This window comes from Loxodonta africana, chromosome X (assembly GCF_030014295.1).
Source record: "Loxodonta africana isolate mLoxAfr1 chromosome X, mLoxAfr1.hap2, whole genome shotgun sequence".
Lineage (NCBI taxonomy): Eukaryota > Metazoa > Chordata > Mammalia > Proboscidea > Elephantidae > Loxodonta > Loxodonta africana.
The window spans coordinates 5,756,962-5,829,050 of record NC_087369.1 but is presented as its reverse complement, the minus strand read 5'-3'; positions in this window follow the sequence as shown (position 1 = coordinate 5,829,050).

Here is a 72,089-nt window from a genome sequence, read left to right as displayed (position 1 = left end):
GGGATTACAAGGTCAAGGAATGTGTTTTTAATTTTGTAAACATTGAAGAACACACACACACACCCAGTGCCATCGAGTCGATTCATTGAAAAAACAACCCCTAAAAAGGTTGAATCAATTTACAACCTCATCCAAGCCATCGTTTGGGCTAGGGCACAATCTAGCTGTTGTACCTCCTTGTCTTAGTTACCATGTGCTGCTATAACAGAAATACCACAAGCAGATGGCTTTAACAAAGAACAATTTATTCTCTCATAGTCTAGAAGGCTAGAAGTCCAAATTCAGGGTGCTAACTCCACAGGAAGGCTTTCTCTCTCTGTTGGCTCTGGGGAAAGGTGCTTCTCATCAGTCTCCCCCTGGCCTAGGAGCTTCTCAGTACAGGGACCTCAGGTCCAAAGAGCTCCACTCCTGGTGCCCCCTTCTTGGTGATATGAGGTCCTTCTCCTCTCTGCTCACTTCCCTATTTTATATCTCAAAAGAGATTGACTCAAGAGACAACCTAATCCTACAGATTGAGTCCTGCCTCATTAACATAACTGCCCTAATCTGGCCTCATTAACATCATAGAGGTAGGATTTACAACTCACAGGAAAACCACATCAGGTCACAAAATGGACAACAAAGACACGATACTGGGAATCATGGCCTAGACAAGTTAATACATATTTTGGTGGGACACTATTCAATCCATGACACTCCTCAAACCGGACTTATTTCACTAATTTGATGAAATCTGGTGAAGAAAATCCCTTGGAATAGCAGAGAAATCCCCAGACAAGGCTGTATAATGATTCATATATCACTGACATGTCATTTCAAGAGACAATGGAACCCTTGAAACCCATTGCCATCGAGTCGGTTCCAATTCATAGTGACCCTACAGGACAGAGGAGCACTACCCCATAGGGTTCCCAAGGAGCAGCTGACAGATTAGAACTACCGACCTTTTGGTTAGCAGCCAAGCTTTTAACCACTGTGTTTAAACCTGTCTAAAACATTATTAGCCCATTAAATTAATAATTTCTTTCATAAGGATCAGCACAAAGCTGGTTCCTATGAGGCGGAGGTTAAAGATGTCTCAAATGTCTAACTTTTCCAAGCTGCTCTCCTGCTCCTTCATCTCTAACATCACCTTCTCCTTCTCCCCTTAGTACTCTCCCTCTGTCTTTGGGTTCCCTAATTTCTTGAAACATCTCACAGAAATCACGGACCATATAAAGGAAATGGTTCATGAGGTTTTGGAGGCTGGAAAGCCCCGAGTTCGTGAGTCAGGTGTAGACTTCTCCCTGGCCCTCAGTCTCTGTCCAAAGACACACAGCTTTCTGGCTCCATGGCCAAGAAACCCACCGCACCGTCTTCTGCAGGTCTCTGCTGCTGGTCTCTGCTGTGGGTCTCTCCTTCTTTGGTGGTGGTGGGCTCTCTCTCTTTTCTCTGGGAATTGACTCTCTCTTAAGGCAAAATTGATCCATCCCCTTGGTAGGCCACAATTCCCCTATCACACAGCCACCCGGGTGGGAGTTACAAGACCTTGGCTATGAAGGTCACACACAAAAGTAATTAGTCCACCACAACCATGGTAACATCACAAAGCTATATCTCTGTACACGAAGATGCCCGTAAGGACAGGTTGGCATAGAATCTGAACATGGCTTTGGTTTTGAAGGACTTGTAATGTCATCCTACCTGTAGTTTCCCACTGGCTACAGCTTTCAATGCCAGCAGCCATCCCTGGAAGGAGGCAGGTGACCACCAGCCATAATGCCTTCACCTGAACATAGGACCACTAGTCCACATTGAGCTAAGCCTGCCTACTAGGTACCAAGCTCCAGAGTTCCTCGCACTAAATCCTAGTCATCTCCTAAAATGCAAGGGTCTGCTTCAAGGACATCAAATATAAAAATGCAAATCCAATTTCTTTTTCTATGTTCACCTTCACAGCCTTCCCAAATCTCTCAGTTCTTTGTTCTCCTCTACACAGACCCATAAGGAGCCCTGGTGGCACAGTGGTTAAGAGCTTGGCAGCTAACCAAAAGTTTGGCAGTTTGAATACACCAGCTGCTCCTTGGAAATCCTATGGGGCAGTTCTACTCTGTCCTATAGGGTCGCTGTGACTCGGAATTGCCTCGAGGGCAATTTTTTTTTTTTTTTTTTTTTGGTTATACATATCCATAAGGAGTCCTGGTGGTGCAGTTGTTACATGCTTGGCTGCTAACCAAAGGGTCAGCAGTTCAGTCCCACCATCCGCTCCTCAGGATACAGTGGCGGTCTGCTTCCTTAAAGGTGGCAACCTTGGAACCCTATGGGGCAGTTCTACTCCGTCGCCTGAGGTCGCTGTGAGTCAGAATCGACTCGATGGCAGTGGGTTTGTTTGGGTTTTTATGCATATCCATGAGGAATCCCTGCATGGTGCAAACATTTAATGACCTTAGCTGCCAACCAAAATGTTGGCGATTGGAGGAAAGCCAGGCAATCTACTTCTAAAAATCAGCCCCTGAAAGTCCTATGGAGCACAGTTCTCTGACACAGCTAGGGTTTCCATGAGTCAGAATTTCCTCGACGGCAACTGGTAACTGGTATGCATACCCATAACCTCATGGTGTTTATACCCCTATTTAACACATGTCTTATTTCCCTTAAGTTGTACATCATGGTTTCTCAATGTCAACAGTGTTGACATTCGTGGTTGGATAATTCTTTGCTTGGAGTCTGTTCTGTGCATTGTAGGGTATTTAGCATCTTTCTTGGTCTGCACGCACTAGAAACCAGTAGGAATTCTCCCATCTCCCATTGTGACAACCAAACCTGTCTCCAGACATTGCCAAATGCCTCCATGGGGAGCAAAATCACCACAATAAAGAACCCCTGTTGTAGACAATTCATGGTATCTCCCTAACCCCTCCAACAGATGAAAATATTTTGAGAACAAGGACTATATCTTATTAAACTCTGAAGATACCCAAGGCTGAAGCACAAGGCAGCTATCTCTTTAATCAGTATCTCCTTAATCAATAGTTATCACACTAATTTGAAGAAATCTGGTGATAAAATCCCTTGGAATAGGAGAGAAATCCCCAGCCAGGCCTGTGTAACATTTTATATATTACCTATGTCTTATTTCAAGAGACAACAGTGTTCTAGAGACAAGAACATTTTGTAAATTTAACTATGGCATTGCAAAGCAGAACTCACATAAATCTTAATTATTTTAATATGCAAAGGCTAAAGAGCAAGCTCCAAGTCTCAGAGGAGACATAGCATTCGTTTTTCTTATGTAACTCCAAGTTTCGCAGCAGAAGAGGCCAGTTATTACTCCGTAGATCTATTTTCACATTAATTACAGTCCATTTCACTGGTTTTTCTGTCTATAAACAACCAGCAGTGTCTCTCTCTGTCAAACACTTTCTCTCCAACTGTATTTCCACAACTGGCACAGAGAAATTAAGTTGCTAGGTGAAGAAGGTAATGACCACCTGTCGCCTGATCAAATTGCTCTCTTAGCTATGAGATTTGTCTCCTCCCGAGGAAACCCTGGTGGTGGAGTGGTTAAGAGCAGCAGCTGCTAACCAAAAGGTTGGCAGTTCGAATCCGCCTGGTGCTCTTTAGAAACACTATGGGCAGTTCTACTCTGTCCTATAGGGTCGCTATGAGTCAGAATTGACTCTACGGCAATGGGTTTGGTTTTTTGTTTTGGTACACACAGGCATGATCATATTATTGGCACTTGGCCGTTGCTATTCACATACTCTCCTGCTTAATCAGGATGAGGGAGAAAATGAGATCATGATATCATATTCCTCAACAATCTATATCCAAGAAATCAGATGACTTATTGCACTGGCTATGAGTTGGAATCAACCTGACCACAATGGGTATTGCATTGGGCAAATCTGCTTCAAAAGACCTCTTTCAAGTTTTCAAAAGCAAAGATGTTGCTTTGAGCCCTAAGTTGCTCCTGACCCAAGCCATGGCCTTCTCAATGGCCTCATATGTGTGTGAAAGCTGGATGATGAAAAAGGATGATGGAAGAATTGATGCCTCTGGATTATGGTGTCAGCGAAGAATATCAAATATATCATGGACCGCCAGAAGAACAAAAAAATCTGTCTTAGAAGAAATACAACCAGAATGCTCCTTGGAAGTGAAGTTGACAAGACTTCAGCTCACTTACTTTGGACATGTCGTCAGGAAAGACCAATCACTAGAAAAGCACATCGTGGTTGGTAAAGTAGAGAGTCAGCGAAAACAAAGGAAACCCTCCATGAGATGTACTGACACAATAGTTATAACGATGGACTGAAATATACCAACGAGCATGAAGATAGTGCAGTACCGGATAGTGTTTTGTTCTGTTATACCTAAGGTTGCCATAGTTTTGACTGGTTTTAACTGGTATACAGGAGTTCTGAGTTAGCGGCTATCTGGGAGCCAAAGTCTCAGGGATTCCTCCAGTCTCTGCCAGACCAGTAAGTCAGGTTTTTTTTTTTTTTTTTGAGGCTGGGTGGGGATTTGAATTTTGTCCTTCATTTTTAAGGAGACCATTTTGAACTCCTGTGTGTGTGTGTGTGTGTGTGTGTGTGTGTGTGTGTGTGTGTGTTTTAATTAAGAGTCTATCTTGCACAATAAGAGTGATTTTGACATAAATACACACAGCTTCTGGTAAGTAAACTTTGCTGTAAACCACAGAGAGGAAGACATGAACCCATTAAAAAAAAAAAAAAGAATATTACACAATCTTCAGGGAAGCTTAATTTCTTTTGCTTGGCCTTTAAAGGTGATGCATTGTTTTGAAAAGTGTTTGGAGAAACAGAAATGAGTTGAATTACTCATGTTTATGAAACATTTCATGCTGTTGATTTAAAGGACTACTTACTATCCGACAGTAACATCGTCAGAGTAATTACAGTCAGAAATACTTGCACAGAAAGAGGCTACAGTATCAAGCAGCTCGGTAAGGATCCCTGAACATTGTTATTTCTGTGACAGAGATTTGATGTAATGTCTTCTGTGGGCTGTTTGATACAGGAGAACAAAACAAAATAAAATATTATGGGTACGATTGTAGCATTGGAAATTATCTTGTAACTTACTTTATTAACTAGCTATTTTGTAAATTGTAACCAAAGTTTTTGGGTAGTCAATCCTGCAGAATAGATTAAAATCAGACGCCCTTGATTCATTTTAAAGGAACCGTGTCACCATGATGATCTGTTGGTTTCCCATGTGAATACGTAAAAATCTTAGTAGAGGGCTGTTAATCCTTGAAATAGATTGTGTGTTAGAAACCTGCACAGGCAACACAAGCCACAACCCTGTTAATGGTGATGGAATAATTTGGAAATGGATAGTGATAAGGGTTGAACAAGATGAACACAATCGATGTCACTGAGTTGTACTTGTGAAGATTGTTGACACAACAAACCTTTTGTTACAGATATTGTTGCTGTTGTTGTGTGCCATCGAGTTGATTCTTACTCATAGTGGCCCCGTGTGACAGTAGAACTGCCCGTAGGGTTTCCTAGGCTGTCATCTTACGAGAGCAGATCACCAGGTCTTCCTCCCGTGGAGCAGCTGGTGGGTTCGAACCACCAACCTTTCCATTAGCAGCCGAGTGCTTAACTGTTGTGCCACCAGAGCTCCTTTTTACATATATATTTACCACAATTAAAAAATATATACATAACATTTTTAAAATACACATTTGAAGGCATGTTCATACTACGACATTTTGGATGTGACAATACTTAATTTTACTATTTTTCCCAAATATTACTCTTCTAATGTGCTGGCTTTTTAAAGCTGAACTTGTCCCCCCACCCCCACCCTGAAGGCTTGTTGTAAACAAATAAAGTAATATCAGTGTTGCTCATGCTTGCTAATACATACATGCAATGAGTTTGCTTCAAGATGTTTACAAAACAAAACATGAACCACAGATTTCATTAAAGAACAACAGTCAAGTACTCGAATGTACCAGGAAGCTTGGTTTCCTAGTGTGGTATTTTGGCTCCTCCATTTAGAAATCTGTTTGTGTTTTCATTTATTCATTGCTTTCTTTCACTTGAGGGATTTTTTTTTTTTTAAGTGAACTCCATATTGAATTCCACTCTTCTAAGCTGCCGTCAAGTCCAAATCAGGGTGCCCCCCCCCAACATGTGTCAGAGTAGAGCTGAGCTCCATAGAGTTTTCAATGGCTGGTTTTTCAGAAGTAGATTGCCAGGCCTTTCTTCCTGCATCTCTGGATGGACTCTAACCCCGAAACTTTCTGTTCAGTGTCTCACGTAGATATTCTCTAATGTATGTTATATCTAAGTATATTATAGAGTATATATCTATACATTTACTTACTTTTCTGGCAAGTGTTTCTGGAGACACCAAACCTTGCGTGAATGAGATGTATAGTTTAATGGGAGAAAGAAAAGGTTGTCGTGGAGAGATGGAAAGTATTGAGTAATAAATTCACCCTACAAAGTGATGGATATAAAGAAGTGATGGAAGAGGAAGGAGGTAGGTGTGTTTGCGTGTGTGTGTGTGCGCACATGTACGTGTGTTGGCATATACGATGTCTTTCTCTTTTTTTAAGGGTTACTAAAGGTTTAAAGGAGATGACTTTTATGTTGGATAAAAAAACAGAATGCGACATGATAATTATTTCTTTTTGTAAGTGCTTCTCCCTTTTAATTTTAACAAACACATCAAGAACCATCTACAAACATATACATATATTTTAGCAGAGAAGATCTACAGTTATTCTTATCTCAGATTCAGAGGGTAGAAAATACACAAGGCAGCTTCACTGATGGTAAGACTAATGCTCGACTGTAGATGGATTCCTGCCAACCGGAAGAGTAACGCAACCATCTGAAACAGGGGCAGAGAAGGCTTCAAACCAGTAGAGTCATCTCTGTGATAATATTGATCATTTTCAACCTATTTCTACAAAGCTTGATCAATAATCTTTCAAATATTTTTACCATCTTTCATCCCTCCATTTCTTTAAAGCTTATAACATTCAAAAGGCATCCGGCATAAAAAACACATGGCGCTCCAGATGAAACATCATGAAGTCCTGGCCATCTTCATGATCATTGGTATGTTGAAGCCCATTGTTGTGACCACTGTGTCATTCCATCTCATGGCTCGAGACCATGGCTTGGGTGAGATTCATGATGGTATGTATTTCCATGATTCATTTTTAGTTTCACCCTCCCCTTTCTGTGTAGCCCTATATCTTTGGCCATTCCTTCTCCAGGTGTTGGGAAAGTCCATCTCTTCTTATGACTCTCCCATGGCAGATATATCTTGTTGCATCTCTCTAATCTTCCTAACTCTCTGTGCTTCCCATGAATGACTGGTATTCATCCGCCTTTCCTAACAACTATTCCCAAGTTGCTCTCTTCCACTGAGAGAATTTGAGCTGGAATCCAGAATCCTCCCCAAAATCCAGATTGCTTTTCTAAAAGGTGAGACACTGAGTCTCCTTCAATGTTTGACAACATCTCAAACTTGAAAAAGTCAAGGATGTTACGGGCTTTCTTGGACCATCTGAACATATGGCACTCACCGGCTAGTTTACAACAGGATCATGGTGCCAGTTAACCGGAAAAAAATTCTTTCAATTTGCTCTCATCAATTAGAGAATGCAGATTAGGCCAAATATTAAAAATGAACTTCAGCTTTCAACACTAAATCTAGATTTTATGATCTCCTGGGAGAATTTTCAGTTGATGTGTTTTTCCTCATTTTTACATGGCTTTTTTTTTTTTTTTTAGGGGAAATCTTGAAAACCATCAGGTAGGTTTTCATAGTGCAAAATGCTGTAGTCTAAATAAAAAATTATATATTAGAAATAAACTTTAAAAATCAGTACAATTGCATATATATGTGGACCATCCAAAGGAAGTGTTCAAATGCCTTTAAAGTTCAACACCAGTATAGAATTTGAGAATATTTTCAAACGCACTAATTGTTTTAACTCTACAGTATTTTAAAAGGGTGTATTTTTTTCTTATTGGATGAGAATAAGCCAGGAGATTCAAAAAGGTGTTCTTATTAAAATAGTAAAAACATGCAAAAGGACAAATACTGTACAATCCCACTTCTATAAAACTGACAAATGTATGGAGACCAAAGCTTATTAGTGTTTTTAGGGGAGGGTTGGAAACCCTGGTGGCGTAGTGGTTAAGTGCTATGGCTGCTAGCCAAAGGGTGGGCAGTTCGAATCTGCCAGGTGCTCCTTGGAAACTCTATGGGCAGTTCTACTCTGTCCTCTAGGGTCGCTCTGTGTCGGAATCGACTCGATGGCACCGGGTTTGGTTTTTTTTTTTGGTTTAGGGGAGGGTTAAAGGGGAGTCATTGCTTGGAGGCACCCAGTTTCTGATAATGGTGGTGAAATAATTTGGAAGAAGATAGTAATGACGGTCGTATAACAATTCAGTGACATAACTAATGTCACTGAATTTATACATGCAAAAAATGTTGAGTTGGTAAATGTTTTGTCTATATATTCTACCACAATTTAAAAAAAATAAAATGAACAAAACATAACACGCATTACTTAAGTATTTCTCTCTGATGAAGCAAGTAATTGATATTCATCAGTCTCTTGGCCTTCGTTTCATACGGCCGTTTAGTAAAATTGAGTGAATAGCCTTTTGTGATGAGCATCTTCTGGATGGTCCGAGAGCTGCAAGATATGTTTATTTTCTATCTTTTTTTTTTTTTTTTTTTTTAAGACAAAAGTGGGAGTCGAGCCCACAGCAATTGGTGTGTTTTTATAACATGGAAAAAGGACTCGAGGAGACTGGAATGCTGTCTGAGCCCAAGGATTAAGGTCCCAACCGTGATAAACAGATAAACGAAACAGTTGCCTTGTTTCAATGAAACTCGTGGGTCTGGCTCATAAGTACTCCAGCCAGAGGTAACTGGCCTGTCTGACTTGCCGTCCTGAGTTCCCAAGGGATTTGACTCTACCCTGGCGGCGTGTGTGCTGCGTGAGTGTCATGGATGGCTGCTTTCAGTACCTAGCAACGAATGTGCAAGAAAACCAAAGCAGCGTCCCATTGTTTAATCCTAACACTAAAGAGTCAAATTCACACCTGTTTTTTATGGATAGAAGTCAATCATTCATTTTCTAAGTGTTGTTAGCTGCCATCCAGCCAGTTCCGACTCATGGTGACCTCATATACAACGGAGCAAAACACTGCCCGGTCCTGTGCCATCTTCAGCATCGTAGGTATGCTGGAGTCTATTGTTTTGGCCACTGTGTACTTTGAGTGTCTTCCAACCTGTGTGGGGGCGTCATCTTCCACCACTAAACTGGACTACGTTCTGTTGGGATCCACAGGGTTTTCACTGGCTGATTTTTGAAAGTAGGTTGCCAGGTCTTTCTTCCTAGTCTGTCTTAGCCTGGAAGCTCTGCTGAAACCTGTCCACCACTGGTGACCCTGCTGGTATTTGAAATACCAATGGCGTAGCTTCCAGTATCACAGCAACATGAGAGCCACCACCTATGGGGCAGTCCCACTCTGCCCTATAGGGTCAGTATGAGTCAGAATCGACTCGAAGGCGACGGTTTGTTTTTTTGTTTTGTTTTGTTTAGAGTAGCAGAATACATTTTTTGCCACTTCACCTCACTCCCTTCCCTCCCCCCCCCCCCAATGATGAGAAAGACGGCAGCGGCGGTATTGGAAGGTAGTCTAGTGTGAGCAACACAATTTTAGGGACCTTTCAGTGGATTTCTTCAATAAATATATTTTCCACATCAGCTCTTCTGAGTTGAGTTGCTGGGACTTCCTCTATTCTTTCGAAGTCCTTATTCTTGGAGGGGTTCAAAAAGATTAGGCTCTATCCTTTGAATGTGACGGTATGATTGAATTGGCAGGAGTTCAAAACCAAACACCAGTTGGTGGTGGAGTGTTGCCAAGACACTGAGACTCACAGGTTTTCTAGGAAGCAGAAATGATATAAATCAAATAGAAACTCAGCCACTGGCACAGCTGGTATGCAAAATAACTCACTGTATGAAGTTTTTTGGCAGGGGGAGGAGGCAGGAGGAGGAACATCCGGAGATGAGAAAACTGTTTTCCCGTTTCAAATGATAATTGACTTTACTGTTTACAGCCTCAAGGAATAACTTCCAAACTCTGACCTGTTTAAGTAAAAGGTGTAATGTTCTTCCATTTTTAAATTTCCAGATTCTTCTGCTAATTTTGTTCACATTAACCTCTTGGGTTTTGTTGTCTTTGTTGATTTTTGGAGGGGAGGGTTGTTGTGGGCACAGTGGTCAAGCACTCGACTGCTAACTGAAGGGTCGATGATTTAAACCCACCACTCACTCCAAGGGAGAAAGATGTGGAGTTGATTTTGACTCATGGCAACCCCAGGTGTGCAGAGTGAAATTGCTCCATAGGGTTTTCAAGACTTTGGCCTTTTGGAAGCAGATCACCAGGTCTTTCTTCCAAAGTGCCTCTGGGTGGATTTGTACCTTCAACCTTTCTGTTAGTAGTCCAATGTTTAACCATTGTGCCATCAGGGACTATATATATATATACTTTATATAATGTTAAAAATCATCTAGAAATTCATACGAAAAAAATACCAAACCAGTTGCCGCCCAGTCCACCCAACTCTTGGCGACTCTATAGGTCAGTGTAGAACTGCCCCATAGAGTTTCCAAGGAGCACCTGGTGGATTTGAACTGCTGATCTTTTTAGCAGCAGCCATGGCACTTAACCAGTAGGCCACCAGGGTTTAAAATATCTTGAAAACGCAGCCCATTAGCCTGCCCCTGATATCCATGGCAGCTAACACTTTATTTTGTCTCTTGCAATTATTACTTTCCCATCTTCAGACATCTGTCTCTGCTATCTCACGACAACACTGAAAGTAAAGAAAGAAGGAGAGAGATGTTTGCAGGCTGATACATTTGCGACTCTATTCACCAGTGCGTAATTTAGCATACCTTGTTGCCCTTCCCCGTTCCCTCCCTCCCATAAAAACGCATTAACTCAAAAGCAGTATCTAGGAAACAGGGTCGCTGAATTGCAATTTATAATTAAGGTAAGCACTTTCTTGGAAATCTCAGACTCCAATTAAAAATATATATATATATATTTTCAAGGGTAAATGAAGACAAAGCACAGAATATAGAAACACCTGGAGAAAGCCTTCCGCTGTTGGACTCGCAGACATGGCATATCATAAATTAGGGTGCAGGACAGCTGAAGGGGTGTCAGACGGGTCTGCACTGTCTGCTGCTCCATCCTGTTTGTTCGCATAACAGAGCACAGCCGCAGCAGGACCTGGCAACTGCCCCACAACCTGTCTCCCAGCACATAATTCTTTACTAAACGGGCTGGGACACAACGAAGCAGAAAGGAGTCCAGCTGAGAAATATTTCTTCTGTTTCTTGGCAAAGCTCAAGCCAAGTTTAAATCTTGAAATGCCAACTTCTAATTTATCTTCCTCTTCCTGCCCTATCAACATTCCAAACACCAGGTAAAAATATAAGACGGGAAGGGAAGGTTTTAGGCACGGCGTATCCAGATGCTGGGTAACGAATGTGCTGTTTCAAAACGACACCCATCGCTGTCTGTCTACTTGGAGAACACAAATTTCTCATCAGTTACCTTCCCCCCACCACACACACACACACAAGAACTGAAGCTGATAATGGTTTGTACAAAATAACCAAGACGTTAGCATTTTTTTTCTTCTGCAGATTTTATTTTTCAATTTGTTAGGGTTTTTTTTTTTTTTTTTTTTACCATTTTTTCCCATAATGAGTGCATTTGGACATAAATTGTAGTGTAAGACTTTTCACCTGTGACGCTCTATGATCCTGACAATCGCTGAGAAGGATGAGTGATTAAAAAAAAAAATATTGCCATCCAGTCGATGCCGACTGACAGCGACCATATAGGACAGAGTACAACTACCCCATAGAGTTTCCAAGGACTGTCTGGTGGATTCGAACTGCTGACCTTTTGGTGAGCAGCTGTAGCAGTTAACCACTACACCACCAGGATTTCTGGGTGAATGATAAGTGTTGCCTAACAAAGAAAATGGAAAAACTCTAAGTCTTTTTTCTTTTTTTTTAGTTGCTTCAGGGAAATAATAAAGTCATGGTCTCTCAAAAATTATTTCAGACTCCTTGTCACCAAAAGGAGTCCTCAGGGCACAGTGGTTCAGCTCTCTGTTAACCAAAAGTTCTTCTTCACCTAAAACCCACCAGCCGCTCTGTGAGAGAAAGATGTGGCAGTCAGCTTCCATAAAGATTACTGCCTTGGAAACTGTATGGGGCAGTTCTACATTGTGCTATAGGGTTGCCATGAGTCGGAATCGAATCAACCGCAAACGGTTTTGTAACTAAAAGCGATGGTCATTGAAGCCCATGGAAAATTAACACCTGCTTACCAGTGGCATGAAAATTCCCAATAACCTCAGTCCCATCCCAGCCCCCCTCACCTCCGTTTCTCCACCAACTTGCAGTTTTGTGGGTGAAAAGGGGAAAATAAATCAATGTACCTGTTGGGGAATCCCTGCTTGGTACACACGGTCAAAATGCTCGGCTGCTAACAGAAAGGTTGAAAGTTTGATTCCACCATTAAAACAAAGATCATAGTATGTCAATAATAGAAACTGTAGAAATTGATTGAAGTGTATTTAATATACCATTTACAAACTGGGGCAACATTTTGACTAGGGAGTCAAAAATGTTCCCAAGAAGAAAGAGCTTTCAAAGGTTCTTATAGGACAGCTTGTTGCTAGTGATTATACATTGCCATGGAAACAGGGGCCAACAACTTGTGGACAACGAGGATTCAAGATAACATTGTGCGGAAGAACAATTCAAGTAATTACTGACTGGCCTTAAAACATAGCTTCTAGTCAGACCTTTGGAGTTTCTGTTCTCAGCAATGACTAAAATAAGAGAGCACAATGCCAGAGGCAAACACTCATTATTCATTAAGCTAGACTATTGTTTGACATAAAGACTGCTTTCAAAAACCAGTTTTCTCAAAGTTTAAGGTTCAAAGATCATCTTGTTTGGCTGGCTCATTTTCAACCTCCATGGTTCCAGAAATCTGGATTCCACAAGAATAGAAAACTCCCTTCCTGATCACCCAGAGGTGCCTTGGAAGAAAGGCCTAGTGATCTACTTCTTAAAAATCAGCCACTGAAAACCCTAGGGAGCACGGTTCTGCTCTGACACACAGGAGGTCACCATGAGTCAGGATCAACTCAATGGCAACTGGTTTTATTTATTTTTTTCTTTGTCCTATATTAAACATGGAAAACCTGGTGGCACAGTAGTTAAGAGCCATGGCTGCTAACCAAAAGGTGGGCAGTTCAAATCCACCAGGTGCAACTCGGAAACCATATGGGGCAGTTCTACTCTTTCCTATAGGGTCAATATGAGTCAGAATCTACAGAACAGCAATGGGTTTTATATTAAACGTGAGTTTTATTGACTATGGAAAAGCATTCAACTATGTGGATCATATCAAATTATGGAAATCATTGCAAAGAATGGGAATTCCTGAACACTTAACTTTGCTCATGCGGAACCTATACAAACACCAAGAGGCAATCGTTCAAACAGAGCAAGGGATACTGAGTGGTTTAAAGTCAGGAAAGGTGTGCATCAGGGCTGTATCCTTTCACCATACTTATTCGATCTGTATGCTTAGCAAATAATCCCAGGAGCTGGACTATACGAAGAGGAATGGAGCATGAGGATTGGAGGAAGACTTATTAACAACCTATGTTATGCAGACAACACAACCCTGCTTGCTGAAAGTAAAGAGGACTTGAAGCACTTACTGATGAAGATCAAAGACAACAACATTCATTATTGTCATGGATTGAATTTTGTCCCCCCAAAATATCTGTCAGCTTGACCTAGTCATGATTACCAGTATTGTATGATTGTCTACCATTCTGTCATCTGTGTATTGTAAATTCTATCACTATGATTTAGTGAGATGGGCTAGCGGCAGTTATATTGATGAGATCTACAAGATTACATACTGTCTTAAGCCAATCTCTTTTGAGATATAAAAGAGAGAAGTGAGCAGAGAGACATAGGGACCTCACACCACCAAGAAAGCAGTACCAGGAGCAGAGCTCGTCCTTTGGACCCTGGGTTCCTGCCCAGATAAGCTCCTAGTCCAGGGAAAGATTGATGACAAGGACCTTCCTCCAGAGCCGACACAGAGAGAAAGCCTTCCCCTGGAGCTGATGCCCGAAATTTGGACTTGTAGCCTACTAGACTGTGAGAGAATAAATTTCTCTTTGTTAAAGCCTTTCATTTGTGATATTTGTGTTATAGCAGCACTAGATAACGAAGACAAGTATGGATTGTACTTCAACATAAAGAAAACAAAAATCCTCACAACTGGACCAATAAGCAGCATCGTGATAAATGGAGAAAAGATTGAAGTTGTCAAGGATTTCATTTTACTTGGATCCACAATCAACACCCATGGAAGCAGCAGTCAAGAAATCAAACAACGTACTGCATTGGGCAAATCTGCTGCAAAAGACGTCTTTAAAGTGTTCAAAAGCAAAGATGTCACCTTGAACACTAAGGTGAGCCTGACCCAAGCCATGATGTTTTCAGTCACCTCGTATGCATGCAAAAGCTGGAGAATGGATAAGGAAGATCGAAGATGAGTTGTTGCCTTTGAACTATGGTGTTGACAAAGAATGTTGAGTATACCATGGACTGCCAGAAGAACAAACAAGTCTACCTTGGAAGAAGTACAGCCAGAATGCTCCCTAGAAGGGATGATGGTGAGACTTCATCTCATATATTTTGAACATGTTATTAGGAGGAATCAGTCCCTGGAGAAAGACATCATGTTTGATAAAGTAGTGGGTCAGTGAAAAAGAGGGAGACCCTCAAGGAGATGGATTGACACAGTGGCTGCAACAATGGGCTCAAACATAGCAACGATTGTGAGGATGGCACAGGACCGGCCAGTGTTTATTCTGTTGTACATGGGGTCACTATGAGTCATAACTGACTTGACGGCACCTAACTAATAACGTATTACATTGCAAAGTTTTTTTTAATATATATTAAAAATTCATGCTCAAATATTGTCTTCCTGAACTCTATGTACAAGAAGAGATGAGAAAAATATTAGCTTGAACTGCTGAGTGCCTAAAAGACTTCTCTATACATTGAACTAAATGGCTTTTTAAAAATTAAAGCTCATTGGCAAATAATGTAAGAGGGGAATTAAAAAGTCCTTTAGCAGAACACAAAGAGATTTGGTAGCTCCGGGGGTATTCAGTAAAGATTTGTTCAACAAGTTGAGTTGCAGAAACAACGTTCCTGGTAACAATTTTTTTACAAATGTTTGCATACTTACAAATGTGTTAAAGAAATCTAATGATTGAGACAGACACAGGGCATGAATTATTGCCTCAGATTTCAATTCTAGCCTTCATTTCTATTTCCATTTTTAGACCAAGTTTTCTCAAACAGAAAAGAAAGTCATAATAAATGGAATTTAGGGTTTTTTTTAGAATTTGGTAAGTGGAGGTTATCTTCCCTTATCTGTTTTGAATTTCAAGCTTAGCATTATCTGAATGGAGCCCTGGTGACGCAGTGGTAAAGCGTGTGGCTACTAATCAGAAGGTTGGCTGTTCAAACCCACCAGCCACTTTGCAGGAGAAGGACCTGGCTATCTGCTTCCATAAAGATTACAGCCTAGGAAATCCTATGGGGCAGTTCTACTCTGATTCAAACCGCCAGTCTTTCAGTTAGCAGCTGAGCGCTTAACCATTGCGCCATCATGGTTCCTTTCCTACCTTTGATAACCACTAATAAACTTTGGTTTCTATATATTTGCTTGTTTCATATAAGTTAGATCATACAGTATTTGTCCTTTTGCAGCTGGCTTATTTCACTCAGCATGATGTTTTCAAGATTCGCCCACTTTGTGGCATGCATCAGGACTTCATTTCCCTTTATGACTGAGTAATACCCCATTGTGGGTATAGCCCACATTTTTACCCATTCATCTGTTAATGGACATTTTGGTTGTTTCCACATTTGGTCTATTGTGGAAAGAGGTGCAATTAACATTGGTATATGGGTTTCTGTTCACATTCCTGTCTTCACTTTTTTGGGGTATATACCTTCTTATAGTCATTATCTGAAATGTGATTGAAGGATGTATCCTGGAATACATCAAGTCCATAAATATGCTCCTTTAGGGTCTCATCAATATCTGGGATGAGACTGCTTATGGTATAATACATAGTGATGGAAATTAAGAGATACATGTGCACCACAAATAGACTACACTGAAAAATAAGATAAGACAGGACCCACTGTTCAAAAGCTGAAATCTCAGTCAGAGAAAGATAGTTGGAGTGATATCTTAAAGGCAGACACTAGAAAACACACAGATTGGAAAAGGAGATTACCTTGCATTTTGCTAGCTAAACTTTGCCAAGAAAAGATAAAGACAGCGAAAAGACAGAATGAGATACGGTCTGCAAAAGGTGGCTCGAGGAATAAAAGGTGCTTTCATGCAGGCAGTCATTAGGAGAGCAAAGGGAATCCTAGATGAAAGAAATCAAGGATCCAGGAAGGTTATCAAAGGAATGCCCATACCAGCTTTTGAACTCAGTCTCCCCTGCACGGGAGAAGTGGTAAGACACTGTTAGGAATTTGGTACTCAACAGAAGAAACTTTGAGCTATGAGACAAATGTAAATGTTGAAAGTGAAAGAAACAGTATTTGTTATTGGAGGCTGCCGTCAAGTCGATTCTGACTCATGGCGACCCCAAGTGTGTCAAAGCAGAGCTGTACACCTTGGGGTTTTCAAAACTGTGACCTTTTGGAAGCAGATTGCCGGGCCTTTCTTCTGAGGTATCTCTGGGTGGATTTGAACCGCCAACCTTTCAGCTAGTAATCAAGTGCTTCCTTGCTTCATAGCTGCAAAAGGACAAATATTGTATGCTCTCACTTACATGAAATAATCAAATATGTAGAAACCATAAGGTTATTAATGGTTACCAGGTCAGGGAGGGCAGGAGGAAGATGGAGTCTTAGCTTAGGGGGGCACTGAGTTGATGGTCGTGGTGGTAGAATGATTTAGAAAAGCATGGTAAGAACAGTGGCCCAACCTGAAGAATATAATCTGTGTCACTGAATCGTACATTTAGAAATGCACGATATGGCATATGTTTTGTTGTGGATATTTTTACCACAATGAAAATTTTTTTTACAGAAAGAAAAAGCCATCCCTACGGAATGGTTCGAGAGCTGGAGTGGAACCTGTTTAATCAGCTCTGTGAACGTCGCGTCATCTGGCTGAGGGCTTTGATACGTAGCAGGCAATGATGAGATTTCCATCGCTTGTGTGGGAGACACCAGGGAGGCAGGCATGGAACTGAATCCTTCCAATTTATGGCTCTGTCCGTGTAATGGAGGCCGTTGGAGACAGAAACACTTTGGAGACACTTTTTTAGGCCATTAAGGTGTTTTATGGTAAATTACAGTGGCCGTGCACAAATGGTCCTCTGGTGGCCTCACCCAGCTAATAATATGGCTTCCAGAATTGCCTCCTCCACAACGCGCCCGCTGGGAACAGTCGGAGTGACCAGCTATTATAGGGAAAGCGGTGGGGAGACATCCTGCATCTTTCTCTGGTTCCAGCCTGAGTCAGGTCCCCCATGGCAGGGCCATTAGCCCATCAGCGACAGAGAAGACGGCTAAGCACAGAAAGAGCATGACCGTACCCATGCATCCTACATACCCATGATCTCATGGGGGCACAAACATGCACATAGGATGCTTCACTATGTCACAATTCCATCTCTTTGACAGCACCTGTTACCTGTCTCCGTCATGCTTTCTTGTGGAGGAAGGTTGCAGCAAAATAAAGTAGGTGCCTACAAATAGTGATTTTCCCATGCAGGGGGAAGATGGACATGAGTATAAGGAAGACAGAAGAGGAACTGACACCTTTGAATTGTGGTGTTGGTGAAGAATATCGAATATGCCATGGACTTCCAGAAGAAAGAACAAATCTGTCTTGGAAGATGTACAGCCAGAATACTCCTTAGAAGCGAGGATGGCGAGACTACGTCTTACATATTTGGACATGTTGTCAGGGGGGATCAGCCCCCGGAGAAGGGCATCATGCTTGGTAAAGTGGAGGGTCAGCAAAGAAGAGGAAGACCCTCAGCGAGATGAATTGACACGTGAATAACCACCACAGTGGTATACACATACAAACGACCATAAAGATGGTGTAGGACAGGCAACACTTGGTTCTGTTACACATAAGGTCACCATGAGCTGAAGCGGACTCAGTGGCAACTAACTGCAATCACCTTCTCCCCTCTCCTCCTCTCCCCTCCTCTCCCCACACCCCTCCCCTCCACCCACTCCCCTCCCCCTGCCCTTCCTCTCCCCTCTCCTCCTCCCCATCCCCTCCCCTTTCCATTCCCCAACCTTTCCATTCCATTATACTATTAAAAATAAGCTTTTAACAAAATCCAACACCCTTTTGTGATTAAAAACACTTTGACTTTGGTCGGGGTGGTTGTACCTCTAATCATTTCATTTCTCCCAATGTCCCTTAAACATCCCATCACTTTGGAGTCTATTTGGCTTCAAGTAACACACACGCACATACACTCACGGACACATACATACAAATACACACACACAGTCACATACAACACACAGACGTGCACACACACAAATACATTCACACACACACGCCATCACAATGTCCTCCAGGTTTGGCTGCTTGGTGATCTCCCAGTAGGCATCTCCGCAGTTCTCCTTCTTGTTTCCACGTGGTCAAAGGCAGGTCGGCCAACTCCAGCAAGGATGTGTGAGCATAAAGAAGGGAGAAGGAAGCAGGGCAGCCGCAAGGGCCTTTCTCCCTTTAACCAGAGAAGGAAGATCTCCCAAGGGTCGCCTAGCCCCACCCCTGGCATTCTTCTACCTTCATCTCTAGGACTACAACTCTGTCCATACGCTTGAAGCTAAGAGCGTAGCCTCTGAGCTTCTATACCTGACACTGAGCAGTGGCCAAGGAGAAGGTGTTGGGGACGAGCCAGAAAACAACCCTGTCTTCCATGACCACATATATTATAACCAAAAAATAGAAATTGCTCGTGTTGTATCTTCCTATTCAAGGACATCTTTTCCAGTTTCTCCCTATAAAAGCATAGCTTTTCATTTTCCTTGAAGTCACAGGTACTTACTGATATATTTCCTGATAAACACCACTTGACTACTAGCCAAAAGGTTGGTGGTTCAAAGCCACCCAGAGATGCCTCAGAAGAAACGCCTGGCAGTCTGCTTCTGAAAGACCACAGCCTCGAAAACCCTGTGGGACACAGCTCTACTCTGTAACACATGGTATCATGGATTGAATTATGTCCCCCCAAAATACGTGCTGTAAATTCTAAAATCCTAACTTCTATGCTTGTGGTTATAATCCCATTTGGGAATAGCTTCTCTTTGTTATGCTGATGAAGCAAGGACCCCTGGCGCCCCAGTGGTTAAGAGCTCGGCTGCTAATCTGCTAACCAAAAGGTCAGCAGTTCGAATCCACCAGCCGCATCCTGGAAACCCTATGGGACAATTCTGTTCTGTCGTGTATAGTCGCTATGAGTTGGAATCAACTTGACGGCAATGGGTTTGGTTTTTTGGCTTGTCTTGTTATGTTGATGAGGCAGGATTAGCGCAGGGTGTATCTTGAATCAGTGTCTTTTGAGATATAAAAGAGATGAAACCAGCAAGCAAAGCAGAGATGGAGAAAGAGAGACCCAAAGCCACATGAAGGTCGCCCAGGTGCAGAAACTCAAAAGGCACAAGGACCTTCCTCCAGAGTTGACAGAGAAAGAAAGCCTTCCCCTAGAGCCAGCACCCTGAATTTGGACTTCTAGCCTTCTAAACTGTGAAAAAACTAATTTCTGTTTGTTAAAGCCACCCACTTGTGTTATTTCTGTTATACCAGCACTAAATAACAGACACGCGGGGTTGCCAAGAGTCAAAGTCAACTCGATGACAACTAAAAACAGCATGAATGGTGTATTTTACATTCCTATTTTGTTTTTTTTATGTGTCTAAACAATTTTAATTGTGGTTATGCTTTGTCTGTATTTTTTTCCTTTCATCAAAATCATTGACTCAAAAAAATGAACTTTCGGATGATTATTTGAGTTTTCAGGAATATTTGTTTTTTAGTGTTCAAAATGCCAGGTGTCTACTGCTTATAGAAAGACGGCAATTAGGGACAAATATGACAGTTTTTTATTTGCATGCATTTTAGGCCAGATTTGTGGAATTAATGCACCAATCATGAGCTTCATTGGGATACATAAAATGGCAAATAAATTCCCAGAAATAAAGGTAGGAAAACTCTGAGAAAAACGTGTGGTCCATTATCCATATGCAAAAGTACTTGCGTAAGTCCTCCTTTTCCATTCAAGAAACTTAAAAAAATTTCCATCAAACACATATCTAATGACATCTCTATATATTTATATGTGATTATATTCATATCCATTTACACAGCCCCAGGGCTTATATGTTTAAGTATTTTTTAGATAATGCTTCATTTAGGAGGAATCAGTCCCTGGAGAAGGACATCGTGCTTGGTGAAGCAGAGGGTCAGCAAAAAAAAGAGGAAGACCCTCAACGAGATGGACTGACACAGTTGCTGTGACAATTGGGCTCTAGCATAGCAGTGATTGTGAGGATGGCATGGGACCGGGCAGTGTTTCGTTCTGTTACTATGTCGCCATGAGTTGGAACTGACTCAATGGCACCTAACAACAACAGCAATGCTTAATTTGAGTTACGTTTTAAAAAGATGACAGAGCAGTAATTAAACTCATAAATCTGTAAGATTCACAAGTGGCCCCTTTAAACACCAACAATTACAGACATAATTAAATGTAATTAATTGGGTAGCACAATGAAGAACCCCCAGGGTGAGCACTGGAAGTGACCCCTTATCTTAACTGTATCTTTGTTATCTACACAACTGTCATTTGAACAATCGTTTCCAAGTCTCCACAAAAAAAAAAACAAACAGTGCTGTGTTTTTGTTTTACCTTTTCATTGCAACAGCTATCTTTTCCCTCCGTTTTTAGTCTCTAGCAACTTTTTATCATTCACTCATCATGAAATTAAAGACATTTAATTAACATAGTAATTCTCTTCATTAGACATTATGTCTGCTATACTTGAATTAAGGAGTACTGGTGGCACGATGATTAAGCGCTAGGCTGCTAACCAAAAGGTCGGCAGTTGGAACCCACCCAGGGGCTCCTTGGAAGAAAAGACCTGGCAATCTGCTTCCACAAAGATGACAGCCTTGGAAACCCTATGGGGCAGTTCTACTCTGTCAACGTGGGGTCACTATGAATCGGTACTGACTCTGCAGCACTCAGCAAGGACAACACAACGTCTGTGAATGGATATTAGTTCTTTGCTTTTGAGCATATGTCATAAAAAACAGAATTGTTGTAAATACTTTAATTCTGCATTAAATTGGCCATCGACATCCTGTCTTCACATTTCTCTAGTGCTGCGTATCTTTTCGTTGTCAAAATATAGCCTGTCCTCACTCCTAAACAATCTGTATTCTGGTTATGACTCACTTCTAGCTGAATGAGTCTCCAGTAACCTGACTAAATAAATAAGTTCCTGGGAGCTCAGTTATGATATTATGCAGGTAATCTGCCCCAGTCACTAGTCACGATGTAGGAGGCATCAATTGGAAATTTAAAACCAGCGTGTGTCTATAATTAAATTTTGAAAGTTTTTAATAATTGTTACATTTTACATTGATTATGTATGAAATCTATTGTTTTCCATCAAGTTAACTATGAGTGAATCACCTTGCTTGGTTTTCTAAACTCTTATCCTGGAAAGAAGTTTAAAATACACTTTACCAAAAATGGATTCTGGGGCAACCACACAAGAACTTTCGTAAGTTTCAGAAAAATAAAGAGGAGTAAAATCTTGTCTGGATTGAAATGGCAGAATAAAACGGGATGACAACTTGGAATTACCAATGTGTGATTTACATATAATTTATTACTGCTAAAACCCACCCACTGCCGTCTAGTCAATTTCGATGCAGCGCCAACCCTATACGACAGAGAAGTACTGCCCCCATAGGGTTTCCAAGGTTGTAAATCTTTACAGAAGCAGGCTGCCACATATTTCTCCCGCGGAGCAGCTGGTGGGTTCAAACTGCCAACCTTTTGGTTAGCAGACCAGCTCTTAACCACCACACCACCAGGGCTCCTTTTATCACGCTTAACCTCCATTTTCCCCATAAAACACCTTGGAGAAATAGGCTTAATTTTAAAATGGTGTCAATAATTTTATTAACTTTTATTTCTTTGCTCTTAACATGTTCTCTCTAAGCTGCTAGCTCATTCCCTGTTCTGGCTTACTTTTTTTTTTTTTTAATCATTTTTTATAGGGTACCTAAAAGCTATCATAACACAGTGCCATTAGTAAGATACGCAAGAGCCTAAAACAGAAATAAAAACCTTCTTAGTTTACACCAGATGGAAGGAGTAACTCCATGTGGAGACAGGTGCAGTAACTCAAAACAGTCCCCTGAGCCATGGAAACTTGTATTGTAGGGGACCGTTACTCCCCCAGGGCACTGTAGGGCTTAGAAAACATTCTCTTCAACTTCTTTATACTGAAGCTGGTGTGTCGACTCAGACAAGCAGGATGTAGACTTTCTGAGCTGGTGCTATTTTATGTTCCATTTCTTCTATTTATTCATGAGATCTCTTATGGGTTTTATTGCCGAGATATAAATCAATAAACATAACCCAGAGTGAAAGTGATGACAAGACATCTCTTCAAAACCCTCTTTGTGTTTCTTGTGAAATGTCAGTCTTCTGTGAGAATAACCACCAAATGAAACTTTGTGAACTTTCAAAACGTGTCTTACTCTAGGGGCATGTGGCTTGGGTCAGGGCTGGAGCAGAAAGGAAACGAGGAGGCGCCAAGCAAGATGGAAACATGAATGCTGCAAAAGTCACCATTTTTAGAAAGCATCAATCTGATTTTGAAACCGACAAAACGGAAGACAAACAGCATCGTGGAGTAATATGATGTCTCATGTATAAAACAACACATTTCAAGAGTTCATCTAAGGGAATGTCTTAGTTATAATTGGAAGAAATATGCCCACAAAATGCAAAAATAAAATTACGTCAAGTCTGGTCTTTTTGCTAGGAAGAGCTACTTAGGTCAAACAGAGCATTTGTATTTTGTTAGCTGTTGTATACATTTTACAAAAATGGGAAATGACTATCCCATATGGTATTATCAATAATTTTTTTTTTTTAATCAAGGCTTAATTTTTTTTTTTTATCAAGGCTTGCACCTTATGTTTTACACCTTATAATCCTAATCCAAAGGAATTTCCAAATAAAAAGGATGAGATTTATATGAGCATATAGATATGCAAGTACAATAAAATATATTTATATATATATGCAAGTACAATTATATACATACATGTGTGTGTATATGTATGTATGTATGTTGTTGTGTGCTATCTAGTCAATTCCAACTCATGTTGTTGTTAGGTGCCGTTCAGTCTGTTCCAACTCATAACAACCCTATGTACTGCAGAACAAAACACTGCCCGGTCCTGGGTTGCCATCACAATCATTGCTATGCTTGAGCGCATTGTTGCAGCCACTGTGTCAATCCGTCTCATTGAGGGTCTTCCTCTTTTTCAGTGGTCTTCTACTTTACCAAGCATGATGTCCTTCTCCGAGAACTCGTCCCTCCTGATAACATGTCCAAAGTACATGAGACGGAATATTGCCATCCTTGCTTCTAAGGAACATGCTAGTTGCCCTTCTTCCAAGACAGATTTGTTTGTTCTTTTGGCAGTCCATGGTATATTCAATATTCTTCGCCACACCACAATTCAAAGGTGTCAATTCTACTTTACCAAGCATCATGTCCTTCTCCAGGGACTGGTAGCTCCTGACAACATGTCCACGAGACAAAGTCTCATCATTCTCACTTCTAAGGAGCATTTTGGCTGTACTTCTTCCAAAACAGATTTGCTGGTTCTTCTGGCATTCCATAATTCGAATAAATCAAAATTCATGGTGACTCCATATGACAGAGTAAAACTGCTTCATAGGGTTTTCTAGGCTATGATCTTTACAGGAGCAGATTGAAAGGTCTTTCTCCCACCGAATGGTGGCCAAACACTTAACTCCTGAGCCACCAGGACTGCTAGTATATGTATATATATCACACACAAAACTTGAAATTGATTACTTTGAAAAACAATACTCAGGAAGTACTAATTTTTTTTTTATGTTGTTGCTGTTGTTGGAAACCCTGGTGGCATGGTGGTTAACAGCCACGACTACTAACCAAAAGGTCAGCAGTTCAAATTCCCCAGGCGCTCCTTGGAAACTCTATGGGACAGTTCTACTCTGTCTTATAGGGTCGCTATGAGTCAGAGTTCACTCGACGGCAGCAGGTTTTGTTGTTGTTAGTTGCCATCAGCTTGATTCTTACTTATAGGGATCCCATGTGACAGAGTGGAACTGCCCCCAAGGCTTTCCTAGGCTGTAAACTTTCGGGGAGCAGATCACCAGATCCTTCTACTGAGGATAGTTTTCTTAACAAGCAGTTGTCGTGACTACCTGTTGGAACTCCAGGTTTTACGCGGGTATCGAGTTATTCTAACCACGTTTATTAAAGACACTTTCCTTTTCCTGTTGAATGGCTTTGGCGTTCTTGTTAAAGATCATTTTGCTATGTGAATGAGAGTCAATTTCTGGAATCTTTATTTTAATCCATTACTAATTTGTCTTAATTATGCCAGTAATAGGCTGCCTTGATTCCTGAAGTTTAGATTAAGTTGTTAAGTCGGTAGTCCCTCAGATGTTTTCTCTTTTAAGATTGTTTGGTTTTTCTCGGTCCTTTGCATTTCTGTGTAGTATATAGAGATGAGCTATCAATTTCTATTTAATCTCTCAATGACTGAATTTTTTTAATTTTTTATCAATAGTATGTTTTCAGTAAGGGGGGACATGCTAAATCATTGAGTGTGTCAGAATATTTAGTAGATGATATGGTTTTTCTTCTATGCCTCATTCCATAATTCATACCCTCGGAGTTCACAGGCACATATGCATACCACTGTGGACACAAATTCTACACCCAGAGTCCAGAGGTACATGCGTGTACCAAATAAAGACTTTTCAAAATTCAAAAACTAAACATATGAGGGAAACAGTATTCCAAAGGACTACTGGGCCACATCTACCATGGCTTCCACCAGACTGAAGGTGCCCAGCTACCACCACTGACGGCTCTGACAGGGATCACAATAGAGGGTCCCGGACAGAGCTGGAGAAAAATGTAGAACAAAATTCTAACTCAAAAAGAAAGACCAGACTTGCTGGCCTGACAGAGACTGGAGAAAGCCTGAGAATACGGCCCTCAGACACCCTTTCAGCTCAGTAATGAAGTCACTCCTGAGGTTCACCCTTCAGCCAAAAATAGGCCCATAAAACAAAACCAGACTGAAGGGGCACACCAGCCCAGGGGCAAGGACTAGAAGGCAGGAGGGGTCAGGAAACCTGGTAATCGGGAACTCACAGTTGAGAAGGGAGACTGTCGATATAACGTGGGGTTGGTAACCAATGTCATAAAATAATATGTGTACTAAACTGTTTAATGAGAAACTAGTTTGCTCTGTAAACCTTCATCTAAAGTTCAATAAAAAAAAGAAAAGAAATTTCAAAATTCGTATTTTTCCTACAAAAAATAAACGATTCAGAACCACCTTATCAACACCCTGTAAAAACAATAACTTGCAGGTGCACAAACCTGTTTTTTTCCCATTTCAAACTATCAAATAGGGCCCTGCCTTTCAGCAGCACACACTGTCGGTGGGATAGAGTTTCTCATGAACCCTAGAGATACCAAAAGTAAGTGGTAGCTATATATATCACCCACCCTGAAAAGGTTTTAAAATGCTGCCTCCTATTATGACTAAAATTGTATTAATACATTAATCAATTTCAGAAAGCTTTGAATTCAACAATATTGAGTCTTTTAACCCATGAACACAGTATATATCCCTATGTATCTCATTCTCCCTATAAAAAAAAAAACTTTTTTTTTTTTTTTATACTACGTAGGGAAACCCTGGTGGAATAGTGGTTACGAGCTATGGCTGTTAACCAAAAGGTTGGCATTTCGAATCCACCAGGCACTCCTGGGAAACTCTATGGGGCAGTTCTATTCTGTCCTATAGGGTCGCTATGAGATGGCAACGGGATTCGATTTGGTTTTTTTACGTAGATTTCAGTGAAGACGTGTTGGATGGTTTTCTTAATTTAGTCATGATCATTTTGCTTTTATGCTAAAGTGAATGAATATTTCTAAATTTTTAATTGCGTGTGTTAGCTGCTAGGAAGTGGAAAAACAAATGATTTCTTTATATCTTTACATTGGATCAGGAATGTGACTTTAGTAAGGGTGTTACAATTCCATCTTTATATCACTCTTCTACCTACAGTCTTGTACATTCATTTACTAATTCTCTTACTGGTTTTGTATATTCCGTAGGATTTTCTGCAATAAAAAAGAACATTTTCTGTGAATAAAGACAGATCTTACTCATTCTTTTCCTGTCTTTATGAAATTTATTTCTCTTCCTTGGATCTGTGCAATTTCGAGGGCTTCCGGTACAACCTTGAATAGCTGAGGTAAGAGCAGACATTTTGCCTTGTTCTCAATCTTGGAAGAGTGGCGTTCCATATCATAATGTGTGATGTTACGTATAAGTTTTTGAGAGATCAAAGAAGATCCTTTATTAAATTGAAGATCAATTTATTCTTAGTGTACTCATACTTTTTATCATGTTAATTGTCATTTAGTCAGCTCTGACACCATACACAACAGAACAAAATGGTGCCCAGCCCTCTACCAACTTCGCCATCATTGGTGTGCTGGAGTTCATTGTTGGAGAAACTGTGTATTTTGAGAACCTTCTAACCTAGGGGCCTCATCTTCCAGTAGTATATCTGTCATGAATTCAACAGTGTGCTGCAAAAATATGTATCAATTTGGTGAGGCCATATTTCCCAGGACTGTGTGGTTGTCCTCCATTTTCTGATTTTCTTATATGTTATATAAATCATAATCTCTGCCTTGGTTAAAGAGGATTAGGGTGGGTTTCAACACCCTTGCTCAGGTCACATCCCTGATCCAACGTAAAGGGAGTTTCCCTGGGGTGTGGTTTGCACCACCTTTTATCTTATAAGAGATAAAAGGAAAGGGAACCAAGCAGAGAGTTGGGGGTCTCATAAACAACAACAACAAAAACTCATTGCCTCCAAGCTGATTCCGACTCAGCAAGAAAACTGTGCTGGGAGCAGAGCACATCCTTTGGACCCAGGGTTCCTGCACTAAGAAGCTCCTAGTCGGGGGGGAGATTCATGAGAAGGACCTTCCTCCAGAGCCAACAGAGAAGAGAAAGCCTTCCCCTGGAGCTGACGTCCTGAATTTGGACTGCTAGCCTACTTTACTGTGAGGAAAAAATTTCTCTTTGTTAAAGCCATCCACTTGTGGTATTTCTTTTATGGCAGTACTAGGGTTGTTTTGTTTTTGTTTTTTAGATGACTAAGATGATATCAGACAATGTTCTATTTTGATTCAGAGCATTTTGTCAGCTGATTTTCAGACATAGATTGCCAGGCCTTTCTTCCTGGTCTCTCTTAGTCTGGAAGCTCCTCTGAAACCTGTCCACCATGGGTGACCCTACTGGTAGTTGAAATACTGCTGGAATAGCTTCCCTCAACACAGTAACACACAGGGCACCACTTTATGACAGACTGATGGACAAGTAGCCAATTGGTCTGTTCTTTTTGGGTACCATCAAGTCAATTCCAACTCAGAGCTACCCAATGTGACAGAGTAGAACTTCCCCATAGGGTTTCCTAGGCTATAATCTTTTAGGAAGCAGATAGATTGCCAGGTCTTTTCTCTCACAGAGCCTCTGGTGGGTTTGAACTGCCGACTTTTTGATTAACAGCCTAGCTCTTAACCCATGCACCACCAGAGCTTCCTGAATAAGTATGTAGATTCTCTAATTCAGGTCATTTTTTCTCCTTTTCACTGCAGTAGACCAAGACCTCATCTTTCCATCACCCCCAAAAAACAAACACTGCTTTCGAATCCTAACAATCCGGCCTGTTGCCCCCACGGCCCTCTCCAGCCCATCCTCCTTCTGCATGTGGGAGAACATTCAGACTTCTTCACACGTTACATAAAGGCCAACAGGAGGTGCTGTCTGATCAATGCCTACACCTGTGTCTTCTCGTTCTCCCCTTTGTACGTAAGGAGATGCTTCATCGATTCCAGGCTGCTTGCCTTTCTTCTTGTTTCTTTTCCTTTACCAGAAAGTTGTATCTTCCCTGGCCCAACTGCAGAATTCTTATGTATGTCAAAGTTCACTCCAAACATCTTCTCCACCCTGAAATCTTCCCTGATGGGCAGTACCAAGAGTCCAATCCTCAAAATGTGGACATTAAACTAACCTCCACCTTCTACTTCTCCTTTTTTTCTGACACCAACTGTTGTGTCATGGCACTCTCTCTGCTGGCTTCAATAATTCACTGTAAGTTTGCAACAACAGGCTAATTTTAATATATAAAGTAATTATAAATATATTTTAATATACACATACATTAATTAATAAAAAGGAGGGTCCATTAGAAAAAACTGGATGATCTACTTAAACAGATCATTCACAAAAATGCTATTTGACTTATGGCAATAATTTCCATCTCATTCGTATTAAAAGAAACAGAAGTTCAAATGGAAACCTTTACTTATCAGGTTGGCTAAGATGAGAAAGTTTGATGGCATCTTCCTCACTCATGGGTGGATGGAGAAACACGGACACACGTAATTGGCAGGAGTGTAAATTATTGCACCATCGTTGGGAGCAATTTTGCAATAGTCATCCAAATTAAAAATGCAAACATGTTTTAGTACAGTACTTCCAGTTCCAGGAATAGTTTTAATTGGGATTGCATAACATGTAAACCATATAATATATAACAATACTATTGTATATAATATCTCCTGAAAGGGGCAAAAAATATAAAATACCTGGTAAAAATATTTGACTCTGATGAAAGAGTCTCAGAATAGGAATGGACTGAAAAAAGACACTTTTAATTTTACATCATTGGAGAGTGTTGAAAATTTTAACATGAGCATATATTGCCTCTGAAAAACACAATATGGTGATTACATTATGCATTACATTACATTATGGAAAATGATTACATCATATCACATTACATTACAGTATGGAAGATCTTTACATTGCAATACATTATGGAAGATCATTACATTATGCAGGATAATTACATTACATTATGGAAGTTTATTACATTACATTACTTGTAAGATAATTTTATTATATTACATTACATCACAGGTCTAGGGGCCAGGATTTTAATACATATTCTGGGGGACACAATTCAATCCTAGAAAAAAGGGTCATCCATGAGAATGGGGTGACAAGCAGATCCAAATGCCGCAAACACCTGTGTTGGGAGACCCATCTTACATACAAAAGCTTCCAGGTGAGCACAAGGAAGAATCCAAAGAGGAATTTAGATTTTCTTACTCCCAGTCCAATTTTTCATGTCAGCTGAAACCTAATGAACTCTTAGTACAGAACTCTGTAAGATTATAAAATTTCTAACAAATGGGGGCTTTTGATGTCACTCTTTCTCCTGCCTTCCATTATCCAGTCTTAGAAGGTCAGACACACCTGGTGGTGGGTGCTTACACTCATGATTAGAAGTCTAGATACTACAGGTTGATCCGCCTCAACTTCCTCTGGAGACTTGGCTCACTAAGGATGTTTTGTTTTTAAGTTGTGCGTCGCTTACCACATGGGAGGAAAAGGAACAGCCCTTTATTTCTCCTCTTTGCCAGGTTCTGAGTTAGTTGTTCTATTAAGTCATTGATCAGCGCTGTAAGGTACGGGGACATTTCCCCAGTTTTCCACATGAAGAATCAGGTGAAATGATGTTTCAAAGTCAAACCTCTAGTACTTGGCCCACGTCATCCTCAAAACCAAGCAACTTTTACTCCAAAGCCTGTGCACAACTACTTTGCCTTTCTGATGACGTCTGGTGTCTTCATATACTTGTTGGCTTGTGGTCAAGATCAGGCTGTCAAATGGGGAATATCAGGACTTTTTCTGGACACCACTTATAGTATATGTTGCTCTCTCTCTGAAAAGAAGCCCTGGCGGTGTACTAACGGAAAGGTGAAGGCGTTGGAACCCACCAGCTGCTCCACAGGAGAAAGACGTGGCAATCTGCTTCCATAAAGATTATGGCTTTGGAAACACTAGGGGGCAGTTCTACTCTCTCCTATAGGGTCACTGTGAGTTGGGATCGACTCGACCGCAACAGGTTCTAACGGACTCTCTCTCTGGATATTTTTTCCTCTTCCTTTTTGTTGTGGTGGAAATATACATAACAAAAGATACACCATCTCAACAAAATATACATGTACAATTCAGCGGTAATGATACCGTTCTTCAAAGTGTGCGGCCACTCTCGCTACCCTTTTCTAAACAGTCCCACCATCAATCTGATGTTTTTAAAGAAGTAGCAAAAACCACCCGTTGCCCCTTCTTGCTGTATCTGTCACCTTAGCGTAAGAAGTCCGTCTCCCGCTTTTTGATGATGGTCCAATGTCCTAACTCCTCTGCTTGCGTTCCAGTGTTTTAACACTGTCTTACCAGGTACCCCTGGAGTTCTAAGAGGCCTGAATTAACTCTCCAAAGGAGCAGAGCCATTTGTTTTCCCGTGAGTTCCAGAAATAATATAAACCAGAAGCCATGAATAATACCTGAGCTCTAATTTTGCACCAGGGTTATTTCTGGCTGGGAGTGTGTGTCTGCAGATAGCATATTAAGAAAGGGTGCTTTCTTTTGAGGACTGAATGATGAAAATGATGAACGAGCATTTAGCCTTGGAGATCCCTGCCCTAAATGGAAGGTGCATAAATCGAATACTTTTTAAAAGATAGGATGAGGCTTCGTGGTTTGGTGGATAGAGAGAACCCTGGTCCTTTCTCCTTCTTTGCGTGTTTTGTTGTCTTTGTTTAAATAGAATGAGTGGGTACTTGGTACACGTTTCTGCAAATGGCACTCTGGCTGTGTGGCCAGTGACTGACTCGGTAAGACTGAATTCCTTAAAAGGGCATTACGACATCCTCTGAATGCTTTATTTTAGCATAATTGCCACTTTGGGAAATCACCACCCTAAACGACCTACTCTTTGTGATAGCTCAGTTTGTACAGCAGAGAAGGGTATTTTCCCCAACAGAAGCTGATGTGTGTAGCAAGGAAAGCACTGGCTAACACACAACGTTGGCAGGTTGCTTGTCTAACGTCTTTCTCTTCAAATACCCATCCTAATCACAAGGACAACGAAGAGGTTGAGTATGGGCAAAGATGTACCACCTGGGATGAAATGTTTACCAATATTACCTAACACAACATTTGCTAAATGTCGAACATCCTCTCTGTGTTCTTGAGAAGGGTTTTCCTGACTTGGTGTACAAAACTCTTGTCTAGAGGAGCTTACTCTGTACCTGAGAAATCCTGTGCATTTTAAGAGCTCTGATTTTGAGATAGGAGCCCCTGGGTGTCACAAACGTCTAAGTACTGGGCTACTAACCAAAAGGTTGGCAGTTCGAAACTCAGACATGCCTCAGAAGAAAGACCTGATGATCTTTTTCCAAAAAATCAGCCATTGGAAACCCTATGGAGCACACATGTACTCTGACACGCATGGGGTCATTACAAGTCAGAGTTGACAACTGGTTAGGAGTCCCCAGACGGAGCAAAGAGATAACACAGTTGGCTGATAATCAAAGGCTTAGTGGTTCAAGTCCACCCAGGTGCACGTTGGAAGAAAGGCCTGGTGATCTGCTTCTGAAAAATCAGCCATTGAAAACCCTATGGAAGATGGCGGACTAGGCAGACGCTACCTCGGATCCCTCTTACAACAAAGACACGGAAAAACAAGTGAATCGATCACATACATAACAATCTACGAACCCTGAACAACAAACACAGATTTAGAGACGGAGAACGAACTAATACGGGGAAGCAGCGATTGTTTCCAGAGCCTGGAGCCAGCGTACCAGTCAGGTACGGCACAAGCACAGAGAGCTGCTCCACCCCCCTGAACTAACCCCGGGAGGGGGACCAGCCGGTTCCACGGGCGGCGTGGGACGCAGCCGGTAGGAGAAGTCCCCGGGAGGCAGTGACTGGTCCTGGAGCAGAAAGAGTAGTGTCCGAGCCGGGGAACCGTCCCGCAGGGATTTGGACTGGACGCAGGTACGGCATAAACACGGAGAGTTGCTCCACCCCCCTGAACTAACCCCGAGAAGGGGACCAGCCGGGTCACGCTGGAGGCGTGGGACGCAGCTGGTAGGAGAAGTCCCCGGGAGGCAACGACTGGTATTGGAGCGGGGAGAACAGCGTCCCAGCCAGGACACTCGGTCACGGCACAAGCACGGGGAGCTGCTCCACCCATCTGAACTAACCCCGGGAGGAGGCCCAACTGGCTCTCGGGGGCGGCACGGCCACGCGGCTGGAGGGACGAGAAGTCCCCGGGAGGCAGCGACTGATTTTGGAGTCTAGAGGGCATCGTCCCAGTAGGGGAGCCTTGACGCTGGGCGTGGGGCTAGAAGCGGAGGATCTGACTGTGACTCCAGCGGGCCAGACCCCCCGGGGGCAATCTCCACACAGCCAGCACACATAGGTGACGCACCCGCGGGAATCTCAGATATAATAGTCATTCCAAGCAAGACAAGCAACTCTGGCTATATTCTGAGGTGCTACTCTCCTATCTCTCTGTTCCCTCCCCCACCCTCCCCAGGCGGCTTCATTAACATCTGAATAGCCTGAGCCAGAGGGAGAACTCTGATAGGGATCTGACTGCATTTTTTTTTTAGCGGATTTTCTGGAAAAACTAGTTTCCCAGTGATGGCTCGGAGACAACAATCCATATCAAACCACTTAAAGAAGCAGACCATGACAGCTTCTCCAACCCCCCAAACAAAAGAATCAAAATCTTTCCCAAATGAAGATACAATCTTGGAATTATCAGATACAGAATATAAAAAACTAATTTACAGAATGCTTAATGATATCACAAATGAAATTAGGATAACTGCAGAAAAAGCCAAGGAACACATGGATAAAACTGTTGAAGAACTCAAAAAGATTATTCAAGAACATACTGGAAAAATTAATAAGTTGCAAGAATCCATAGAGAGACAACATGTAGAGATCTAAAAGATTAACAATAAAATAACAGAATTAGACAACGCACTAGGAAGTCAGAGGAGCAGACTCGAGCAATTAGAATGCAGACTGGGACATCTGGAGGACCAGGGAATCAACACCAACATAGCTGAAAAAAAATCAGATAAAAGAATTAAAAAAAATGAAGAAACCCTAAGAATTATGTGGGACTCTATAAAGAAGGATAACCTGCGGGTGATTGGAGTCCCTGAACAGGGAGGGGGGACAGAAAACACAGAGAAAATAGTTGAAGAACTCCTGACAGAAAACTTCCCTGACATCATGAAAGACGAAAGGATATCTATCCAAGATGCTCATCGAACCCCATTTAAGACTGATCCAAAAAGAAAAACACCAAGACATATTATCATCAAACTCACCAAAACCAAAGATAAACAGAAAATTTTAAAAGCAGCCAGGGAGAAAAGAAAGGTTTCCTTCAAGGGAGAATCAATAAGAATAAGTTCAGACTACTCAGCAGAAACCATGCAGACAAGAAGGGAATGGGACGACATATACAGAACACTGAAGGAGAAAAACTGCCAGCCAAGGATCATATATCCAGCAAAACTCTCTCTGAAATATGAAGGCGAAATTAAGGTATTTACAGACAAACACAAGTTTAGAGAATTTGCAAAAACCAAACCAAAGCTACAAGAAATACTAAAGGATATTGTTTGGTCAGAGAACCAATAATATCAGATATCAGCACAACACAAGGTCACAAAACAGAACGTCCTGATATCAACTCAAATAGGGAAATCACAAAAACAAACAAATTAAGATTAATTAAAAAAAATACACATAACAGGGAATCATGGAAGTCAATAGGTAAAAGATCACAATAATCAAAAAGAGGGACTAAATACAGGAGGCATTGAACTGCCATATGGAGAGTGATACAAGGCGATATAGAACAATACAAGTTAGGTTTTTACTTAGAAAAATAGGGGTAAATAATAAGGTAAACACAAAAAGGTATAACAACTCTATAACTTAAGATAAAAACCAAGAAAAACGTAACGACTCAACTAACATACAGTCAAGCACTATGAAAATGAGGATCTCACAATTTACTAAGAAAAACGCCTCAGCACAAAAAAGTAAGTGGAAAAATGAAATTGTCAACAACACACATAAAAAGGCATCAAAATGACAGCACTAAAAACTTATTTATCTATAATTACCCTGAATGTAAATGGACTAAATGCACCAATAAAGAGACAGAGAGTCACAGACTGGATAAAGAAACACGATCCATCTATATGCTGCCTACAAGAGACACACCTTAGACTTAGAGACACAAACAAACTAAAACTCAAAGGATGGAAAAAAGTATATCAAGCAAACAATAAGCAAAAAAGAAGAGGAGTAGCAGTATTAATTTCTGGCAAAATAGACTTTAGACTTAAATCCACCACAAAGGATAAAGAAGGACACTATATAATGATAAAAGGGACAATTGATCAGGAAGACATAACCATATTAAATATTTATGCACCCAATGACAGGGCTGCAAGATACATAAATCAAATTTTAACAGAATTGAAAAGTGAGATAGATACCTCCACAATTATAGTAGGAGACTTCAACACACCACTTTCGGAGAAGGACAGGACATCCAGTAAGAAGCTCAACAGAGACACGGAAGATCTAATTACAACAATCAACCAACTTGACCTCATTGACTTATACAGAACTCTCCACCCAACTGCTGCAAAATATACTTTTTTTTCTAGCGCACATGGAACATTCTCTAGAATAGACCACATATTAGGTCATAAAACAAACCTTTGCAGAGTCCAAAACATCGAAATATTACAAAGCATCTTCTCAGACCACAAGGCAATAAAACTAGAGATCAATAACAGAAAAACTAGGGAAAAGAAATCAAATACTTGGAAAATGAACAATACCCTCCTGAAAAAAGACTGGGTTATAGAAGACATCAAGGAGGGAATAAGGAAATTCATAGAAAGCAACGAGAATGAAAATACTTCCTATCAAAACCTCTGGGACACAGCCAAAGCAGTGCTCAGAGGCCAATTTATATCGATAAATGCACACATACAAAAAGAAGAAAGAGCCAAAATCAGAGAACTGTTCCTACAACTTGAACAAATAGAAAGTGAGCAACAAAAGAACCCATCAGGCACCAGAAGAAAACAAATAATAAAAATTAGAGCTGAACTAAATGAATTAGAGAATAGAAAAACAATTGAAAGAATTAACAAAGCCAAAAGCTGGTTCTTAGAAAAAATTAACAAAAAGATTCCCTTCTAGACTTCTAAGTCAATTGGCAAAATAATTCTATTATGAAATCATTCTGCATCCCACTTTGAAATGTGGCGTCTGGGGTCTTAAATGCTAACAAGTGGCCATCTAAGATGCAGCAATTGGTCTCAACCCACCTGGAGCAAAGGAAAATGAAGAACACCAAGGCCACACGACAACTAAGAGCCCAAGAGACAGAAAGGGCCACATGAACCAGAGACCTACATCATCCTGAGACCAGAAGAACTAGTTGGTGACCGGCCACAATCGATGACTGCCCTGACAGGGAGCACAGCAGAGGACCCCTGAGGGAGCAGGAGATCAGTGGGATGCAGATCCCAAATTCTCATAAAAAGACCAAACTTAATGGTCTGACTGAGACTGGAGGAATCCCGGCGGCCATGCTCCCCAGACCTTCTGTTGACACAGGACATGAACCATCCCCGAAGACAACTCATCAGACATGAAAGGGACTGGTCAGCAGGTGGGAGAGAGACGCTGATGAAGAGTGAGCTAATTATATCAGGTGGACACTTGAGATTGTGTTGGCAACTCTTGTCTGGAGGGGGGATGGGAGGATAGAGAGAGAGGGAAGCCGGCAAAATTGTCAAGAAAGGAGAGACTGAAAGGGCTGACTCAAGAGGGGGAGAGCAAGTGGGAGTAGGGAGTGAGATGTATGTAAACTTATATGTGACAGACTGATTGGATTTGTAAACGTTCACTTGAAGCTTAATAAAAGTTATTAAAAAAAAAGAAAAAGAAAACCCTATGGAGCACGGTTCTACTCTGATGCACATGGGGTCACCAAGAGTCAGAATTCACTTGTCAGCAGTTTTTGCTTTTTTAAAAAAAATTATTATTGTGAGATCTTCTTTGATTTATTTCCTCGCCTCTTGATGAAGTTGGCCTTCCTGCAAGTTTAAAACAATTCATCACAATTTTCTTAGCTGGAAATTCACTCCAGGGATGTAACTGAGGCTCACATAGTCCTTTCATTCAGAAATAGTGTCTGTTCACTCTTGGCGACTATGCCAAGCACAAAGAGAACACAGGTGCATAAGTCAGATTTCTTTTCCTGAAAGCATTTGCAGACGAGGAGGGATTGAGGGGCACACAAGTGCTCTGAGCTGATCAGAGGAGGTCAGTGCAAAATCAAACATGGATGTCAAGTCCATCCTGACAGAAAAGAGATCAGACGTCCTTCCAGGCAATGAATTCTCTTATTTGGGTTTCGCCCTTGGATTTTGGAAAAATAACCTTAGAGCATTTCCCGAGTATTTAAGGTGTATTGACTGCACCTCAAGTTTTGTTGGCTGCCAGTCTGCTGAGCAAAGACGTCACTTTGAAGACTAAAGTGTGCCTGACCCAAGCCATGGTATTTTCAATGGCCTCATGTGCACACTAAAGCTGAACAATCAATAAGGAAGACCGAAGAAGAATGGAAGCCTTTACATTATGCTTTTGGAGAAGAACATTGAATATGCCATGGACTGCCAGAAAAGTGAAAAAAAATCTGTCTTGGAAGAAGTACAGCCAGAATGCTCCCTAGAAGGGAGGATGGTGAGACTTCATCTCATGTACTTTGGACATGTTATCAGGAGGGACCAGTCCCTGGAGAAGGACATCACGCTTGGTAAAGTAGAGGGTCAGCGGAAAAGAGGAAGACCCTCAATGAGATGGATCGACACAGGGGCTGCAACAATGGGCTCAAACATAGCAACAATTGTGTGGATGGCGCAGGACCAGGCAGTATTTCGTTCTGTTATACACAGTGTCACTATGAGTTGAAACTGACTTGATGGCAGCTAACGACAACAGTCTGGTGAGAGAGCCCACCTGATAATGAGCGTGTGGACTGACTAATTAGAGCCCTGGACCACGGGTTCTTGGGAAGCTTTTATGCCCCAAGAGCTGTCCCGGTTGTCAAAGGGAGAGATGTACCTTCTTGGGAAAAATGGAAGCTTGGCTTCAGGGACCCCTCCATAGCTTACTCGTGTACCTTTTCCTGAGGCTGGTATCCTTTTATTTCTAAGTTGTATCCTTTTACTCTTGGATTGTATCATTTTACCGTAATAAACCACATAACTATAAGCGCTTGTCTTTCGAGGTAACTCTGGGTAGGTTTGAACCATCAACCTTTCAGCTGGTAGGCTTAAACCATTATCTCCTACTGAGTTTTCTTTTCACCTACCCAGTTCTGGAGAAGGTGGGGAGCCCGTGTAAACCTCATTCTAGCCAATGACATGTAATTGGAAAGTGCTGGGTAGAGCTGCCAGGAAACCACTCCCCATCCCAAAAGAGCCAGGCTTGGTTTGCATGCTACACAATCCCAACTAAAACTATTCCTAGAATTGGAAGTGCTTTTTCAAGATATATATGTGTTTTTAACCTGAATGACTTGCAAAATTGCTCCCAGAGATGGTGCAATAATTTACACTCTCACAAATTATGTAGGAAGGTGTTTCTCCATCCGTCCATGAATAAGGAAGGTGCTATCAAAATTTCTCATCTTAGCCAATCTGATAAGTAAATGTTTCCATTTTAATTTCCATTTCTCTTAATATGAATGAGATGGGAATTACTATCACAAGTCATATAGCATTTCTGTGAATGATCTGTTTAAGTACAGAGCCTTGGTGGTGCAGTGGTTAAGTGTTTGGCTAACCAAAAATTCAGCAGTTGGAATCCACCAGATTGCTCCTTGGAAACTCAGTAGGGCTGTTCTACTCTGTCCTATAGGGTTGCTATGAGTCTGAATCAACTCGAAGGCAATGGGTTTTGGTATTTAAGTTACATCATCCATTTTATTCTATTGGGCTCTTCTCTTTATAAATGAATGTATGTATATATTAAAATATATTTGTATTTATTTTATATATTAAAATTAGCCCTTTAGTCACTTTCTCATTTTTCTTAAAAAAAAAATTGTTGATGGTATTTTTTTCATGCAATGAACAAAATGTCATCCAGTGTCTCGATCATTTCAAATTTATTTAGTTTAGTGCTTAAAAAAGCATTCACCATTCTGAGATTATTGAAAAAACTTCTCCCAAGTTATTTTTTCGGATACTGTATGGTTTTACCAGAGCCCTGGTGGTGAAGAGTTTAAGAGCTCGGCTACTAACCAAAAGGTGGGCAGTTGGAATCCACCAGCCGCTCCTTGGAAACCCTATGGGGCAGTTCTATTCCGTGCTAGAGGGTTGCTATGACTCAGAATTGCCTTGATGGCAACAGTATTTTTTTTTTTTTTTGTATGATTTTGTTTTACCTTGAGATCCTTGATAAGCGGGAAGTATATTTAACGTATGCGTAAGGTTGGTAAGAATTATTTTGTTTCCCAAAGTGATAATTTGCCTATGGTTGGTGTCGTGAGCTGCCATCGAGTTGGCCCCCGACTCATGGAGACCCCATGCACAACAGAACAAAGTGATGCCCAGACCTGTACCACCCTCATGATCGCTTGCAGATCAGACCATTGCGATGCATTGTTTACATTAAAAACATTCAAATTTGAAGGAAGCCTTCACCATCTGCTAACTTGTTGTATATTTGGGGGTCTTTATATGGATGCTGTATTTCATACCAATCAAATTATTCTTATGCCAGTGCCAACTGGTCAATTAATTTGCCTTCGAGTCAATAATAGTAATGGCTAACAATTATATAGCTCTGACTATGCACAAGACCGCCACGTGTCTGTCAGTTTGTCGTACTGTGGGGGCTTGTGTGTTGCTGTGATGCTGGAAGCTCTGCCACCGGTATTCAGACACCAGCAGGGTCACCCATGGAGGACAGGTTTCAGCTGAACTTCCAGACTAAGACAGACTAGGAAGAAGGACCCCACCGTCTACTTCTGAAAAGCATTAGCCAGTGAAAACCTTATGAATAGCAGCAGAACATTGTCTGATATAGTGCAGGAAGGCAAGCCCCACAGTTTAGAAGGCAATCAAAAGATGACTGGGGAAGAGCTGCCTCCTCAAAGTAGAGTCGACCTTAATGACGTGGATGGAGTAAAGCTTTTGGGACCTTCATTTGCTGATGTGGCATGACTCAAAATGAGAAGAAACAGCTGCAAACATCCATTAATAATCGGAACCTGGAAAGTACCAAGTGTGAATCTAGGGAAATTGGAAATCATCAAAAATGCACCGTAATGCTGACCCTGCACCTCCCATCCTGCCCTCCATCCCTGGTATGGTTTTCATGCTTAGCTCAACATCCCATGAGCAGGAGAGAACCTCATAGGTGAATGAGAAGGGGCTTTAAGGCAATGGCCTGAAAATCAATTGATGTGACTCATGACATCAATGGGCAAAAGAAGAAAAGTCATAGGATTGTATTGATCGGTGCAGAAATGCATTTGATAAAACACAACACCCAGTCATGACTTTAAAAAAGTCCATCTGAAAGAAACCCTGCAGGGTTAGGACAGGAAGTTTATGAAGCAATCCATATTAGTCATTGCTGACCTTTTTCTAATGGCTATCTAGAAATCCGGTGTACAACTTGTAAGCATCACACAGATTTGGAGTGTTGTCTTACAGCTACCCTATATGACAGAGTAGAAATACATCGTAAGGTTTTATAGATCTGGCTAAATGGTTGGCTGCTAACCGAAAGGTCAGCGGTTTGAACCCACCAGCCACTCTCAGGAGAAAAACATGGCAGTCTGCTTCTGTAAAGATCACAGCCTTGCAAACCCTATGGGGCAGTTCTCCTCTGTCCTATAGGGTCGCTATCAGTCAGAATTGCCTCGAAGGCAATGGGTTTCAATCTTTATGGTAGCATGTCACAAGGTCTTTTCTTCTTCATAGTGGCTGGTGGGTTCAAACTGCCAACCTTTTGGTTAGCAGCCGAGCACTTAGCCATTGCACCGCTAGGTCTCTTGGATGTTTTCCCCTAAGCTTGGGAACAAGGCAAGGATGTCCACTTTCACCACTCCTAGGCAACATCACACTGGAAATCCTAGCATATGCAATAAGACAAGAAAAGAAAATGAAAGGTATAGAGATTAGGAAAGAAGAAATACAACTGTCTTGTCATAGATGTCATGATTGTCTAGGTAGAAAATCCCAAAAACAAGACAAAACAAATCCTCCTGGAACTAACAAGCAGTTATAGCACTGTCAGAGGATACAAGGTTAACATAAAAAATCAACTGATTTCCTATATACCAGCAATGAACTTTGGAATTTGAAATTGAAATTGCGACACCATTTATGTTAAAACCAAAAACCAAACCCACTGCCGTTGAGTCGATTCCGACTCATAGCGACCCTATAGGACAGAGTACAGTTGTCTCATAGGGTTTCCCAAGCTGTAATCTTTACGGAAGCAGACTGCCTCCTCTTTTACTCTCGGAGCCGCTGGTAGGTTTGAAGCACCGACCTTTCAGTTAACAGCTGAGCGCTTAACCACTGCACCACCAGGGCTCCTAGAACCACAGCACATATTTTGTTTGCAATATTTTGTTATTATTAACAAAGCTGTGATGTACAGCCAGCGGAATGCCACGATTTTCAGCAGCTTTAGGTAATAGCTATCCCGGCAGTTGGCTGTACATCACAGCTTTGTTAATAATAACGATAAATTGTAAACATCAGTCAAGAGCTGTCTCCATAAAACACTGTGTAGGTGTGATCATTTTCAATACGCAAGAGAGAATGAGTGATATAAATCTCTACATACTGTGTGTGGTACGTCGCCAAGATCTACGATAAACTGCATCATCATGGAATAAGATCTTTGATGAAAAATCCATCAACTTTTCATACGTTGTCTGCAAGTGAAAAAAAAAAAAAACCTACTGCTGTCAAGTCAATTCCAACTCATAACAACCCTATAGGTCAGGGTAGAACTTCTTCATAGGATTTCCAAGGCTGTGATCTTTCTGGAAGCGGACTGCCACATCTTTCTCCAGAGTAGCAGCTGGTGGTTTCAAATCGAGACCTTGAGGTTAGCAGCCCAGCACTTAACCATTGCGCCACCAGGGCTCCTTTGTCTGCATATATATATGCATAAACCAGCCAACGATGGTGGTTATCTCTTGGGAAAGGGTACCGGTAAGAAACAGCAATCCAGAAAGGACTTGTTTCTTACCTGGGTTTAAATAATACAGGTACAATAATATATTTGCTCTTAAATTGAAAATAGAAAACTAACGAGAATGTAATTTAAACCATTATTACAGCAGTGTTCCCTAAAACAAAAGAACCCCACAAGAAACGCTGTGATATCAGTTGTGTGTTGCTGTTGTTGTGTGCCATCAAGTCTCTTCCGACTCATAGTGATTTTGTTGTTATTGTCGGGTGAAGTCAAGTGGATTCCAACTCACAGTGACCCCAAGTGACAGAGTAGGTTTTCTTAGGCTGTAATCTTTACAGGAGTAGATCGTCAGGTCTTTCTTCCACAGAGCCATAATGGGTTCAAACCACCACACTTTCATTGAAAGTGTGCTTAACCATTGAACTGACAGGGGTCCTTTTGAACAGTATGAGTATCTCCTAAAGGCAGAGTCAAGACTGAACTTGGTCAGTAGACTTTAAAAACTTCATGCCCCCTTCTCCACAGCCTTCTCTTCAGATAGTCGTAAACCAAGTAAAACTTATCCCAATGAGAGACATTACGTAGAAATAAAATATCACACTCAGCATCCTTGCAATGAATATCATTATAACATTATAAGATCTTTTTCTACATTATAGGGCTGCTCCCATATCCCAGTAAATGGCCCATAGTAACAGTGATTTGTAGATTTTGCTGTAAAACCTTCTAATAAAAACCCCGATATAAGTATCAATTCATTTCAGCAAGAATTCATTTGCTTATTTTACCAAGCTAAGCAAATTTAGGAGTAAAGCTCCACACCAAAGAGATTTGGAGATCATGGCATGTCAGTTGCAGAGCTCAGGACAAAGAGAAATAAACATCTAACAGGGAGAGAAGACTTTAGAAGGTACAGACTAGATACCATGAAAGAGTGAGGTTGAATACTTGTGGGAAGCTGAGGAATTGCAAATATATGTATATACATATAGGATTGGATTTGTTCTTAAAACTGTGTTGCAATCACTCTCAATAACAAATGCCCATGATCAAGTACCTAAAGTATGCCCCTGCAAGCCTATTAATATCTGACTCTACCTATATTTTAAATCATTTCTAGCAGATTAGGTGATACCATATGTGAGGGTTAAGACTGTGTGTCACCTGGGCTGGGCCATGATTCTCAGTGTTTATATGTGATCACACCCATGATGGGATCTGCTGGGAGTAGCCAATCAGTTGAAACAGAGTTTTTTGGGGCGGGTGTCCTGCATCCGAATATAAGTGGACGTTCTGGCTTTTGCCTTCTCTGGATCCTGCAGCCTCCTCCTGTTCATCTGACCTCCGGTTATTGGGACTTGAGCTAGCAGCTTACCTGCCAATCTTGGGACTCATCGATCTTCACAGCCTGTGAGCAGGAGCCCTGCTCTCCGACCTGCTGTTCTTGGGTTCACCAGCCCCTGCAGCTATGTCAGTCAAGAGAAGCCTCTATCCCAATCCTCGGACTTGGGACATTCCAGCCTCTACAATCACGTGAGCCATTTCCTTGATATAAATTTCTCTTTCTCTCTCTATATATATATATGGAAACCCTGGTCACGTAGTGGTTAAGTACTACAGCTGCTAACCAAAAGGTCAGCAGTTCGAATCTGCCAGGCACTCCTTGGAAACACTATGGGGCAGTTCTACTCTGTCCTATAGGGTCACTGTGAGTCTGAATCGACTCGACTGCAATGAGTTTTGCTTTTTGGAGTTTTCTATGTATATATTTATGTGCTTTACTGGTTTTGCTTCTCTAGAGAACCCAGCCTAAGACGCTGTAACTATCTGCATCTAAATATTCAACAGGGAGCTTAGGGATATTTTATTTCTACCCTATGTTATCACCTCCTCCATTAATGTACAACCCATTGCTGTCAAGTCGATTCCAACTCATAGCGACCCTGTAGCACAGAGTAGAACTGCCCTGTAGGGTTTCCAAGGCTGTAATCTTTACAGAAGCAGGCTGCCAAATCTTTCTCCCATGGGGCGGCTGGTGGGTTCAAACTTCAGACCTTTCAGTTAGCAGTGGAACGTTTTAACCACTGCACCACTAGGAATCCTCCCACTAATGTGTGGATTAATATACACAGTATGTAATATATACTATATATATATATACACACAGGTATGTACACTTATGTTGTTGTTAGGTGCCTTCAAGTCAGTTCCGACTCACAGCGACCCTGTATACAAAAGAATGAAACACTGCCTGGTCCTGCAACATCCTCACAATCAGTGTTATCCTTGATCCCATTGTTGCAGCCACTGTGTCAATCCATCTCATTGAGGGTCTTCCTCTTTTTCGCTGACCTTCTAATTTGCCAAGTACGATGTCCTTCACCAGGCACTGGTCCCACTTGATAACATGTCCAAAGTAAGTGAGACAAAGTCTCTCCGTCCTTGCTTCCAAGGCAAATTTGTTCATTCTTCTGGCAGTCCATGGGATATTCAATATTCTTTGCCAACATCATAATTCAAAGGCATAAATTCCTCTTTGGTCTTCCTTATTCACTGTCCAGCTTTTGTGTGCACATGAGGCGATTGAAATTACCATGTCTTGGATCAGGGGCACCTTAAGTTCTCAAACTGACGTCTTCAATTTTTAATACTTTAAAAAGGTCTTTTGCAGAAGATTTGCCTAATGCAATGCTCCCCTTGATTTCTTGACTGCTGCTTCCATGGGCATTGATTGTGGATTCAGGTAAAATAAAATCTTTGACAACTTCAGTCTTTTCTCCATTTAACATGATGTTGCTTATTGGTCCAATTGTGAGGATTTTTGTTTTCTTTATAGTGAGGCGTAACCCCCATACCGAAGGCTGTAGTCTTTGATCTTCATCAGCAAGTACTTCAAGCCCTGTTCACTTTCAGCAGGCACGGTTGTGTCACCTTCATACCACAGGTTGTTAATGAGTCTTCCGCCAATATTGATCCCACATTCTTTAAAATATACTCCAGCTTCTCAGATTTTATATATATATATATATACACACACACGCACACACTGTGGAATCAGTCTTGGAAGAAGTACAACCAGAATGCTCCTTAGAAGCAAAGATGGCAAGACTACGTCTCACATACTTTGGACATGTTGTCAGGAGGGATCAGTCCCTGGAGAAGGACTTCACGCTTGGTAAAGCAGAGGGTCAGCGAAAAGAGGAAGACCCTCAACAAGATGGATTGACACAGTGGCTGCAACAATGCGCTCAAGCACAGCAAGGTTGTGAGGATGGCACAGGACGAGGCAGTGTTTCCTTCTGTTATACATAGGGTTGCTATGAGTCGGAACCAACTCAACGGCACATAACGACAACAACAATGACTAATGAAGGAGTCCCTGGGTAGCACATACAGTTAAGCTCTTGGCAACTAGCCAAAGGCACCGCAGAAGAAAGGCAGTCTGCTGCTGAAAGATCACAGCCTTAAAAGCACCATGGAAAAAAATTGTACTCTGTCACATACAGGGTCACCACAAGCTGGAGCTGACTTGATAGCTACTGGTGGCAGAGGCAGGTGCTCAATACGTCTTGAATGAATGAAGGACTAATCTAGCTCCTGTAGTGCACACTTTCCTCACTTATCAACTCTCTCATTATCTGACATTTTCCCTGTACAATAGTAAAAGAAATCTACTCTCTGACTTTTGCACATTAACAAGGTACATCTGGCAGTAAGGAATGCCAAGAGAGAGGCAAAAGTTAATGCTGGTTGTGGTGGTTAAGGTCATGTGTCAACTTGGCTGGGCCATGATCTTCGGTGGTTTGGCAGGTATGTAATGATGTAGTCATCTTCCATTTTGTGATCTGATGTGGTCATCCTCCATTTTGCAGAGTGCTAACTTTCGCATAATGACCTAGACTTTGGAACCCTAACCATGTTGATAACTGAGGAAAAGGTGTATTGTTTAACCAAAAAAAACCAAACCCAGTGCCGTCCAGTCGATTTCGACTCATAGCAACCCTATAGGACACAGTAGAACTGCCCTATAGAGTTTCCAAGGAGCACCTGGCGGATTCAAACTGCCAACCCTTTGGTTAGCAGCTGTAGCACTTAATCACTACGCCACCAGGGTTTCCAGTGTATTGTTTATGGAAGAAAAATAGAGTCAATACGATTTACAATGCTGTCCATCATCTCTTCACTGTATCTGAAAACTAAGTCAACATTCCATAAATATTCTTGGTTGTGTGTGGTCTTCCCTAGTCTTGGCCTGGTTTTATTCACAGTACAAATTGATCTCTCTGGTGCATGGAAAGGTGGAAATCTTCTCTTCTCCCATCTTTCCATGGTGGTGTTCCTTTTTTCTAAGGTACCAAAAACCCACCAAACCCATTGCCGTCACGTTGATTCCGACTCATAGTAACCCTGTAGGACAAAGTAGAACTGCCCCCACAGGGTTTCCAAGGAGCGGCTGGTGGACTCAAACGCTCTCCCTTTTGGTTAACGGGCGAGCTCTTCACCGCTGCACCACCAGGGCTCCTTTTAATGGACAGGGACTGAAAATTCGGCTCCACTCTGTGAAAAAAAACCAATTAGGTTAAATCCATCTCTCTCCAGCAAGATCCCACTTCCAGCCCACAGGACACATTTGGCCATAAAACCTTCACCTGCCCTTCCCTCCTGACCCCCTGACAGTCCGCTCCTTTTGTGGGATCAATGTCCACAGTCAGACATCTGTCTGGAAAGCACACACACATTTATTTTTTTCATTGCACATTAAATAGAAAACAAATACTCATATATAATACGCGCCTTATCGACAGCACTGGGTTTTTTTTTTTTTTACTGTATTTAGGAAAACGATGCGTAAAGCCTGGTTTCAGCCCCTAAAGTAGATACGCTCATTATGCGTAATTGGCTCTCTCCAGGCCTCAGCAGCTGCAGGTGTAGTTAAAATAAAGCAAAGCCCTTGAGTGGGGGTCACTTGGAGAGGCCAGATTTTAAGGAAAACTTGGCAAACCCCTAAGAGCCACCACCTTGCAGCTCTCTGCAGTCAGAGCAACAGAGCCACCTGCTGGTAACATTGTGGAACTGCATGTTTTGGACATAATGTTCCTGGTGAATTAGAGTCTGTGTGGTGTAGTGGTTAAGAGCTACAGCTGCTAAGCAAAAGGTCAGCAGTTCGAATCTGCCAGGCGCTCCTTGAAAACTCTACGGGGCAGTTCTACTCTGTCCTATAGGGTCCCTATGAGTCGGAATCGACTCGACGGCAGTGGGGTTTTTTGGGGGGGAGGGCAAATGGTTAAGGCGCTTGGTGCTAACCAAAAGGTTGGTGGTTCGAACCCACCTACCGCTCCACGGTGATCTGCTCCTATAAAGATTACAGCTTGCCCCATTGCCATCGAATCAATTCCGACTCACAGCAACTGTATAGGACAGAGTAGAACTGCCCCATAGAGTTTCCAAGGAGCACCTGGTGGATTTGAACAGCCAAGTCTTTGGTTAGCAGCCATAGCACTTAACCACTGTGCCACCAGGGTTTCCAGTTACAGCCTAGGAACGCTTAGAGGGCAGTTCTACTCTGTCCTACAGGGTCATCATGAATCAGAATCGATTCAATGACAATGGGTTGAGTTGGGTGGTGGAAATGTTTAACACACTTGGCTGCATTCCAAAAGGTTGGAGGTTCAAGTCCAACTAGAGGTGCCTCAGAACAAAGTCCTGGAGATCTACTTATGAAAAAAACCAGCCACTGAAAACCGTATGGAGCAGAAATCTACAATGACGCACATGGCCGCACCATGAGTCAAAGCCAACTTGAGGCAGCTGTTTTTTTTAGATTGTCGGCTGTCCTTCCACTGCAGTTCACATCAGCACTCAGGCTGTGTTTAGATGAAGTATCATGTACCCACCCATTGCTGTCGTGTTGAATCTAACTCATAGTGACCCTATCGGACAGAGCAGAACTGCCCCATAGAGTTTCCAAGGAGTGCCTGGTGGATTCAAACTGCCGACCTTTTGGTTAGCAACTGTAGCTCTTGAGCACTATCACGGAATGTGCATAAAAACAGGCATCATGGTTGACAGCTGACCTTGGGATGCATCTACACATAGCTCTTAGCCTTCCTGTGGATATAAGAGTCACCTGAAAAGTAAAATGGTGCGAACTTGTTAAAAGCTCCTCTGCTTGGATATCTAGATACATAACAGATGGCCACACATTGAATCTCTACTGATTTCAGAGACCTTCTAATGGATCTAAAACCCAACTTGATCAATCCTTGTTGTTGTTGTTAGGTGCCATTGAGTCAGTTCCAACTCACAGCGACCCTATGCACAACAGAACGAAACCCTTCCCAGTCCTGCACCATCCTTACAATCGTTATTATGCTTGAGCCCATTGTTCCAGCCACTGCGTCAATCCACCTCGTTGAGGGTCTTCCTCTTTTCCACTGACCCTGTACTCTGCCAAGCATGATGTCCTTCTCCAGGGACTGATCCCTCCTGACAACATGTCCAGAGTATGTAAGACACAGTATCACCATCCTCGCTTCTAAGTAGCATTCTGGCTGCACTTCTTCCAAGACGGATTTGTTCGTTCTTTTGACAGTCCATGGTATATTCAATATTCTTCGCCAACACCCCAATTCAAAGGCGTCAACACTTCTTTGGTCTTCCTTATTCATTGTCCAGCTTTCACATCCATATGATGCGATTGAAAATACCATGGCTTGCCTATTCTGTAATATTTCCTTGAACTCGGGCAGATGTGACTGGCCGCATGGTTAACCAGTTCCCACTTTTACCTTTTTGATTATATGCCCAATGAAAGTTTCTTTTCGCTTTACTAAACCTTGTGGTGTTTTTTACCCTACAACACCCTATACTACAGAGTAGAACTGCCCCATAGGGTTTCCAAGGAGCAGCTGGTGGATTTGAACTGCCAACCTTTTGGTTACCAGCCAAACGCTTAACCACTGCACCACCAGGGTGTCAATTCTTCTTTGGTCTTCCTTATTCATTGTCCCGGTTTCACATGCCTATGATGTAATTGAAAATACCTTGGCTTGGGTCAGGGGCACCTCAGTCCTTAAAGTGACATCTTTACTTTTTAATGCTTTGAAGAGGTCTTTTACAGCGGATTTGCCCAGTGCAATGCATCATTTGATTTCTCAACTACTGCTTCCGTGGCTGTTGATTGTGGATCCAAGTAAAATGAAATCCTTGACAAATTCAATCTTTTCTCCATTTATCACGATGTTCCTCATTGGTCCAGTTGTGAGGATTTTAGTTTTCTTTATGTTGAGGTGCAGTCCATACTGAAGGCTGTGGTCTTTGATCTTCATTAGTAAGTGTTTCAAGTTCTTTTCACTTTCAGATCAGTCGTTACCAAGGCAAATTAAGAAATAAAAGACATTATACTTGTCCTACTTAACCCTGGGTATAGAGATTTTCCTTTTATGGACAGAAAACATTCAATATGCAAGAGGGTTTTGAAATGAAAGTTAGAGGCTATTTCTATAGGTAAAAAAAAAAAAAAAAAATCCAATGGATTTCTTTCCCATGCAGGGCTCTTATAAAATATTCCTTCAAGGTATAATTCGTTTTCTCCTGAAGAACCCAAAATGTGTGAATCTCACTCAAGGGGAGGTTGGAAAAATATTAAGTCCTAGTGCTGTGTTTCCAGTGGCTCGCAGCTGAATTATTAAACACAATCCAGGAGGCGACAGCGGCGTGGATTGAAATCATTTACATTTATTAGTCTCCCGCACAAGATAATGGACCTCAATACTCTCCATTATAAAGGCAGGCAGGTCAGATCTGCTGCTCACTTGAAATACAAGGCAAAAAACCATGGCACACGTAGGAATATTTGAGTATGAAAATCAGCTGTTTATGTCACAATGCTTCAAGTTTCTTAGTTTTTTTTTCCTTAACATGAAGAGGTAAAAAAAATAATAATAATAACAGTTATCATGGAGTTGATTCTGAGTCGTGGAGACTCCATGTGTATGAGAATAGAACTCGCCTCCGTAGGTTTTTTCCGTGGCTGATGTTTTGGACAGAGATCACCAGGACTTTACTCCGAGTGCCTCTGGGTGGACTGAAAATGCTAGCCTTTTGCTAGCAACCGGTCTCATTAACTATTGGTACCACCCAGACCCAGTGCCATTGAGTCAATTCTGACTCATAGCAACCCTGTAGGAGACTCCAAAAAACCCACCAGTTGCTGTTGGACTCAGACTCATGGTGACCCCACATGTGCCTGAGTAGAACTGTTCTCAATAGGATTTTCAGTGGCTGATTTTTCAGCAGTACGTCACCAGGACTTTCTGAGGTATTTTTGGGTTGACTCCAGCCTTTCAGTTAGCAGCCAAGCACTTAAACATTGCACCACCCAGGGACTACCCCAGATTGTCCAGGAGGGCCCTAAATGTAATCACCAGGTTCCTAATTAAAGGGAGGCCTAGGGAGAGTTCACACATGCACAGAAGGCAATGTGAGGATGGAGCAGAGAGGTGTGAAGGTGTTGGCCTTGAAGATCACAGTGATGTGGCCACGAGCCGTGGAAAGCTGGTGGTGACCAGGAGCTGGAATTTACAAGGAGCCAATTCTGCCTCACAGCCTCCTCCCATGTGTTGGTTAATATACAGTGTTTTGCTTGGAGCTCAGAGACACATACTGAAGTAGACAATCGCAATAATAAGCCATGGCGAATGGCAGAATTATAAGACACCTGCAAGTGTCTTCCAAGGGAAAATTCTAGCAAGAACTGGAGATCTTTAACATGGAGCAGAGAAAAAGCGGAAGTGAAAAATCATGGAAGTAGCAATCAAGCCATGGTGTTTTCAATCACCTCATATGCATGGCAAACCTGGACAATGAATAAGGAACACCGAAGAAGAATTACTGCACTTGAATTATATTGTTGGTAAAGATTATTGAATATACCAGAAGAATGAACAAACCTGTTTTGGAAGAAGTACAGCCAGAGTGCTCCTTAGAAGCAAGGATGGTGAGACTTCATCTCATGTACTTTAAACATGTTATCAGGAGGGACCAGTCCCTGGAGAAGGACATCGTGCTTGGTAAAATAGAGGGTCAGCCACAGAGAGGAAGACCCTCAAGGAGATGAACTGATATAGTGCCTGAAACAATGGACTCAAGTTGCAATATTCAACAGGGTTTTGAAATGAAAGTTTTAGGCATTTTCTATTGGTGAAACAAAAAAATTCCAATGAACTTCTTTTCCATGCAGGGCTCTGATAAAATATTCATTCAAGGTATAATTTCCTTTCTCCTGAAGAAACCAAAATGTACGGCTCTCGGTCAAGGGGAAGCTGAAAAAATATCAACAGCTGTGAGGGTGATAAAGGACCAGGCAATGTTTCTCTCTGTTGTACACAGGGTCCCTGTGAGTCGGAACTGACTAGACGGCACCTCACAACAACAAAACAGAAGAAACAAATATGAAATGAACATTCTCCTCAAATATGTAAAAGGATTTAATGTGGACATGCCTTCAGATACTTTAAGCGGCTGCCTTTTAAAGAACATAATATAAATATAAATATAAATATAAATATAAATATAAATATAAATATAAATATAAATATAAATATAAATATAAATATAAATATAAATATAAATATAAATATAAATATAATGAGAGATTTTGGTCTCAAGTCTTAGGACATAATTTGTTTTGTTAAAAATCCAATTCAGAATCAGGGAACATGCAAAATAAAATGGTTTTAAAACATCTTGTCATTCACTGAATAATTTGCGTAGAAAACTGTCAAATGGGAACTTAATTTCCTGTGTAATCCTTCACAGAAAACACAATAAAAAATAATTCTAAAAAAATTCTGTCATTGCTTAATATCCTTCATATTGACGTGTATTTCTTTAACCTAATTCCCCACATTTCAAAAATTTTACTTAGCAAAATGTCTCCTATCAAGGCATTGATTTATGAATTAGGTGAAAACTAACAATACTAGTAAGAAAGAACTCAGGACTGCAAAGGAATGGGAAATTTGGAGCATGTCTTGGAGAAGTTATAGGAATACTTAGAAATGTCAGCAACCCAGAACTCATTTTGAAAATAATGAACTGAATCTCTAATTAAAGCTAGAATGAGTGAGTCTGAGTTTGCATGAGTCAGCATTCTTAGAGACGTCTTCAGGCTTTTTGAAGCAGAAATGGATCTATTACCACGTGCTAGTTTTTAGTTAAATAATAGATTTTGCAAGGCTTATAAAACTTAGCATGGATGTTTCAGAACAAGAGGTAACCCAGCCAGGTGAAATATCCAACCGGATCACAAGACTGCCACACAAAAGCTACAAGCTAGGCCTGGGCAAGGAGCCCTGGTAGTGCAATGGTTAAAGCCCTTGGCTGCTAACCAAAAGGTCAGTGGTTCGAACCCACCCAGCTACTCCGTGGGAGAAAAGACCTGGCAATCTGTTCCAGTAAAGATCACAGCCTAGGAAGCACTATGGGGCAGTTCTCCTCTGTCACATGGGGTCTCTATGAGTTGGTATTGACTCAACAGCACCCAACAGGCCTGGTCATGAGAAAATGAGAATCCTTGCTTACAGCAATTGGGGTGTGTGTGTGTGTGTGTGTGTGTGTGTATCACCTGTCAGTGTGTTGCAGTGTGGTGGCTTGTGTGTTGCTGGGATACTGGAAGCTATGCCACCAGTGTTTCAAATACCAGCAGGGTCACCCAAGGTGGACAGGTTTCAGAGGAGCTTCCAGACTAAGACAGACTAGGAAGAAAGGCCTAGTGATCTAATTCAAAATATCAGCCAATGAAAACCATATGAATCACAACATGACACTGTCCGATATAGTGCTGGAAGAGAAGTCCCCTAAATTGGAAGACACTCAGAATACACAGTGGTCCCAACAATGGTCTCTGGCATGCCAATAATCATAAGAGGGCGCAGCTGCAGGCAATGTTTCCTTCCTGTTGTGCATGGGGTCACCATGAGTAGGAGCCAACTGCATAGCAACTAACAGTAGCATGGCTGTATATCTATCTATCATCTATCTATCTATCCATCCATCCGTCCGTCCATCCGTCCATCCATTCATCCATCCACCCACCCATCCATCCATCTATCCATCCATCCATCCATCCATCTACCTATATATCTATATTATGCCATACACACAGTCTCCATCCAGGTTGCCAGAAGTTTGAAACAATCTTTATCACACAATGCCTGCTCCCACCTTATATCTCCTTCTACTGTGGCTGCCTGAAATAAGCCAACCACATGCGAAGCCCCAACTCAAGAAAGGCTATAAGACATAGCCTTCTAGCTTCTCCGCTTCTTGCACACAGGCCAACTTCACGAGGTTTATGCGGTGCCGAGAAACACAGTATTTCACAAAGTTATGCCCAGATGCCAATTTGACAGTACATCAGTAGAAGAAAAAACACAACAAAGTTAATGTCATTAAGATTCCTTCAAATATGAATGATACTGCTTATTTATTTTAACTACGCTGAAGCCCTGGTGGCACAGTAGTCACGTGCTCGGTGTTAACCAAAAGGTCGGCAATTGGAATCCACCAGCTGCTCCTTGGAAACTCTATGGGGCAGTTCTGCTCTGTCCTATAGGATTGCTATGAGTCCAAATTGACTCGATGGCAATGGGTTTGGTTTTTTGTTCTGTTTTGGTTTGCTTTTATGTTGTTGTTGTTGTTAGTTGCCAGCAAGTTAATTCCAACGGGATACAGAATAGAACTGCACCAAAGGGTTTTTGTTTGTTTGTTTTTTTCACCTAATGCAATTTTAGGTGAACGTTTACAGCTCAAGTTAATTTCTCATTCAAATACTTACACACATACTGTTTTGTAACGGTGGTTGCAATCCCCACAATGTGACAGCACGCTCCCCCTTTCCATCCCAAGCTCCCTGAGTCCATTCGTCTAGTCCCTGTCCCTCCCTACCTTCTCTTCTTGCTTTGACTGTAGTCTTAATGGAAGCAGGTTGCCAGGTCTTCTTTCTGTGGTCTTGCCAGGTGGCTTCACACCATCAACATTTTAGGTTAGCAATTGAGCTCAAACTTCTTGCGCCACCAGGTACCTTAATGTACACGATATAGGATACACATTTATCTCAGTTAATATGAACCATACAAATCAAATGTTCATATATACATATATAAAATGATTGGTAAATAATACGCATTTTCAAATAAAACTACAGGAGATTACAGCCTTGTATATGTTTTTAAAACAATAAATATGATATAATCCATAACATTTTCTCATAAGATATGTCCAGCAAAGATTCCACTTCTATTTATCTTGAAATGAGAAGATAAATTCCATTGAGGGGAAAAATCAATAAAGAAATCTTTAGCAATTTCAATAGATTCAGAATTTTTCCAAAGAACAAAAACAACTGTGTTTTTGAAAAAAGTAATGGGCTTAGGATTATAGAAAGAAGTTGTTCTGGTAGGAATTAGCAATTTTAAACAGAAACTGTATTTGATTTGGACCAATTAAGACAGCGATACAGAAGAAGAGATGTTTATAATATAAAAGAGATTTAGAATAAACATTTGAAAAAGGTGAGTCAAAATACCCACCTGTTCATTCTATATAACAAATATTTATTGATCAACTATTTGGCATATCGTAGCTATAAGAATGGATATAGCAGTAAGAATCCTACCTATTTTTAAGAGAGTAGTAAGTAGTAAAGCAGGGAAAATTTCCAAAATAGTGAAAGGAATTTTAAGAGCTGTTGAGATTTATTTCTCTTTCTTAGCGGGATTGGTAGAGTCCTATACCTGAGTTCTGTCAAGGAGAAGAGGTGGACGCTATAGTGAGGGGGAAGAATATATTTTGTTGACAGAGCAGAAAAACAAACCTGCTGCCATCAAGTCACTTCCGACTGACAGCGACCTCATGTGACTGAGTACAAGGGCCCCATAGGGCTCCCTAGGCTATAATCTTTACAGCAGCAGGTTGCCAGGCTTTTCTTCTGCAGTGCCACCGGATGGGTTTGAACTGCTAATCTTTAGGTTAGCAGTCGACCAGAAATTATTTGCACCACAAAGGGGCTTGCTTTACAGAGCCATGCAGAGCCAGGGTGTATACATGTGGGTATCTGCCATAAACTCCAACTAATACATTACTCCTTATATGTTTGAAAAACACAGAAAATGCCTGGATCCTTTTAGACTGATTTTATTCATTTTAAATAAATTCCCAGAAACTTAGGCCCAACCCAATTCAGCGTTGAAAGCACAAATATATTCTAATAGGGAACAACCTTTATTATTTTTTTTTCCAGAATTGCTTGGGCAGACCACTGAGTTTTCCTACTACAGCCAGATTGCCGACAAACAGCCATACATTAATATACATCAATTCTTAAAACATCAGATATGACTGCAGACTTTGTCTTAACATGGTCAGTTAAACACCCTAAATAAGCTACTTAATCTTTTTTTTTTCTTTAATAATATTTTATTGTGTTTTTGGTGAAGGTTTACATAGCAATTTAGGTTCTCATTCAACAATTTCTACACAAGTTGTTCAGTGATCTGGTTACATTCTTCACAATGCGTGAACATTCTCCTTATTTCTGTTCTGGTTGTCCTGTTTCCATTAATCTAGTTTACCTTTTCATCTTTGTTTTAAAGTAATTGTTGACCACTTGGTCTCATATAGATGATTTTTTAAAGGTGCACAGTACTTACAGGTGATATTCATTATTTCTTTTTTTGAACCGATTTTTTATCTAGTTACAGTGTGACCCAAGCAGCTAGTTTCAGTTCCAGGTTCGAAGAGTGTCTCAAGGTGATAGTCTCGGGGAGTCCTCCAGTCTCAAACAGCTCAATAGGTCTAGTTTTTTTGTTTTTAGGAATTTGAAGTTCTATTCCACATTTTCCTCCCATTCCTGCAGGGTCCATCTATGGTGGCCCTGATCAGAACGGTAGGTAGTGGTAGCCAGGCACCATCTAGTTCCTCTGGTCTCAGGGTAGATGAGGCTGTGGTTTGGGTAGACTACTTAAGAATCCTAATAGAAAAAAAAAAAAAGGTTCAATAAAATACATTCTGGGAATTCTTTCCTAAATCCTGGACAGTGGATTTTTAAATAAAATGCAAGTCCAGTTTTAGAATTCCCAATATGCATGTCGATGAATTCATTCAATAAGTTTCTATTCTCTTTAGTAACACAAAATTTTCTTTTTCTTTTTTTTTAAATGATATAGCAACTTCTTACTTAAAAGCCAAATCTGGGAGGAGAAAATGGACCAGGTTAACATCCTAATAAAGTAAACATCCATTGATAAAATAAGCAACAAAAGTACTTTAAAATTGAAAAAGCACAAACATTCCAATGCCCAGGAGATTTAAAAACAAAGAAAACGAGTTATTCACTTAAAGATAGTTTATGGGGTAATTATTTTCTAAACCACATTTCCCTCCTGCTACATTTTAAGGAGGAAATAATTTCTGCCCTTGAAGCTTAGAGTTCTCATGAATATGATTCAACAACCAGCCCCCGGGGATCCCTTAAATTCGAGAAATCAAAAACAGCACTTGGAATTACATAGTCAAAGCAGTACGACCACTAATACTTTTAATTGCTTATATTGACCTTGTGTTCCCAAGAAAAATATCCTCCCTTAGCAAGTACAAGGCAATCTTTCCTTGAATAAAACTCAGTTTGATTTAATCTGCCCAATTTGAGGATACTAAACAGAAGAAGCTTCACTATGGTTTTGTTTGATGTCGTTATCATACCGAGTTATTTCTGAGGCCAGAGGCCAGCATGCAAATATGACATCACAGTATTCCTTAAAAAATGGGATCGTTCATCTTGTTATTCTTGGCTACTTTGGAAAGCAGGTAGCAATATAGACCATCTATTTGGAGGCAACAAATATTGATAACATAAAGAAATTAGATTCCACACTTTTTTAGTGCAGCTAACTCAGAATCGACTCGACAGCAATGGGTAATTAGGCAAAAGGGTGTTATCTTTAAACTCCCTCTACCACGATAAATTTAATTTCTTTCCACAGAGCTGTGAAGTTAGAAGACAAATAATGGGGCATATCAATGAGTCACTTTGAAGGAGAGCATACTTTGTTATCTTCTTTTCCATGGCTGATAAAAATTTCTTTCTAGTTTTGGGTTGCGGGGCACAAAACAAAGCAAACCCATGGCTGCCAAGTCAACTCGTGACGACCCATGTGTTACAGATAGAATTGCTCGATAGGGTTTTCTCGTAGTAAGGTCTGCTAAGTTAACATATCTGCTTAGAAAAAAATCATTTATAAGTACAGTCTTGTTTTTAAATTGTGTCTCTTCATTAAATTATCTCAGAGAACCAATAGGCACTTTCAAAAAAAAAAAATTGTAAGTGAACTATGAACGTGCTCACTAGTTTAGAGGAGTAGATAAAAGCTGGAGTTACCATCATGAAAAATGAAAAGAATCCCTCCTGAGTTTCACCCTTCAGCCAAAGATTAGCCAGCCCTTAAAAGCAAACAATAATACATGTAGTTCAACCATGTATACGAGACTAAATGGGCACACCAGCTCAGGGGCAAGGACAAGAAGGCAGGAGAGGACAGGAAAGCTGGACGGATGGAAATGGGGAAACCAAGGTCGAGAAGGGGAGAGTGTCGACACGGCGCAGGGTTGGCAACCAGTGTCACAAGCCATATGTGTATTAATTGCTTAATGAGAAACTAATTTGCTCTATAAACCTTCACCTAAAGCACAATAATAATAATAATCAGAGCACCATGGAGAAAAAGAAATTTGTGATTAGGAAATTAGTCACTCCTTTTTCCAAAATAATTTACTATATACTTCAAAGGCATGGAACAGAGGATATAACCCCAAAGGCAACTGTTGATTGATGGTGCGTTTGTTGATTTGTTTTTGACAACAATACTGTGATTTAAATTCAAATGGATCAATTTAAGAAGCTTTCTGTCTTAAAAAAAATTTTTTTTTTTAACATATACATTAAATAGGCGTTGAATATTATGGACAACAAGAATCATTTAGGATTTGCCATCAATTGGGGATTTAGGTTTGCAGTACTAGTCCACCAAAAACTACTTGTTTATAGATTTGTATGGTTCCTGGAGAAGTTAAACATGGATGTACTATTATTCTCAGATAAAGCCTTTGACCAGCCTTGTGTATTTGATCCAAAAAATAATAATAACACACCAGGTAATACAATCATTAAAACAAAGAAAAAAAAAGCTTAGACTAAACCAAGAAATCAACCCCGTTGCCATCAAGTCTGTTCTGATTCATGGTGACAGAGTAGAATTGCCCACAGAGTTTTCTAGGCTGTAATCTTAACGGAAGCAGATTGCCAGGTCTTTCTTCCACAGTGCCACTGGGTAGGTCAAACCAGCAATCTTTAGGTTAGTAGTCAAGCCCCAACCATGTGTGCCACCTAGGGACCTCTTCTTAGACAGCAAAGCCTTAATATTAACTGATCATTAATTGCTAACATTTGTAACCAAGGGTAAAAAAATGCAAACATGAAGATATCAACAATAAAAAATATGTTTTTCCACTTTGGAAAATAGTGAGAAATGGTAGTATCACGCATACACCATCCATCTGTCAGTAGAGGCTTGCCTGTTGCTATGATGCTGAACAGGTTTCAGCAGAGCTCCCAGACTAAGACTAGGAAGAAAGGCCTGGCAATCTACAGCTGAATATCATCCCATGGAAACCCTATGGATGACAAGAGAACATTGTTCGATGCAGTGCTGGAAGGTGAGCCCTCTAGATTGGGAGGTGCTCAAAACGCACAATCTCTCAAAAAGGACATCATATTGGTAAAGTGGAGGGTCAACAAAAACAAGAGAAACCCCCCTTGAGATGGATTGACACCATAGCCACAGTAGTGAATTCAAACATGCAAACAGTCATGAAGATGGTGCAGGACGGGGCAGTGTTTCATTCTGTTACATGGAAGGTCACCAAGAGTTAGAGCCGACTGGACAGAAGCCAACAACAGCAGCATAATATTTGCAACTAACCTTAGAAGTGTCCTCTAGTTGGAAAATCTTCTGGCATACGGCTTGTTTTTCACGGATAGCTCAACGTTGGTGTCATTTACTGCCGTCCAGTCAGCCCCCAACTCAAGGCAACACCATGTCTTACAGAGTAGAACTGCTCCATAGGGTTTTCCTGGCTGTAATCTTCACTGGAGCAGATTGCCAGGCCTTTCTCCTGCCATGCTGCTGGGTAGGTTTGAACCTCCAAAATTTGGGTTAGCTGTCAATCACAAATGACTTGCACCACCCAGGTTCCTACCAAAAAAAAAAAAAACCCCATTGCCGTCGAATTGATTTCGACTCATCGGCTCCTATGGATAGCTCAATGATGCACCTTTCACAAAATAGCTTAAAGAAAGCTTTCAGTTTGTGTTAGCTAACATACTAACAAATTGCATTTCCTTTTCTTCTTTGAAATCGCTAGGTGGCAGGTACACGTTAAGTCTCAGAAATATTATGAACTTCTCAGAGCAGCTGAATTACTGGGACATGAGGACTTTTATTGGACCATGGCTGCTGCGGTTGAATTTGTGCGAGGGAGAAATTCTTTACCCAAACAGGCTGGTGGATCACAAACATAAACACAAGCCCAGGCAGATCTTACGAAGGGGAAAACAACATTTTCCAGATTTATATCATCTCACCTTTGAATTAAGAACTTCTGTCTTTAGCTCTACAATTACATCTTCTCTGCCCACATTTTTTTCGGAGGAAATTCTTCCAGGTAGAAGCATGTTCTCCATGGTTATTTCATCCTATTAATTTATAGACATCCTCACAACTGGACCAATGAGCAACATCATGATAAACAGAAAAAAGATTCAAGTTGTCAAAAATTTCATTTTACTTGGATCCACAATCGACAGCCATGGAAGCAGCAGTCAAGAAATCAAAAGACGCATTGCATTGGGCAAATCTGCTGCAAAGGACCTCTTCAAAGTGTTGAAAAGCAAAGATGTCACCCTGAAAACTAAGGTGAGCCTGACCCAAGACATGGTATTTTCAATCACATCATATGCATGTGAAAGTTGGACAATGAATAAGGAAGACCGAAGAAGAGTTGACGCCTTTGAATTGTGGTGTTGGCAAAGAATGTTGAATAAAAGAACGAACAAATCTGTTTTAGAAGAAGTACAACCAGAATGCTCCTTAGAGGCAAGGATGGCGAGACTGCGTCCTACATACTTTGGACATGTTGTCAGGAGGGATCAGTCCCTGGAGAAGGACATCATGCTTGGCAGAGTACAGGGTCAGTGGAAAAGAGGAAGACCCTCAACAAGGTGGATAGACATGGTGGCTGCAACAATGAGCTCAAGCATAACAACAATTGTAAGGATGGCTCAGGACCGGGCAGTGTTTCGTTCTGTTGTGCATAGGTTGCTGAGTCGGAGCCAACTCGACAATACCTAACAACAACAAGAACAGTAATATAATTTATTTCTCTTTTTCCTGTTTTTTGCCACACAATTTCTTCCAGCCACTGCCCTTAGTCATTCTGTGCCTTCTTGTAAGGTTTCATACGCAGGTAGTCTCTATCATACAAGGTACCTGGGAGGTGCAAATAGTGAATGTGCTTAGCTGCTAACCAAAAGGCTAGAGGTTCGAGTCTACCCAGAGGCACCTCAGAAGAAAGGCCTGGCAATCTACTTTTGAAAGATCACAGCCATTGAAAACCCTATGGAGCACAGTTCTACTCTGACACACACAGGGTTGCCATTGAGTCAGGGTCAACTTGATGGCACTGGTTTGGTACTCAAGTCTCACGGTTCTACCTGCCAACATTTATCTGCAATTCTCGTGGCTGCATTAATATCTTAAACCAAACAATGAATCGAAGGAGCCACCTTTGTGCTTGTTCTTACCCTAAATTTGACACATTTCTATTTAATACATAGTGGACATTTCTATTTAATACATACTGATGATTCTAGGAATGCCCTCGAAAAATTGTTACAGTCTTTGTTAGCAAATAAAACAGGTACATATTAACCAGCCTTACCTGGCTTACCTAAAATGCGTACATTTTAAATAATTTCATTCTGGGATAATTGGTTGTAACATGTCTCAGATTACACTCTTTTAGAAAAGAGGATGAATTTTAATTTACAGAAACATTAAAGGGGTTACATTTTGTGCCAAGAACGTGTGCCCTCGTCGTAAATCAAGCCTCATTTTCTGCTCAGAATTGCTCATTTATTTTCTTCCTGTCCAAATGCCTATTTAATCACAAATAGAAACGGGTGTACACATTTAATTTGCAATGTTAGACACTTAACAGTTTTTTTAATGTTACCTCACCAATCTCTCTTAACTTGCTATCCACATAACTCTGATAGAGAGCAAGGGGGAGTTTGTATGTTAAAATCCAACATTTGGGGGATTTTAATTGTGGTCATTTTGACGACTTTAAGGCACAAAAATTCTAAATCCTTCTTCTACGCTCTACAGCCTGTTCCAAATCCCGCCATCCCAAGTACGTTATCCAGAGATCATCGATGGGAAAAGCTATCAAATGGGAAAGCAATGGATTGCATTAAATAATGTATAATGTTCTTGAGATCTTTGCTTAAATGCAAATTTTATCATTTTACCCAACGTTATTGTGCAGTGGCTAAAACAAAGAAGATGGCTTGATTGAGAATTAATTCAGGCATTTGAGTAAAACGCAAAATTCTGCCAAGATCGTATAAAAACCAGACAGATCAAGCCTGTTGCCATGGAGATGATGCCAGCTCATGACGACCCCACGTGTTACAGGGTAGAGCTGTGCTCCGTAGAGTGTCCTTAGCTGTAATCTTTACAGAAACAGATTGCCAGGCCTTTCTTCTGAGGTGCCGTGGAGTAGGTTCAAACAGCCAGCCTTTAGGTTGGAGTTGTTAGTTGCCCTCGAGTTGATGCAGATTCGTGGCGACTCCGTGTGTCCAGAGTACAACCTCTCCATAGGGTTTTCACGGCTGTCACCTTTCAGAAGCAGATCACCCGTCCTGACTTCTGAAGCATCCCTGGGTAGATTCGAACTGTCATCCTTTCGGCTAGTAGTCAAGCACTTAACCATACGTGCTTTCACTATAGTATTTGTTGTTGTTGTTAGGTGCCGTGGAGTCGGTTCTGACTCATAGCAACCCTACATACAACAGAACCAAACAGTGCCTGTTCTGCGCCATCCTCACATTCGTTGCTACGTTTGGGCCCACGTTTACAGCCACTGTGTCAACCCATCTCGTCAAGGGTCTCCCTTTTTTTCATGATAGTATAGGTGTCATGTTTTCACTGAAGCAAATTTTAGTTACATCATGCTGAATAGCCTTTTTGGTTAGAGCTGCGGCTGCTGACCAAAAGGTCGGCAGTTCGAATCCACCAGCGGCTCCCTGGAAACCCTAGGGGGCAGTTCTACTCCTTCCAATAGGGTTGCTATGAGTTGGAATGTACTGGAAGGCAGTGAGTTTGGTTTGAATGTGAAATAAGTGACATTGCAACAGTGACTCACTGTCCTCTTTCTGACGTTTGAAACAAAACATTTCCTGGGTGGCTGCATCCAGCTGTTAGTTACCCCTGTACACTCCCATGTTACTTAGTTGCTTTTTCAGATGAAGGAAGTAGAGGAGCACAGCTGGAGGGTCTTACCCCTGGAGACCGGAGTCTGCTGCATAAAATTTGGAAAATACGTTCTGTGAGCTGGAAGCAGTATGAATTCACCAGCAAAGGGGAATCACCCAGAACCAAGACCAGATGTTAGGAGTGAAATAAATCCCTTTGGATCGGAACGAATAATCACAGTACACACTGACATAGTCTCAGGACTTTATTACTTACAGTAATCAGGAGTAGGAGCCCTGGTGGTGCAGTGATTCAGCACTTGGTTGCTCACCAAAAGGTCAGCAGTTAGAATCCACCAGGTGCTCCTTGGAAACTCTATGGGGCAGTCCTACTCTGTCCTACTGGGTAGCTATGAGTCGTGAAATATTTATGGTCACTGAGCGTTTCAAATGGTTTGCTCTTGGCTACTAACTGAAAGGTTGGTAGCTCCAGCCCACCCAAAGGTGCCTCAGAAGGAAGGCCTGGCATTCTGCTTCCGAAAAATCACAGCCTCGAAAACTCTGTGGAGCACAGTTCTACCCTACATCCCTGGGGTTGTCATGAATAGAAATCCACTCAACGTATAGGGAGAAACCCAACTGGGTCATGGTACACAATTATTTTTATATAGTATCGACTTTAGAATGGGCTGATTCGTCTTTAGATTTGTGAAGTTACATTCGTACGTGAAATGAACTTTTCATGTTTGTTTTCCATAGTCTCTTTCCTGGATTTGAGTGTGGAGGTCGTGTCCCCCCGGAAGAGTGAATTGAGGGCTTTTCTCTCGGATTCCATTGTTGGGATTTGTTTGCATAAATCGAGGATTATCTGTCTGTCGGATATCCTGCAGAAGTCATCTGAGCCTGGTGTTTTCTCTGTGGCAAGACTTACGATCAACGCATCAGTGCTTTGAACGCATAAGATCTGTAAGCTTTTTACTTCTTCCTAAGCTGGCCCTTAGAACGTCTTAAACTTTGCCTTATCATTTGGCCCACGCTTCAGTGGTGTTGACATTGTTGGTAGGCGGTTGTCATAATATCCTCTTCTCTTTAATCTCTACATTTTCTGTCATTATTTGTGACCCCTTCACGTTTATAGGAAACCCTGGTGGCGTAGTGGTTAGGTGCTACGTCTGCTAACCAAAAGGTCAGCAGTTCGAGTCCATCAGCAGCTCCTTGGAAACTCTATAGGGCCGTTCTACTCTGTACTGTAGGGTTGCTAGGAGTTGGAATCGACTTGACAGCAATGAGTTTTTTTTTTTTTTTTGGTCACGTGTATAATACTTTTTTTTTTTTTTTTATAATACTGTTCATTTGTATTTTCCTTCTTGTCTTGTAGTCATCCTTGCCAGAGGTTTTCCTGTTTTATTTCATCAAAGCACAACTTTTGGTAATGCTGAATTTCTCTATGGTATCTATATCTTTATCATCTGTTTTGTTCTTTTCTCCTCTAATTCATATCATCTCTTTCACTTTACTTTCTGGAGTTAAAAAAAAAAAAAAAGACCAAACCTACTGCCCTCAACCCAATTCCAACTCATAGTGACCCTGTCGGACTCACTCCATGGTTATTTTGATTTTTTTTTAAATATGCAAATGGAGATTATCCTTTTGGTGGTGACCTTATTTTCAAATTAAAATTCTTACGGCTCTAATTTCCTCAGTGAACTCATTTTACTTCATCCCGCTATTTTGTGATGCAGTGGATCCCTTGTTATTCAATTCGACTAATAATCTAAAATTTTGGTTATGATTTCTTTTTTCACTCATGAGTTATTTGTTGTTGACAATTCTGACTCATAGCAACCCCACATGACAGACTAGAACTGCCCCATAGGGCTTCCTAGGCTGTGACCTTTAGGGGAGCAGGTGACCAGGTCTTTCTCTGTAGTAGATTCAAACCACTCACATTTCAGTTAGCATTCGAGCACTTAACCATTGCACCACTACGGCTCCACGTCACTTTAAAGTGTGTATGTGTATATATATATATATATATATATGTATATATATATATATATATATGTATATTTAAGAAGAGCCCCGGTGGCGCAATGGTTAAGCAATGGGCTGTTAAGCAAAAGGTTGGCGGTTCAAACCCACCAGGAGCAAGTTGTGACAGTGTGCTTCCATAAAGATGACAGCCTTGGAAATCCTATGAGGCAGTTCTGCTCTGCCCTACAGTGTCAATGGCAATGGATTTATGTATTTCTTAAGACTAAACATCTAAATTTTATAGCATACTGCTATTACATAACCATCCTTTCTCTAAAAAAAATTAATTAAACTAAATTAAATAGCTAGGGATTCATCATTTATCTTCTAATTATTAATTTATAAATGAATGCAAATTAATATGAGTTAAGAGAGAGGTGGAAATAATGGTCTCTAGGATACTTGGATACTTGGATAGTAGCTGAGCCTAGTATTGTTCTTTTTAGGTGCCACTGAGTCAGCTCTGACCCATGGGGACCTCAGGTACAAGAGAACAAAACCTGCCTGGCCCTGCGCCGTCTTCGTGATCGTTGGTGTGTCTGCGTCCATCGTTGCGGCTGTTGTGTCAATCCATCTCAGGGAAGATTTCCCTCATTTTCACTGACCCCCTACTGTACAACTGCACCACCAGGGCTCCTCTTAAAAAACACATATATATAAAATGACTCATAAGGAGCCCTAGTGGTGCAATGGTTAAGTCCTCAGCTGCTGAGTGAAAAGCGAGTGGTTTGAATGGACTATGGGCTCAGAGGGGAAAGGCCTGGTGATCTGCTCCTGTAAAGATCTCGGCCTGGGAAACCCTATGGGGCAGTTCTAGTCTGTCACGTGGGGTTGCTGTGAGTCAGAATTGACTCCTCGGCACCTAACAACAAATGTCTTTTTCTAGCCATGGCTCTTTCCTGATGATGTGTCCAAAGCGAGGGAGAAGTAGCCTTGCCATTCTCACTACTAAGGAGCGCGCTTTTGTACGAGTACGAAATTTATCTTCCCACTGTGCTTCCTGCTGTGCCCTCCTGCCACAGTCCACCTAGATGGCTCCCCAGGAAGCTGGCTCCGCCACGCAGTTCATCAGGCCCTCCTCCCCACAGTAGCTGGGCTTACTCTGTTGCTGTTGTTGTTGTTGTTAGCTGCCCTCAAGTCGACTCTGACCTATGAAGACCCCATGTGTGTCAGAGAAGAACTGCACTCCAGAGGCTTCTCGATGACTGAATTTTCAGAAGTAGATTGCCAGGCCTTTCTTCCGAGATACCTCTGGGTGAACTCGAACCTCCAACCTTTTGGTTACCTGCCAAGAGTTTTCAGCATTTGCACCACCTAGAAACTCTGTTGCCACGTATATCAAATATTGCATCTTTGTACAAATTGCCTTCTTTTCTAGAATGAGAATCAATTAAAGCCCACCACCTGAAAATGTACTCAAGGGCTTTAGGATCTATACTGAAATGACAGTGCAAGGAGCCTCAGAAAGAAAATTTAATCTGTTTGTGAATTAAAAAACAAAACAAGAGAAGAACGTGAAACAGAACCTCAAATTCCTAAAAACAAACAAACAAACAGACTTACTGGACTGGTTGAGACTGGAGGACTCCCTGAGACTATTGCCCTGAGGCACTCTTCAAATCTTGAACCAAAACCAGGCCTTGAGATCACCTGGTAGCTAAAGAACAGATAGGTTCCAAAAAACAAAGCACATCACCTGTAAATACTGTGCTCCTTTAAAAAAAATCACATGAGACCAAGTGGTCAACAATGACCTTAACAAAGATGAGAATGTAAGGGGGCAGGGAGACTAGATTAATGGACACAGAACAACCAGAATGGAAATAACAAGAATGTTCACGCATTGTGAAGAATGTAACCAATGTCACGGAACAACTTGTGTAGAAATTGTTGAGTGAGAACCTAAACTGCTGTATAAACCTTTACCCAAAACGCAATAAAATATTATTAAAAAAAAAAAAAAAGCAAACAACAAAACAGGGGTCTAGCTAAATGTTTCCCCCTTGCCCGATCCATGGCACCAATTTGTGAAAAAAATGCCCTTACTGAGCTGCAGGCATTTTAGGGTTGGAGTTCCCTGAGTTTGTCTCCTGGACAGAGACAAGTCTATAGCTGTGGACGTCCACATGATTACTTTAAAGACGTGAGAAAACAAACCGTTCTCTCCTTTCTGATTTGCCCTTTTCATTTTGCAGGAACCACAAGTACAATTAGATGGCAGAGCCATTAGGAGCTGGTATTATTTTAACCTTTTCTTTTTCACCTTTACTCTGACTTTTAAAACTGCCTTTTGTGTTTTTTTTTTTTTTTTTTTTCTTTCGTCTGAAACCAGGAATCCCAAACGATTCTTTAGGAAAGAGTAATAGAATCCGAACAGTGTAGAAATGTAACCCGAAATAAATGGGTGATCACGCCCCACCCAGAAAAAGCATGAGTCGATGTATTTTACCATTACTTGTATAATTAAGGAGAAACCTATGCTTCTCCTTACAACCTGGGAGTGGTATTGCTGGAACACAAAACATGCAGAATAAGCAAACACATACAAAGTGACAAACGTTCCTTAGCCGTTACCAGAGGAGGGCGGGGGGAACTGGGGAGGTATTGCTTAAGGGGTACTGGGCTGCTTTTTGGGCTCATGAAAAGCTTTTCAGAATGGATAGTGATGACATCGGTGCAACGTGGTGAATACAATTTAATGTCACTGAATTGTATACTTAAAAATGCTTAACATGGCAAAGCTTCTAGTTATATATATTCTACCATAATCATAGTAACGAAAGAAACCAACATTGATGACTATAAACTCGATTGCAAATAAACAAACCAAAAAACCAAACCCATTGCCATCAAGTCCATTCTGACTCACAGCGACCCTATAGGACAGAGGGCCCCACAGGGTTTCCAAGGCTGGAATCTTTATGGAAGCAAACGGCTGCGTCTTTCTCCCAAGGAGCAGCTTGTGAGTCCTAAAAGCTGACCTTACAGTTCTCAGCCAAGTGCTTAATCACGGCGCCACCAGGGCTCCTTTCAAATTGCAGATAACCACTTGCAAATACACAATATGACTACATGGATAACATGGTGATATTTTTCAGTCTATAAAAACCAGTTGCTGTCATGCCAACTCCAACTCGTAGTGACTCATGTGTGTCAGACTAGAACTGTGCTCCACAGGATTTTCAATGACTGAATTGTTGGAAGATTGCCAGTCCTTTCTTCCAAGACACCCGTAAGTGGACTTGAACTTCCAATCTTTCAGTCTGTAATTGAGTACATTAACTACTGGTGCCACCCAGAGACCCATTTCAGCCTATTGCAGGTCATTATTATTTAAACAATAATTAAAAAAAAAAAAAAAAACTGTAAAAATGACTGAGGCATAAGGTTTCATAAGAGAAGGAGGTTTTTTTTTTTTTTCAATTCCAAATTTATCTCGCTCCAACTTATCCCCTACCACCAACCTCTGAAGGTGCTCCAATGGCTAGCCTAATGCTCTGTGTCATGGATTGAATTGTGTCCCCCAAATATATGTGTCAACTTGGCTTGGCCAAGATTCCCAGTATTGTGTGATTGTCCACTATTTTGTCATCTGATGTGATTTTCCTATGTGTTGTAAATCCTACCTCTATGATGTTAATGAGGTGAGATTAGTGGCCATTATGTTGAGGCATGACTCAATGTACAAGATTGAATCATGTCTTGAGTCAATCTCTTTTGAGATATAAAAGAGAGAAGCAAGCAGAGAGACAAGGGGACCTCATACCATCAAGAAACAAGAGCCAGGAGAATAGCATGTCCTTTGGACCCAGGGTTCCTGTGCTGAGAACCTCCTCCACCAGGAAAGATTGGTGACAAGGAACTACCACCTGACCCAGCAATCCCAGTCCTAGGAATACGCCCAGAAGAAGTGAAGGCAGGAGTGCAAACAGAAACCTGTACACCAATGCTCACTGCAGCACTGTTCACAACAACCAAAAGGTGGAAACAACCTAAATGTCCATCAGCTGATGAATGGGTAAACAAAGTATGGTCTATACATACAATGGAATATTACTTAGCCATAAAGAAAAATGAAGGTCTGATGCATGCCACACCTTGGATAAATGTAGAAAAGTTTATGCTGAGTGAGGGAGAGAGGGAGAAAGGGAGGGAGGGAAGAAAAAAAAAGGAAGGAAGGGAGGGAGGAAGGGAGGGAGGGAGGGGGGAGGGAGGGAGGGAGGGAGGGAGGGAGGGGAGAAGGAGGGAGGGAGGGAGGGAGGGAGATTGGAGGAAGGAAAAGAAAAGAAAGAATAAGAAAAGAAAGTTTGATTAGCTAAATCCCAAGGACCAAATGTGGCTGAACTACTATTTCCTTTATTTTGCATAATCTAAAGTTTCATCTTTTGCATCCGCATGAGAAACTACAACCTAAAGGAATGTTTGAAAACGTGTATATTCATAAAAACATAGAAATGCCCTCTAGTCTACCAGTTACCCAGTCAGTTCCAACTCATGGTATCCCCATGTGTGTCAGAGTAAAACTCTGCTGCACGGGGTTTTCAGGGAATAATTTTTCAGAAGCAAATCTCCAAGCGTTTTCTTCTGGGGCACCTTCTGGGTGGACTGGGACCTCCAACCTAGGGGTAAGCAGCCCAGCATATTAACCCTTTGAATCACCCAGGGACTCTCTCTCTAGTATATAAAAAAAAAAAAAAAAAGTTGCCATGAAGTTGATTCTGACTCATAGGGACTCTATAGGACAGAGCAGAACTGCCCCACAGGATTTCAAGGAGCAGCTGGGGGATTCGAACTGCTGACCTTTGTGGTTAGCAGTCAAGCTCTTAACCACTGCGTCACCAGGGTTCCAAGTAGCCCGGCACCTCCCAAACCACCCGAAGCGCTCGTCTGATAGCACCTGTACTCACAGACCCCTCCTGCTGTCTTGGCCTCCTTACACTGGTCCACTTTAGTATTCTTATTAGAAGGTGTGTGATATTCCTCTGTGTATTTCTCCACTCCATTAAAATACAATTTTCCACATCCCCAAGGTCAAACACATTTCCTTTAACACTGCAGCAGCGTTCCTATCCAGGGTCCTTTCAAGCCTAATCTTTATGAAGCCCCTGATCTCCCTTTGGTCACACCTGAGTTTTCAAATGGAATCCTGCAGGATGTTACACCTTGAGAAAGAAAATAAAGAACGGGTCGGTGCCTTTAAGAATGGTATTTTAGGTGCACACTTTTGGTCAGTTGTGAGCGCCTGGGTGCTTCACTTTAGTTTTGTTCTTCGGTAGTAATTTAAACTTATTATAGAAGAGGAAGGAACCCTGGTAGTGCAACTGTTAAATGCTCAGCTGAGAACTGAAAGGTTGTCGGTTTGAACTAGGAGGAAGACCTGGCAATCTGCTCCCTTAAAGACTGTTGCTTTTAGCCGCCGTGTAGTCGATTCCAACTCATAGTGACCCTATGCACAACAGAACCAAACACTGCCGGGTCCTGCACCATCCTCACAATCGTTGCTATGCTTGAGCCCATTGTTGCAGCCACTGTGTCAGTTCATCTCTTCAAAGGTCTTCCTCTTTTTCACTGATCCTCTACTCTACCAAGCATGATGTCCCATAAAGATTACAGCCTTGGAAACCCTATGGGGCAGTTCTACTCTGTTAGTGGGATCGCTATGAGTCAGAGTTGACTGAATGGCACCTAACAACAAAAACAAATATAAAAGGCAAATATAAAACACCTTAAATTGTTTAATAAGTAACCTTAATCTTTAATTTAAAAGAATATATACAAGCATTTGGCATGTAAAATTAAGTATATTAAAAAAAAAATGACAGGTAACCTAGCACGCTGTAATAAAAATTTAAAAGATACTAACATTCTTCCCTCTGCTGTGTTCCACAAATGTCTTCTTTATTAAAAATAAAATGTTATGGGAATGACCTGAATATTTTGAATTTATGGAAAAAATATTTTATATCCCAGAATATGTTCTAACTTGCTAAACATTTTGTAATCACTTGGAAGGGTTAAAACAAAAATAATATTAAGCCAATAACACAAATTGATAGAATTTTATTCAATATGATTTGCAAATCTGGACGACATTTCTGACTAGAGAGTCAAAAATGTTCCCAAGAAGAAAAACCTTTCAAAGATTCTTATACCCCTAGCTTATTGCTAGTAATTATACATCACCATGGAAACAGGGCCATAACAGAGTTTACATAATAACTTGTGGACATGCAGCATTGTCTTGAACCACAATTCAGATAATTACTGGCTTACCCTAAAACATAGTGCCTCATCTGACCTTTGGAATTTCTATTGTCAGCACTGCACATAGATAATTATTTTAAAAGGGCACACTGCCCAAGACAAAATGCTATTTAATAATCGAGCTAGACTTTTTTTTTTTTATTATTATTATTATTTGTTTGACTAGAAACCCTGGTGGCGTAGTGGTTAAGAGCTACAGTTGCTAACCAAAGGGTCAGCAGTTTGAATCCACCAGGGGCTCCTTGGAAACTCTATGGGGGCAGTTCTACTCTGTCCTCTAGGGTCGCTATGAGTTGGAATCGACTCGATGGCACTGGGTTTAGTTTGGTTTTGGGTATGGTTTGACTGGAGCCCTGGTGGCACCCTGGTGGTGCAGTGATTAAACACTTGGCTACTAACCAAAAGGTCAGTGGCTCAAACCCACCAGGTGCTCCACAGGACAAAGACCTGGCGATCTGTTCCCATAAAGATTGTTGTTGTTGTTGTTAGATGCCTTTGAGTCAGTTCCAACTCATAGCAACCCTATGCACAACAGAACAAAACACTGCCCAGTCCTGTGCCACCCTCACAACCTTGCTATGTTTGAGCCCGCTGTTGCACTCATTGTGTCAATCCATCTCATTGGAGGTCTTCCTCTTTTTCACTGGTCCTCTACTTTACCAAACATGATGTCCTTCTCCAGGGACTGGTTCCTCCTGATAACATGTCCAAAGTACACAAGGCGAAGTCTCACCATCCTCGTTTCCAAGGAGCATCCTGGCTGTACTTCTTCCAAGACAGACTTGTTCTCTCTTCTGGCAGTCCATGGTATATTCAATATTCTTCAGCAGCACCATAATTCAAATACATCAATTCTCCTTCAGTCTTCCTTATTCATTGTCCAGCTTTCACATGCATATGAGGCCATTGAAAATATCATGGCTTGGGTCAGGTGCACCTTAGTCCTCAAAATGACATCTTTGCTTTTCAACACTTTAAAGAGGTCTTTTGCAGCAGATTTGCCCAAAGCAGTAGGTCGTTTGATTTCTTGACTGCTGTTTCCATTGGCATTGATTATGGATCCAAGTAAAATGAGATCCTGGGCAACTTGAGTCTTTTCTCTGTTTATCATGTCATGATGTTGCTTATCGGTCCAGGTTGAGGATTTTTGTTTTCTTTATGTTGAGGTGTAATCCATTCTGAAGGCTATAGGCTTCTATCTTCATCAGTACATGCCTCAAGTCCTCTTTGCTTTTGGCAAGGAAAGTTGTGTCACCTGCGTATCGCAGGCTGTTAATGAATCTTTCACCAATCTGGATGCCAGGTTCTTCTTCATAAAGATTATACCCTTGGAAACCCTGTGGGCAGTTCTACTCTGTCCTATAGGGTCAGTATGAGTCAGAATCAGCTTCTTTAAGCCATTTGCTTTTTTTGTATTCAGAATGGTCTCCTTATATGCACATAGAATAACTGCT